Source organism: Amborella trichopoda, chromosome 6 (assembly GCF_054954075.1).
Source record: "Amborella trichopoda isolate Santa Cruz 75 chromosome 6, AtrichopodaSantaCruz75HAP2 v2.0, whole genome shotgun sequence".
Lineage (NCBI taxonomy): Eukaryota > Viridiplantae > Streptophyta > Magnoliopsida > Amborellales > Amborellaceae > Amborella > Amborella trichopoda.
In genome coordinates this window covers 45,325,563-45,397,651 of record NC_142341.1, presented here as the reverse complement: position 1 = coordinate 45,397,651, position 72,089 = coordinate 45,325,563, and the positions used below count along the sequence as shown (strand labels likewise).

Genomic DNA, 72,089 nt, shown 5'->3' with positions numbered 1-72,089 from the left:
TTAAGTGGGCTGACCATGCGTAGCGCAGATCCAGTACAACACTTGTTATAAGGTGCGAGTTAGTTCACCTGGAAGGCTAAAAAAATATAAAAAGTAGATCCAAAATGGCATGGTTGGAAGTAATGAGAAAAGATATGGGGTTTTATGGCCTCACTAAAGGTATGACCCTTAATAGAGCAGAACAGTGGACCAGAAATTCATGTAGCCGATCCCAGTTAGTTGAAAAAAGACTTTCATGATTATAATGATGAATATTTTTTTTTTCCAAAAATATTGAATGTTTAATGAGTTTTAAACAGCTTCTCTGAATGCCAAGTTTTTTTTTCAGCTACTCACTATATTTTGCTTTTTTTTAAAAAAAAAATCTTGGGTTTTTCAAATGATTCATAAACTATGAGCTTGGCATGATCCTCCTAATTCATGACCCTAAACAGTAAATTTCATCTGATTCGCTACTATGGCAAGTAGGTCACAGATACTTCGTACAATTTGGGGCGACACAAACAACAAAGACACAGAGGAATTCCTTTTTGTCTCGACTTGCATACAAGAGGAAATACATCCAACGGCCCAGTTTGTGTTTTGTTTTTTATTTTACATTCTTTTCAAAAGTACAATCGACATGAGAATTTGGGCTCTTGTGAATCAAAACAAGCCCACTAAATAAAAATATTTTAAAAGATAAGTCAATTAAAAATCGACCGAAATAACAGAAATCTAAGTAAGATAATATAGTTCGAGAAAAAACTAAAAGCTTAAAAAGAGAAAAACCAAAAAAAAGTGAAATAATTAAAAGGTGCGGTTTGTATAGAGCATAAGCTCTAAACAATCAAATTAGAACCTACCTTCAAATAGTATCGAGAAATATGGTTTCAATACTAGAAATCTTTTTGATAGCCTTAAAATATATTTTCATCTTTATTTATAAAGTTTAAAGCTTCAAAAATAATGTAGATCGAGAGATCTATGAAAACTTGAAAATCTTGAAATTTGACGGTCCAAAAGTGCGTTACAAAATACACTATTTCCAAAACTTGAAATCCATTTTTTTTATCATGTCCATGCATCTTGATATCGAGATGATGAATTTGAGGATATTTGGGCATCAAAGCAATATCTTCTAGTGAAATTTTTGATATAGGCTCGAATTTGATTGTTTAGAGCCTCGGCTCTATATAAACTTTTTTGATAATTAAATGATGAAAAATAAAAATAAATTGATAAAAAGTCTAAAAAAAATCACACATTTATCTTCTTTCTTGTTTTTTCCTTATTCCTTTAATTTTCTTCATTTGGGTGTTTAAGATGTAGCATACTTATTTTCCACCTTAATATTATAGACCAATACAAAATGGCAGAAACGCTCTTATGTTTAATTTCTTAACAAACTTAAATACACAATTTTCTAGAAACTGATACAAAGTTGGTCACCAAGGATATTAGTTTTAAAATGCACGACTGCAATTTGGAGAAGAACCTAGTTGTTGTTATTAGAGATGTAGATGGTGAACATTCCAATTTGCATTAACTTAAAAACCCAAAAACTAATAGGTTAAAGATGCACTAGCTGTGGTGAATAGTTGCTCCATTTCTATGCATGTACACCATGGAAAACGAGTTTTGTTCAAGTATGAACTTTGAAATGTGTCATTTGGGCATAATTTCCCTAAAATATTTTAGTTTAGATAATAACAACACTAAATGTTGTATACATTGTCTTAAGATTTGGCCCAATCCACTCGGGCTTGGCCAAGTTACTAGGTAAAGAAGAGTTGCCTTGAGTTTGTTGTACACCTTCCTAAGAAATGTGAGGTCCATACTACTAAGTGTCTCGGGCCAAGTCTACTCGGATTCGCTTAAATAACTCGCCTTGAGGCCCAAGGCCATTCTTAAAACATTGATTCTATATCTAGTTGTAGCACTAGTGCATTCAAAGAAATGCTTCTTGATAGAATAAAGGAAAATGGTTTCATAGGGCTACATCAGTTTATAACTCATCAAAAATTGCAATTCAAGTGTTCAAACCTTTAAATCGATCGTCTTAGCTTGAACATTATGGTTGTGCAAAGAAAATAGGATTTTAAATTCTAAAAATAGTGTATATTGCATCAAATCATTTAGACCATTTATTTTGCCCTAAAACTAAGTGGTCACAGATCTGCAAGATCTATATTATTTTTTGAGTTTCAAATTTTATTTTCAATGTTGAAAAATAATTTTAGAGCCATCATATATATTTCCAATGCGAAAGGTACTTTCTGAAGGCTTTATTTTCTTTTCAAAAAGCCTAGGCCCTATAGAAACTTCATCCTAAAATAAAATGAATTATTGTGAAATTATAAAGGAATAGGTATAACGAAACAAATGTTTTTACCCTATAGATAAGGTAGGTAGACTGAGAATTATATATGAAGACCATTTTGAGGTTCATGCTCAAGTAAGCTGCAAATTTCGTGTAAATCCTTTCAAATGAATATTACTACTCTACCTCCCTCTCTATAGAAGAAGTATCCCTCCCTCTTCAAACTTTGCTTTCCATACTTTGCCATGCTTTCCATCTTCAAAGCTCTTTCAAAGGTGGATTTCTTCCCCCTTTCTTTATTTATTCACTCTCTCAAAGGTGGTGGTCCTTGGGCCAAAATTCTACCTCCCTTTTCATCTCTCTAAAGGCATGTTTGTTTTTTTTTTTAAGTATTATTTCTTAAAATATTATTTCATATTTTCAAAAAGTTTTGCATTTGTTAAACACTTTTCATGAAAAGTTTAAAAACTAATATTCCATTCTTTTGTTAAAAAGTGAAAGATTTAAGTTCCTAGGAGGAATAGAAACTTAATATTTCATAACATTTTGTTGGATTACTATTTACTATGTGTAATATAAATACATAATATTAGTATTATTAATATGATATAATATAATATAATATTACTATAACATAATGCAATATATTATAATATAATATTATAATTTAGAATATTATATTATATTATATTATATTATATATTTATTTTACTAATATAATTAATATTATATAGTATATATTGATTATATATTATATGTAATATGTAATATTACTATATATTTGTACAATATTATATATTATATATAATATATACTTATTACATTATATATAATATTTATATTATAATATTATATATTATAAATAATATATTTATTATATTAAATTAATATTATTTATGATATATAAATATCTTATATTATATTGATATATAAATATCTTATATTATTTTATAATAAATCTTATATTATATGTTATATATAATACAAATATATTAATATAAAATATAAAATATATTATATTATATATGTTATATATTTAAATTTATATGGTTAATATATATATATGTTATCAAACACAGTACTCAAAACCTATTTAAACCTTCCAATACAAAACATTCAACTTTCCAAAAGATATCTTTCAAAAAAACAAACGCGTCTTAAAATGGAATCTACTCCCTTTTTCATCTTTCTCTATAAAAGGTGGTGGCAATCCACCATCCGTTCCATTTCTCTCTCCTTCAAGAGAGAGAGGGAGCTAGAGAGAGATGTCCTCTCTGGTCCAAGCATTGTTGCTTTCCACATCTACTTGGGTTGAGAGCATGAGAGCGGCATAGAGATGCTTTCGCCAACGTTCAAAACTTCCCATTACTTCATTTTTTCAAGTTGTAAAGCTCAAAGAGAGAGAGGGAGAGATAGTATAATAAATTATAAAAATATAGGCTTGAAGGTATAAGCATTTCCTTTTGGAGAGAGGAAGGGGAAGTGTAAGGTCTGGGACTTTTTGGGTCGTTGATCTTATTTGCATTTTGAATCCTTTCCTACGAATGCTTAGCTCTTTTTTTTTTTCGATTTGTTGAATAACCTATGTCTGGTGTTTTGCGTGGTATTGTGTTATTGTAGAGATCACGAGCTTTTCGACGGTATGAAAATCGCCTAGATCAGAGCTACCGCAAAAAACTCATGATCCATACTCTGAATATTTTTCTGCGCACATCCTAATGTGTCATGTACAAATCCCCATAAAACACACTCACCCAAATGCACATGATTACATCATGCATGCCCTCTACACAATGATTACACACATGCACACTCTCTCCTTATGCATAATTACTCAAATGTCATGTGGCACATGCATGCTTCCACCCCCATCATTGTGTTCCTCATGCATGCCTTATTTCTCCTCGTGCATAATCAGTTGAGTACTATGTGATACATGTATGCTTTCACCTTTATCATTGTGTTCCTCATGCATGTCTTCTCTCTCCTCATGCATGATCACTTGAGTGTCATGTGGTACATATATGCTTCCACCCCCATGCTTATATATACCCCTCATCCACTCATAAACTGGATTTAACTCTCTCTCCTCACCCCTCCACTCCCTCACTTATCCATCTTTCCCCCGTGTTATTCTTCTTCTCCCTCAATCCATTAACTCCATAAGTCTTAAACCTTTGAAGTTTGAACCCAATCCACTCGAAGCTTGACAACCGAAGTGGACCTTGTAGAACATTTCATCTTAAGAATTTCGGTGGAGTAATGTAAGTAGATTTAGTTTCCATGGTTTCGTGCTTATATTAATGCATGTTTCTTTACATAATTCGAAATTCACATGTGTGTGTGAGTGTGGGTGTAGGTGCATCCTTACTAAAATTCTGTTAAAGTGTATTCTGATTTCCAGAATTATGGTCCCTGTTTGATAGATTATTAGGGTACCCTAAACATTGCCTTAGACCATGAATTTTGGTGGGTCAATAGGATTTTGAATGTATCTTCACATGGAAAAGACCCATTGTTAACGTCTCATGTAATTTGAAAACTATTAACTATTTGCTGAAGCATGCTAGATATATGCAATGAAAAACCAAGGATTTAACATGTTTTTGTGTGAAGCTTTTAACTGACCAAAATTTACTAGAATGAGGTTAAACTACTTTGAAATATTTAGATAGATGAGTCCAATTTAAAATTGGTTTTGAACTCATATAAAATTCCTTATGGTTTAAAAGTTATCGTCATTTTTCTAGTAGGGTGTCATCCTGGATTTTCTGCTGCGTAAAATAGAAAATTTTTCAGGAAATCAAATAGTTTGACAAACTTTAAGCCAATATCTTGGGTTACTTCCTATATGAAAGTTGTCTTGTGTGAGTCTAGATTATTAATAAATTAGTTGCATATTTAAATGATCTTTGAATTTATTGATATGTCCTTATATGTTGACAGTATTCATCCTGAAAAAACCAGTAATATGATAGAGTGATGTCTATCGTATTAATATATAGCATGATATTGATATGATAATGTCTCTTGAATTGAAAATCATGATAATATGACATAGTGATGTCTATTACATTGATATATAACATGATATTGACATGATAATGTCTCTTGAATTGATAAGCATGATAATATGACATAGTGATGTTTCTTGTGATTATATGTATAACATGCTTTGGACATGTTAATGTTTATTGTGATTATGTATATGAAATGCTTCTAATATGATTCGTGTGCATGGAGTCATGCTTCTGTTATATAATCCATGCATGGTGACATGCTTCTGATAATATTGTTTGCATGATAACATGCTTCTGATAAGATATGTACGTATGGTAACATGCTTCTGATAAAATATGTGTGCATGGTAACATGCTTTTGATAAAATATGTGTGCATAGTAATATGCTTCTCATAAGATATATATGTATGGTAATATGCTTCTGATAAGATATATGCGCATGGAGACATACTTCTGCTATATGATTTATGCATAGTGACATGCTTATGATAAGATATGTGTGCATGGTAACATGCTTCTGATAAGATATGCGAGCATAGAGACATGTTTCTGTTATATGATCTATGCATGGTGACATGCTTCTGATAAGATATATGTGCATGGTGACATGCTTCTGATAAGATATGTGTGCATGGTGACATGCTTCTGATAAGATATATGTGCATGGTAACATGCTTTCAATAAGATATGTGCACATGGAGACATGCTTCTGTTATGATCTGATGAGATATTTGTGCCGACAACTGTGATCGTTCCTTGCTCTCTATGATATGATAAGAGTTAGAAATGTGTGTGTTTGGGTGGTCACTCCCTTAAAACTTATGTGAAGTACTACATATTAGAACCCCTTTGGTAGTGTAATGCTCTCTTGCCAGAAGGGCACATGAGAGAGTGGTGTCTTGTAAAGCCAATGCTTATCAAAAGCCCCAAAGCACGTTAGGGATCGTGTGCATGTGTGAGGCACTGCGCAATTGATTTACCCGTTGGTGGTGCTTCTCTCCTGGTTGTGATGGTAGAGGCTCTACGCATTAGGATTTGATTAGCCTGATGGATGAGGCTTCTACTTAAGGAGTTAGTTGGTACCCCTTGATCTCAATTATGCTAGTTATATTCATGACTAAATGTTTTGATTTGCTATGATGCTCATGTCTAAATGATTTGATATGTTATGATGCTCATGCCTGAATGATTTGATTGACTTCTTATTAAAATCATATCTGATTATTCTGATTAGTTATTACTCCACTATGAAATAAATAATGCATGACATGTATGTTTAAATATCAATTTGACACATGATTCCATGTTTTGTAATACTTGCTTAAAACCCTAATTTTTGACATGACATAATATTTGTAAGCATGAATGCATGACACCTGGATCTTATTACTGAGCTTTATAGCTCACTCTGTTAATTTTTCCTCTATGTAGAGTGATAGCCAGCCGTAACTGGAGTGGCATGTCCTGGTGGTCGTACTTGGGGTCCCTTACCCCCTTCTGTTAAAGCTCTATTTTGCAGTATATATTTTGGTTGACGGTCTGGCCATATAGTCTATTTTGATTCGGTAATATGTCTTGATGTTAGGCCTTTTGTGCCTTGGACCTATGTATACTATTTTTTGACTGTTACATGTATTTTGGGACTTGTTTGTCCAAAAGACTATGGTTATGTATATTTTGTTTCGTTCTTTGTTTATTTTGTGGATGGCTTGATACCAAAAATTCGTTCTCCTTTCAAGGTGTTGAGCGCACTCCAACTAAAGTGGCACTCGCAACTTGTGGTTGTGGCCCCACTCCATACGGTCCTCCGGCAGGCCCGAGAGGGTTCGACGGGGATGGTAGGGAGCGGGGTCGTGACAGGAAGAGAGTACAAAACAAGGTTTAAAAAAGGCATTGGCGACCCGAATAAACTGCCCAAAAAATCGTGTTGGATCGGCAAAAAATTTCAAAAAAACACTATAATTTCTCAAAATGCTAGTTTTTTAGGTTTTTTTTTTTTTTGACAGGAGTAATGAATATTATTAGAAATAAAAGAGATTACAACAAAGATTACAGTAACAAAGAAGATAAAGATAGAAAATCCATCGGAACTCCTTTCTTGGCTAAATCATCGGCAATAGTGTTTGCTTCTCTATAAACGTGATGATAGGCAACAATAATACCAGAAGATAACTCAATCACTTTGTAAAATAAGGTTAAAAGCCGCCAATGAGGTATTAACAGACATTTATACCAATTAATGACATTGTGAGAGCCTCCTTCAATGCTAGTTTTTTAGGTTTCTAAAAGAAATGGTGTCAATTGTATTATGATTTTTCATTATTATGTTAAAAATATGTATATATTGATAACCTGTTTCACGTTGAGTTTTTATATTCTATTAAATTCATTTTACAATCAAAATAAAGTTTAAAATGTAAAATGACAATAAAATTAATCTCTCCAACTCAATTTATTTATTTTATTATTGTATTAACTTATAAGTTTTGATTTTTAAAAGAAGTTATATAAAACAAATTTAGTGGAAAAGGTTATTAGTCGAGAGAGAATTTTGGGAGAATTATTTGTTAGTACTACTTAGTAGAGAGAGATAATTTTAGTGGGAATTAATTTTAATGAAATTATTAAGGGAACAAACTTTATAGAGAGAGAGGTTGTTAGTAGAGAGAGAGAGACGACAAGGTGAAAAAGTATTTATTTGTTTCTTAAAGAAAACTAAAATCTTGTTCCAATTTCAGCCATATGCTTCAATTTTTGCTTTCTTGATAGAGAGGAAGTAACAAACTTGGCCTGCGAATTAGAATAAAATGCACTTGCTACTCCCATATGCGGAAATTTATTCGTTTCGTCACTTTCGTGCGGTTAAATTTATTTGGTAAAATAAAGAAGCCTAAAAAATGTCCTACATCGCGCACTTAGAGAAGCAAATACCTTTTATGAAAAGCTGTCACCTAGAGTAATACAATGATTAATGTCAAATGCGTGGGCCTCATGCTGAATTGTGCTTACCCAAGTGTGAGAAATGCCTCATCCTAACTTTTCCTTACTCAGTTGGGGGTCATTGCCTACTTTAAAAAAAAAATTAAAAAAATTTCAGGCCAATGCCCACTATAAAAAAAATTCAAACAATTTCACAACTTAAAAAACACCATTTTAGGCTGGTCTAGGTGAGCCGACAGGTTCAGGGGGGGACACAACCGGATCCTAATATATTGAGAGATCTGGATAGTTGTTGACAATTTCCAATCTGTATCGAGCAATTCCAATCCGGATTGTTGAATTTTCAAACCTTGGTACAAAGTATGACATTTCGTGAGTAACACGATGTCTATTTTAAGAAAAATTGCAACTTGTTGTATAAACATGGAGATCACATTACTTATGTCAATCGCAAAAGAGGCATCATATATGGGGTCCTTTTTGTGCGTACCTTTTGTAAAAGATAAATAATCTCATTGTATACTTTCCCTATATTTTGGCATTAGAAGTTGGGGATCGAGCCATTAGAAGGGCGGGTAGAGAGAGAAAGTGAGAGAGAGGGCGAGTAGAGAGAGATGTAGAGAGAAATTGAGAGATGGGAGTAGAGAGAAAAAGTGAGAGAGAAATGTTTCCACGTGACTTGAAAAGGGCATAGGGAAGAGTGAGGAAAATGACACTTTTGTCTAAATTTTATTGACTTTTCGACGAAGGGAAATATAAGGATAAACAGTGTTAGGGTTTAATGTGTGATATAAAAAGTATTGAGAGATAAGATGTCTAAAAAGTTGATTTCAGAAAAATAGGGTATACATAATTTTCTCTAAGATTTTTTACAATAAAATAAATCAAAATTCTATAATTTTTCAGACTTGTGCAGCTTTGAAGCAAAAAAATTTTAAGGTTTGAGGGGGAAAAGCATTTGCTAGGTGATGTGCGACATAATCTTTCCAATTTATTAACAGAAGCCTCAAAGCCTAACTTAGATTGTAAAAGAAATATTTTCCCAAAAAAACTCAAATCAAGTTGCAAAAAAAATTATTTATTTATAATAACACTGGAATAATCAAATTGAATTTCTTGTAAAACATTAGAGTTACTTTCCTTGAATTTAACATCACTCATCACATGATAGTTTAAAATGCAATACTTGTAACAAACCTGTTGTATTTATATAGAATATTCCCACTTAAGTCAGTTGTGGAGTTCAAGAAAATTAGGTTTTTGTACGTTATTTGATGTACCACTTCATTTATGGTCTCTATATTACAAATGGACTTCGGATACAAAATTTCACATGTCAGTGATCTCGACCACCTTGATCATGAATATGTAAAAGAGAGAGAGAGCCACAAAATTAGTAATTTTTTTTCACTATTTACTTGCTTTTTTGCATATTATCAAACTTGCACCATTTTTGGAGTTATAAGCATATGGGCTCAAGCAAAAGTGTGTCGTTAATGGTTTAGGAAGAGTTTGATTGGAGTGCGTCTCAAGAGGCATGGATGAAAATTGAAATAATTAACTTTGGTTTTAGGGACAAAATTATGTAAGGATAAAAGACTCTTACAAAATCATTGTGGGGATTAAAACATATCAATTAGCGTTACGGGCATGTTCGATTTTGAGAAATTGCAGCTTTAGATGCTGCAACTTCTAATAGCACTTCTCGTAGCACTCGCCTGTTTGATAATTCGAAAGTGCTAGAGTGAAGAGGCAGGAACTTTCTCTACCCAGAATTAGGAAGCAGCAAGTCTGGGAAGTGGCTCCTTCATGCAATGTTTCAAAAAACTTAAAAGTGGTTCTTCCTTATTATGGACTGCAATGTGCATAATTTTTATTTTTTTTTGTATTTTTAAAACTATGATCCAGGTGACTTTTGAAGGGTTTGTGGAGCATAAGCAAAAAAATAATAATCAAGCAAAGCAAAACTGCCAAAGTAGCCTTTTTAGGTGGTATTTTGGTTATTTTTTATTTTTAAAAATATTGTTTTGTATTTTCTAGATGTGCGTGAGGCCTAGAAGAATGGATGCCTAAATTTCAGCTCATTCCAATATATATAAAAATATAAGAATCAAATATTTAGACATGTGAACTACAATTGAAAATATGTCTCATCTTCATTCATTTTTTATTCTTTCCTAGTATCAAATCGAGATAAATTTTGGAGTATGTGTGGACATTATTCATATGCCCTAATAAAAAATATAAAACAAATTAAAAAAATAAACCAAAATACCTCTTAAAAAGTGTATTTCTACAATGTATGGATGCTTATAAAAGGGTGCGGTTTCTAATATTAAATAATCCAATTAAGGCGCACCTCCAAATTTTATCAGAACATGTAATTTTGCTGTAAAAAATTATTCGAATTATCTTAAAATCTATTTTCATATCTAATTAGACAATTTTAAACTTCAAAAATAGTTAAAATCAAGGAGATCTATAAACATATGAAAATTTTGAAAATGGACAGCCTAGATAATGTGTTGCAAGATACACTATTTTTGAGACTCAAAACATTTTTTTTTTTTATATATCCATACATCTCAATGTCTAGATGATCAACTAGATGGGTTTTCAACATTAATCCGATAGATTTTTGAGGTGCATATATAATTCTACATTTTAAGGTTGCAACCTTATATAAACTTTTCCCTTTTGAATATATGTTTATATTTTATATCCGTACATGAGATTGATATGTATGGATGCCTAATTTTGTAGATCAAACATATTTAAAAATAAATAAAAATATTCTGACATGCACTTAGCCGTCAGTTTTATGGTGTACTATAATAACATTATTTTTTCCTTTTTTTTTGGTGATTTAGACCATCCATTTTGTCAGACTTATTGTGGATAACCTATACTTTTAAAATCTCCTGCATTGACCTCTCATCGATGAATATTTCAATGAATGATTAAAACTGGTCAATTTCTTAATCTCCAAGTTTATAGAATTTAAGGTTTAATCAAACAATTCCTAGACTTAGTAGAATTTCAAACAAGCTATCAAACACACTATTTGCTAGTTCATGGCATCAAAAATCTTGTTTCTAGAAGCCTAGAACTTTCAGCTTTCAAGAAACTTCTACTTTTCAATTATTAAAAATGCCTAAAGAGGTCTAATTTTTAATTTTTGTTTCACGCAAGCAACTTCTTACAAACATTTTTTAAAATAATTAAATTGCACATATTCAGGGTTGAGAATTTCAATAAGACCTTAAGAAACACCAACTAATGACGTGGGTGCCTTGCTTATATTAGGTGGCTGAAATTATGAAAATGCCCTACTTGTTCTACGTTCACAACCTTGACCAGAGGGACTTGAGCAATTTTTAGAAGGTGTGGTTTTTATAAGTTTGCACATTAAATAATCTAATCAAGGCGTACCTCCAAATTTTATCCTAATATGTAATTTTGGGTATAAAGAATTCTTAAGATTATCTAAAAATATATTTTTATATCTAAGTAATAAAATTTTAAATTTCAAAAAAGATTAAATTGAAGTAGATCTATAAACATATAAAATGGACGGTCTAGATAATGTGTTGCATTTGACTATTTCTAGGACTCGAATATTTTTTTTTTTTTCATATTCATGCATGTCAATGTTGAGATTATCAATTAGAAGGTTTTTCAACATTAAAACAACATTTTCTGATTAATTTTTTAGGTGCATCTTTAATTCTATATTTTAAGCTTACAACTTTATATAAACTTTTTATTTTTTAAACATATTTTTGAGAAATTTATTAAAATATCTATAAGAGATGAGCTAGTTAGTATTTAATCAGTCTTTTGATTTACTTTCAAAATGTCCATCAAAAGACACATGGTCATGAGTTGGAATAGTCGTAAATCGATGAAATATTGAATAGTTCATCTTTTATAGGTATTTTAATAAATTTCGCAATAGTTGTTGAGAATATACTTGAGTGAAGTTTAAATTAAAAAGTAATTTATAGGGATCTTTTGACCCATTTAATATTCATTTAAGATATTTTGGCTCTTTAAATGATATTTTTTCTAAATTTTAATAGGCGCAATTTGTATAAGCCGTTAAATTTAAACAATTAAAATAAAACGTACCTCCGAATCCTATTCGAGAATGGAGTTATGATACCCATACTATAAAATTTTAAACAAAAAATAATGCAGATTGAGTAATAGGTTGAAATCTTTTTCCTCTTCCCTTCTCATACATCTTCTGGTTAATGTTAATCAATTAGATGTAGTTTATCGAAAATTTCAACAGTTAACCTGTAGGCCAAGCCACGTGGACCTCTATCCACCATATGTTCAAACACACGCGGAGGCTGCTCTCTCTGTTAATTTCAACACGTGCGGGAGCTTATCTCCCTGCTCTCTCGTATGTTACACGTGCGAGAGCTCCCTCACTTCAGTCTTTTTGAAGCTAGAGGCGATTCACCCTCTCTCTCGAGAACACTGAGTTGAGCTCTCTCGTGTATTTCATGGCGCTCTCTGCAATAAACCCTTTCTCTTCCCCCTTCAAAAGCCTAATTCACGCCCCCCATTCATGCGGAAATAACTCCCTTAACAATCTCAGACTTCTGATAAACCCCAGAGCTTCAAACCACCGTGGCTCAAGCGGCATTAAAGTTGGCGAGGGAGCTCTAGAAAAAGGAGCAAATCCTAGACAAGCTCAGAGCTATGTTACCCATGAGGATTCAGAGGATGAGGGCCTGATAGCTTCTGCCATGGCAGCTGCTTCTGTTATTCGCAAGGCTTCGAAATCCCCTGTGGAATTCATCCAGAGGACTGAGAAGCCGTCAAAGAATGAATTAATGGTTTCACCTAGTGAGGATTTTCAGAGGCTTTGTATTGAGCAGCTTGGTTTGTTCAGGAGAATCGTGGGTCGAGATGTCGTGTTGTCTGTGAGTTCGTTGATTAGGTTTTTGGTGCCATTTTTAACGTTCATTGTTGCATTTTGTTGTGTTTATTTTGCTTTTCGACAGTCCGGATCTTATTTTTCTGATGGGTTGTGTTTAATGAAGTGAATGAGTGGATTAAACACAAATAATGAGGCTGTTCTCTTTGTTTCTTTTCTACTCATGCCGTTATATTTATTGATGTTTTTTTTTTGTCTGTTAAAATTACAATATTGCACACAGGAATATGCAGCAATTGCTAAAGCATGTGGTTCATCAAAATATAGATAGAAGAAAAATGTGGAAAATTTGAATAGATATTTGGAAATTTGTGGAGTTAATAAAGGGGTTTGGAGATACGGGTCATATTTAGTTTATCAAATTATGCACCTTTCGTTTCCCATTTAAGAAAGAAACAGAAGTGAGAATTTTAAAGAGCTTCATTGTAATTTGTGTGGGTCAGTGCATTGAAATGCTTCACATATCTATAGAAATTTAAGTGTGAAATACAGAATTATAAGCACAAAATATTAAAGAATCAGAAAAGCAGAGTTGAAATGTGGGCCTTGTTAATTTATTGAAATACTGCCCGTTTTGCTCACAAATGAAGAAAGAAAGCTAGCATAAATTTTAAAGTCAGATGGAGATTTAGAACAAAAGAACTTAATACTGGAAAACTAACAAAAACATATTAAATGAATAAGAAGATTAGACAGATATTATATATGATGTTGTAAGCTTGGTTGGGGCAGACATAGACCAAAAATGCAGATTTAATTTAAGGAAAAAGTAGTCCATGTTTGTGCTATTTAACCACTTGATATGTTTAAAATACCTGCTTTTAGCTTCTAATTTCCCTTGCATTGGTTTTTCTGTGCCATTAGTTTGTACTGGAAAGGAAAGTCAAATTTGTGTGATCTTTACATCCAATTTCCTTTTCCTGAAGTAAATTGGCTATGTTTCACTTTTTTGAATCAAATGGTGATGGATTTGCATTGAAATTGATGTTTTTGTTGCATCCAACCCTGCTTATGTGATTGAGGGCAAAAATTTTTTTATTTATTCAATTTAAAGGATTTTAGTTTTAGGGTTTATTTTAGATTTTTTTAAGTTTTTTGGGATTATAGGGTTTTTTAAGTTTTCTTCATTTGCTATTCATGAGTACGGTTCATGATTATTGTTCACATGGGTATTTTTGGAATTTTGATTTTGTTTAGGGGGCATATGATATGTTTACAACCATGTTCTTTCTCTGTTATTATTAATTTCACTTGTTTAAGGTTCAGAAAAGGGTGGATTTAATTTTTCACCTTTCCTTCCTCCATCAAGTGGTATCAGAGCATGGTTCGAGGATGGTTGGAGATTGCGATGACTTGTTGTGGAGATCTTAGCCATTGGGATGCCGATCTGATCCTACTGCACAAGGAAATCAACAACTTGATGGAGATGGTTACATAGCTATTGTTGCACAAGTGGGGCCAGCAATAAAGTGCCCCAAATAAAGAGGAATCTATGGGGATAGATCCAAATTGTGAGGGTTATTGCGGAGAATGGTGTGAATAAGAGTCTGACTCAGAGTTGGAGCGGAATGATGAAGCTGCCTTCAACCACCCATTCTATGCACGCGCTTCTTGTTAGGAATCTCATGTTCGGGAGAATAAATTATGGGATTTAGTTTATCTACATGATTTAAAGGAGTACGAGGTTGATTTTGGTATAGGTCGTATCGAAAATCAGCCGGGTGTAGGTTGGGATCTGCCACCAATTTTTGATACATACTTAGATAATGAACAAGATCTTGTAAGAGATCCAATCTATCTTGATGATCAAGATTACATGGGTGAACCGATCTTTCATAAAGAAAAAGATGAAGATCTTAAAGATATCAAAGAGGTGGAACATTTAGAAGATTTAGAGCATTGAAATTAGTGTAGCACAGAAGAAGTGTGGCTGACTCAGAATCTACAAATTGTGGCCCTGGTTTAAGAAAGTAATGAAATAGATGTTGAGACTAAAGTACAAAAAATTGGGTTTGAAGTTTCCTACATGATTTCAATGGGAGCTAAAGAATAGCCAAATTTGATTAATTTGCATCGATTTCTCAATATACATATCATGATCCATTTCTTGAGAAATTTTTTTTACTATGAATAATATGTATTCCAACAAAGAAGAATAAGGTTGAAGAAGGTGGTTTTGACACTCAATTCATCTTAGCACACTTCAAATCTCGAGGACGAGTTTTCTCCAACCAGGGGAGAATGATGAAGGGCAATTTTTTATTTTATTTTATTTTTATTCAATTTTAAAGGATGTATATTTTGATTTTAGTTTTAAGGTTTATTTTAGATTGTTTAAGTATTTTGGGATTCTAGGGATTTTTATATTTTCTTTGTGGAAACGAAAAGCAATCCACAAAAAACGAGAAAGAAGAAACAAACACAAAAGAAAGAGACAATCAACCACAACGCAAAGATATATGTGGTTCGGCAACGTGCCTATGTCCACCGGAAATTAGAGCTTCTTTACTGACAATGGAGAATATGGTTACCACCTCTGTCTTCCTCACTCCTCTCCGTTTTTATCTAATTACAAAGAGATCTGTGTTTTTCCCTTAATCCTTAACTTTGGATGAACCCCCAATCGCAACGATATATATCGAGTCCCAGATAGATGGTACAAACTACTGAAATACCCTTGTACGGATATATATCAAGTTTCAGATATATCGAATCCCATGTACAGATATATCCGAATTATATTCTTTATTTGCTAATCATGAGTATTATTCATACTTCATGGTACTGTACATGGGTACTGTTCACATGTATTGTTCGCATGGCCATTTTTGGAATTTTGGTATTGTTTAGGGGTATTTTAGAGTCTTAATTGTTTACTTGGGTTAGGGGTTTTATAGGCTTATAAAAGGTTGGATGTAATATTTTGGAAGGCATATGTTATGAAAATGAATTTTATCTATGAAAGAAATAAGTTCTTCTTGTAACTTGATTTATGACCATGTTATTTGTTTATTATTACTGATTTTAATTGTTTAATGTTCAAGAAAAGGGTGGATTTTACTTCCCACCTTTTCTTCCTGCATCATTCTTTCTCTATCCTGGGTAAAGAAGGTTTAAGAATAATGATTGTGCATTGATGATTCACTCTGGAGTCTAAATTCACAAATAGAAAGATAGAGACAGATCTCAACTGTATCATTGGTTATCTGTCTTGAAACTTATGATTTATGATGCTTCTTTGGATCGATTCTATTTTTGCTTGTACGATCCCATGATTGCCTGTAAATGAAAGACAACTTTTCTAAGCTGTTTTCCGTGGTAGAGAACCCCCCTTAGAAACCTTTGCACAACGACTGTGATAGTGGTTTTGCAGTTCTTTGGCATAGATCGAAATATCTTATGCTATTCTTACTTTCAAAAAAAGTAAACGTAAGAAGATGCTCACCATTTGCATTTGTGCTTAGGTCTATGTACGGCCTGCCGGTAGCTATGTGATGGAACGATTAGAGCTACACCGAGTCATGTTGTACCCTAAGATGAACTTAGATGAAAAGGCTGACATTGTGGTCATAATTGGTACCTTTGGTCTTCCAAGTGGACTACAAACAGCTGAAGCGGCACTTTCTAATCAACAAGTAATGCTGTTATCTATCCTATCATATTTACCAAATGGAAATGTGTACCATAACCTACGGATTCTGAAAAACATTATTAGTCTGTTGGGTCATCACTGTCCTATTGATGCATGGGGGATGATGGAAAGGGAGTGTGCCCTACCACAACATGACGTGACTCCAAATGGTGGGTTTTTCTCCTTCTCCGTTACCATCCATCTATTGACTGAACTGTGATGACCCTTTGGACTATGGCTTTTAGTTTTTACTTTTTCTTAAGTTTGATTGTCCTGGTAGGTGGAAGAAATTCCAGAATGTAGAGCTTTTGTGTTGCCCATGATGAAAGATCCTTTTCTTGTGGGACTGCTTGTTGCTGAATTTCCAGTGATGGAACTGGGAACATACGTGGCGGAACATACATATGATTCACAACTATCTATCGGTTCTCCCAATGAGGAAACTGATGGCTTACCTTTGTGGACTGATGAAAACCGATTAGAGGTGGGGCCTTTTGATAAGGACTCTGTGAGAGGCTTTCATCTATTCACTGCTGAACAAATTTCAGCAGCTGTTGGAGTATCTCGTTCTTTGGCGGTGGCTTACGTCATGGATCAGGTAGTGTATAATATATTTTATTGGGTTCTGAAAGATAGGCTCTTTCATGTAAGTGTACATGTAACTTTTTTTTAGAACTATCAGTATCTTCTATGACAAACACACCTACAATTCATACTTTTAAACATTAGTTTTGAAAATTTATAAATTTTTCTTGCATGATTTTGGGGGCTCTTTTTGTACTCTTAGCCAGTGAGTCTCCAGTTTTTTCAGGCTTACTTGTATATGCACTTGGGTTGACTATTTGATTGACGAGTCTGTCAGCTTTTTAAGGGCTCCTGTGTTCGGATTCATCATAGAACCTGCTGGAATATTGTTGGGAACTTAATTTTCTACTCTTCTATTCTTGCTTGGGATTGCTTATTTCCATTTCCTTCTTTACAGAAAGCGGTGTTACTTCAGCAATCTTCTTGGCAACATAATGTTAGAATGAGCAATCTAATTGAACAAGTAAGATAACAATAAATAGCGTATAGAAATTCTTCCTGTGCATTTCCTTTGCTGAATTTTCTATTTCTATATACATTCTTTTGTATCATTTAACAGATACGTGATTCTCTTTCTAGCATCAGGATTCTTGGCAATATGTTGTCGGTTCAGTTAAAGAAGAGTGAGGTTGTAAGATTACTTTTATAGTTTCTTTCCTGGGAATCCATATTTATGATCTGTGTTTAGCGCTGCATTTCTTCTTATTTAAATTTGTGAATAATTTTCCACAGATCTCATATGATGTAGTGGAGGACATACTTGTACAAGGTGATCGTATGAAAGATACGTTAAAACAGCTCCAGGATGCTGTCTATCTCACAAAGGTTTGTATGATATAAAATATTTGACAATTGAGGCAACTATTTATTGACCTGCCATGCTCAAGGTTTGTATTCTTCAATTTCCTTTTCCAACTGTACACATCCTATAGCTCTTACTGGTTAAGATGGCTTGTAGTGAATATTTTCTCAAAGTAAGCATAGTTACATTGGGCTCTGATTTTATGGAGTGTCATCTGTAGGTTTTCCCAAGAGAATTGTCGTCTGTAGGATTATAGTAAGGTTTTAAGTTTCTTATATTAAGTGAGTTTAATGTTCTTTTGATGAGTTCTTTTAGCTTCAATTAGATTTAATACAGTTATGTAAGTTTTAAATCATGGAAAATAGAAGATACGCTTATAGAAGGTACCTCATGTAGGACCCTCTGTTGAAAAAGTCCTGTTGCCGTCTTCCCTAGCACTGTTTTTCCTCTCATCAACTCCCCAAGATTACTTTTACAATAGAATTAATGACAAAAGTGCGCGTCTTCAATGAATGAATAGAAAAATAAAACAACTTCGTGCCTATCTCTCTTCCCTGTTTTCTTCCCTCTGAGCCTCTCTTCCCTGGCTTTGGGTCAGACATTTTCTCCCATTGCTCTCTCTCTCTCTCTCTCTCTCTCTCTCTCTCTCTTTCTTTCTCTCTCTTATCTATCTGTGTATCTATCAATCCAAAACCTCTGTCATTCCTTTTCCCCAATTCCAATCAACCCAACTTAACATTCTAACCAACATTAAAGAGAAAGCATGGCTCGGGGATTGGCTCTGTAAGGTGTGTCTGGTGAACCTCAGGAGAACCAAGGTTTCAAAGACCTTGTGTTTGTCACGTTTAAGGCCTGAAACTGAGTTTCAATCTTGGCGGGAACTTTCAAGTTTTGGGTTGGAAAGTGATCGGAAACAGGGGAAGAGTGGGTCCAACAACTAGGATTTTGATGAGAAATTGGCTGAAAAACATCAAGGACTGAGCCATCACAGAGCTTTCCCATTGCCTGAGAATTTGGGGAATGGAAACTGGATTATTTGGGGGTTTGATGAAATGAGTGGATACCAAGAAGAAGAAGCTTGATTTTTGTTTTTCGTTTTATTTACTACTTATTTTTCATTTTTTTATTTTTTCGTGAATACAATGAAAGGTTGGGTTAGAATGTTAAGTTGGGTCAATTGGAGTTGAAGAAAAAAATTGGTGAAGTTTTGGAGAGAGGGAGAAGAAAGATGTGAGAGGAATGGAGGGTGGTCTGAAGAGGATTACTCATTGCAATGAGGAAGAGAGAGAAACCCTTAAGAAATAAAGAAGGAAATCAAAGACATGGAGAATGTTGAGTGTTAATATTAAGAGAGATAAAAAGAGCAGGAATAATAATGAATTGGAGCTCAGGAGTCTCAAGGTGTAGAATAATGAAGGGTAGAGGATAGAGGTGCAGTCAGCAAGCGCTAGTTGGCTATGCTTTCTGTGAACACCTCCTCGGCAAAGGGAGAATGAAAGGCATAAATGGGTTAGTTTCCAGGAAGATAGAATTTAGCAGAACCAGAGAAGGTGGAGAAAGTCTGAAGAATCACACGAGAGAGAAGTTAGAGAGATAGACGAAGTTGCCCATTGTGAATGCAGAATCATTCAACAATATCATGAACCAGCCTGACATTTGCAAAACCCAACCTTCATTTGATCCAAAACTCACATAACGTCATGGTATTATTCATTCGTTCTTCTCTGTTTGCATTTCTTTTTCTTTTTTTTTCTTTTTATTTATTTGGGTTTACTCTCTCTCACCCACCCCCGCAGGGCGCCCAAGAAAAAAAAAAAGAACAAAGAAAAACAAAAAAAGACCCCACATCAAGGGTCTCTCACTACTACGATGAACAAGAAGAAAAAGGGCTCAAATTCTTTTCCTTGATTAATAATTCAAGGGAGGGACGAAAGCTTCTGTGAACAGAGAAGAAAGCATGGAAGAGTGGCTTAGAGAGAGAAAAAAATGGGGAAAAGGGAGAGGCACAGTTTATCCTTTCATTGAAGAAGGGCATTTTGGTAATAAATGCCATTGTCCAGTAACATGGGGGGTTCATGAGAAGAAAAACAGTGCTAGCGGAGGTCCTATGATGGAGTATCTATAATATATGGGGGGCAATATGTAATTTTCCCTTAAAGTTTTTGAGTCATTCCCTTAAGTGTTTTTCAAATCCTAGTCAATAAGACTTGGGTGCTCTTATGTGGCCGAGTGCACAGTCAGCAAACCGTGGTATGTTTACCCTGCATTGATTTGAGATTGAGAAATTTGTCACCTCATGAAACGATGCCAGTATTTTTTCCTCTGAAAGAAGGTAGTGAATTCTGTGCTGAATGTATTCATCCAGCTAAACTATGTCTAAAACATTGGGTATGCATTTCATGTTGAAATAGAACTAGAATGTTACTCTAATTTGTGCATGATCAAGCATATCTATGCTTGTCACCAACTTCCAATATGTGGATGAATGCTAAAAAATACTCTAGCTGAATGTGGTCTCAGATCTTCTGTTATTTTAGATTTGATATCCCATTTTTTTATATGGTAACAACTGGAGAGATTTGCAATTGAAATGCTTCTTATAGTTAACATGAGTTAGAATTTTGTTATGAAGTCCCATGGACCTTCTTTTCGCTTGCTAATTTCCTTGACCTACATGTGGTCATTTTTTATTTAGGACTTGATTTGATGACTTGTTTTTCATGCTACCAGGCTAACATTGTACGTTTTAATGAAGACATGCTGAGTAAAGTGCAAAGAATTCATTCAAACTTTGGCCATCCAGAAATCGGGTATTCTTACTCAGGTGATATCCTTTCAAGTAATAGTACGGATCATGCTAGTAAAAAGAAAGGAATGGATTATACATTTCCTCCGAGTTCTGAATTGAAAGATTTTGAGATCCCAATGCCACCTCTTGCTCTTGCTGCTTTACAACAACACAAAATTAGGTATGGCTATATTTGGTTATGTATTATTTTACAACGTATTGAGTAATGGCTTCATATCTTTGCACAAATTACATCAAATGTGTATAACTGTATAAGGCCATGTAAGGATCAATTTTTTGTAGTTCAACGACAAAGATCACCCTTTATATTCTATGCCAACGTTTGTTCAATACCTATGTCGACAAGCCCAGCGAAATTCCTCTTTGTGAGTATACAGGAATCGTACATTAACACGCGGGCATTTTAGAGAGAGGAGTTTTGGTGATCTTCCTCATGAGTTGATCGCTTGGCATAACAAGTTCTGCATCCTGATTGTGGGATAGAACTTTGAAAGCTTAAATCCATTATTATTATTATTATTATTATTATTATTATTATTTTACTTTGAAAAGACTGAATTGCACCTACTAAGGGAAGAAAAGTGACTTTCTTTGCATGAGCAATATACACCTCTTCAGCATGATAGTGTCCAAAAGACTCCAAACATCTGAGGTCCTTTTTCACTTATATTGGTGTGTCTCTGTTAGGTAGACCTTGCAATGTCTCCAAGGTGTTGGCAGAACTGGTAGGGGCTGCAGATCTCTTAGTTAAGATGCAGCAGCGATCTCTGCTCCTAAGAGAATTCTCAATGCCATTGGAGGCTGCCATTGAAGAATCTGCTCTTCACCAGGCTCTGAGCAATTTGGTCGAGGGCGCATTGTTGCGTACACAAGTTGGTGGCAAGGTTGAAATCATAGCCATTGAAGCACCAGGGGGTGGGGTTCTAATTGTTCTTGATGACGATGGACCTGATATGCATTACATGGTAATTATGTCTTCCCACCTTTGATTCTTTTAAGTAATTGCTGGAGCTTGTCTTTTGCTGATAAAAATAAATTACCTGGATTGCATGTTCCTGGGATCAGCTTATGCTCTTTTTTATATTTTTTGATGCTTTGTGGGCATAATAGTTTGAAGTTGTCAAATAAAATTTTCAAACTGTGAATTGACCATGTTCTTGGTTTTTCTTTTTATTGAGATACCCTTGATGCTGGTACCAATAAAAGAAGCTGTGAAATACCCATGTTTCTTCTAATAATTGGTAAGTTCTCATGAGTGATGAAAATTCTACTGCTCGTCCTCTATAATGTCAAGGATACCCAGCTTAATGTGTATGCCATGAATATCCCATTCTTATGGAGCTTTTGTAAGCATAGTCTCTTTTTTTCTTTCTTTTTTATGTCGTTTTTCAAAAATTTGCCCTCTCAGGTCGGGACTCACCAGAGTCAGCTCAGATTGGAGACCTGGCAAGTCTAAGGTAAAGCATTGGATTTTCCCCGAGGTGGCTAATTTTTTAAAAGAAATTAGCCATTTCTTTGTTAAAAGATCATGGGTCTGACTAGGGACTCACTTGAGTAGGACTGGGTAACTTGGGCTTGGGACCAAGCCTGTGTTTATAACCACTTTTTTCCTTTTGTATTGTAGTTTCCCAGTAAGAAAAGCCTTCCCGAGCATAGTGTTGACAGAAATCCTGCTTTCTAGAGACCTGCACATTGCACATGGACATTGATATTGTTTCGAGTTGGTGAACCCCCACCCCCCAAAATAAACAAACCAAAAAAAAAAAGGAAAAAAATCTGACATGAGCATCCATCCTGTGGGCTGCCTGATTCCTTTTTCTAACTTGTTTACATTTAATACAGCATTTTAACATTTTCAGAAAAAAAGAGAGTTTTTGAAAGACCCAATCGGGAAACTCTTGGTACGTTGTACTTTTCATAAAAAATAATGAAAAGACGATTACTTGTCATTCTTGAAATGAACCTTGTGGTGTGGCATATAGCCCTTGAGAAGAAAATGAGCTTTTGTGTGTTTTGCAAGAAATTGTGTGACAACTTATCTCATGGAAAAAACTCAAAACATGTGTTCTTGTATTTTTTTAGTCAACAAATGAGTCATTGTCTCCTTTGCCTTGAGGGCATATTTTTCTCTTGGGAAAATTTGTTCATTTCTCAAGATCTTTGGGAACATAATCATTAGTTGTCATGGTTCTCTATGTTTTTCATTCTCACTTCCATTTCTTTGCAGACCCAGATGCATTCTCTTGCACCCTTTGGAGCAGAGCTCTCATCTGTAGGCAAGGTCGAGGATAGCATCACTTGGAACTTTGTGGCAGGACTAACCGTGGCTCGTGAGATACTTGAGAGTTATGGTTCAGTTGTTCGAGTTACTTCACCTCGTTTACCTAATGCTATTCTTGGAGCAGGAGGAACAAGGATAGAGTTATGGTTACCTGCTGTTCCATCTGATTTCACGGGGTTTTCTCGACCAGAAAAGCAACAAGATGCCTAATTTTGAAATTAGAAACCAACTGCATTTTCCTACCCTGAAGTCACTACAGGCTAATTCCAGTTCAATAAGTGTTCTTGTGTCGAAAAATGTTGAAAATGCGATTAATTGTATATGTTTATCATAATTGTTGTTTATGAAGGTGATTAATGAACATTAGAGCTTCTGTAAAAGCAAAAATCGAAGGAATTGATTCATTTGTCCAGCAACAAGAAGTTATATCCCAGTCAGGGGAACAAGAGGTAGGAGAAGCTTATTGTATCAGTAAACAGATGTATGTTAATCATAATTGTTGTTTTATGAAGGAGATTAATGAACTAATAGAGCTTATGAAAAAGCAAAAATCCAAGGAATTGATTCATTTGACCAGTAACAAGAAGTTATATCCCTGTCAAGGGAACAAGAGGTAAGAGAAGCTTATTGTATCAGTAAAAATATGTGTCTTACAACTAATTTGTTTTGGATCAATGGAATAATTTTGGGAATAAAATGTTATTGAGGATTAGTAAGCTCTAAATGTGGTTTGGATTTTCTTGGGTTCCATAACTTCCTGCTATATATATATTAGATCATTCAAGGATAATAGCTTGACTACTAGTTTGGATCAGTGTTTTAAAACCTGGGGATTTTTATCCGAATCGCGGATCGGGATGGGAATTAGTCGAGACTGAACTGGTTTTGTGATGGTATAGCTCTTGGCCCTAGACCCCCCTAAAGCTCTCTTTATATATTTCGTTTTCTCGTTTTTTTTTAAGTTCATCTAATATTTTCTCATGTCTCCCTTCAATCTCCATCCCGTAAACATCTATTTTAATTTTAATTTTATTTAATTTATTTTTTTAATATTTTTCTAGATCATCAATTGCGATTTGAATCGCTGATCCACCAACTCGATATAGATTTCTCTATAAATGATCCACTCCATCCAGATTTTGAAACACTGGTTTGGATAGTTTTTGGTGCAGTTTTATAGGTATTCTAAATGGGTGTGAGACTTTTTTATTTTTGACTTAGGTGATATGTGTTTTGAGGACCAATTTAGTTGGAAGCATAATGGACTTTTAAAATGGGGTTCAGAATGGTGACTTTCCCAGAGAGAGAGAGAGAGAGATGGTAGGTTAGGACTTTGTTGCTCTTGGGGGGGGAGAAAAGCAAAGATAGAGGTTTAGATTCATTCACAACGGGAGAAAAGCAAAGATAGAGGTTTAGATTCATTCAGTTGTGAATCCAGGAAAGGAGCTGGTGATCCAGGCAAAGGCCATTGAATTCAACGACTGCCCAGTGGAACATTGTGGGAACATGGAAGAAGTAAGGGACTGAACAATAGTTGTAAAGTTTGGGGGTGTTTTGTTAATGTTAGGCTTCTATGCCTTGTTCATTTTCAACCATGCCAGGATGCTAATGCCACCAAACTTTCCGAGTCTTACTTGACCTTGCCTCAAACTTGGATTCGCACCTATTCATGCTCAATCTATCGCTACAGAATGTGGCAAATGGCTAAAGAATGTGGCAAATTCCTTAGGGTGGATTGAAAACCTTCCATAAGGGAGTGGGGCATGGCCCTTGAGGGAGAGAGACACTTTCTTAAGAGAGAAACTTTTTCAAGAGATATATATTCTAAATGGGATGTGCCTGCCCTTTTTGTGAGATCTGATAGAGAGATGGAAATTAAGTGTAAGAGATAAGGTATACAGCTTAAAGTTTTTTGACTTACCTCTCACGTAAGATGGAACATATATTATTGATTTTGGCGATTTGTGGGGTGAGATGAGTCATTCATTCTATAGATGAACCGTCAACAACATATGGAAGGTACTAGAACTATTATCCCAATTTCATAAACTAGTTTTCGTTAATTAATTCAAGCCTTTTCGTATAAATATGATTCAAAATCTTTACAAAGTTCAAGCTTACCAAATTATCTTTCTTATCCCACAAGAAAAAAGCTTGTGCTCTGAACAAAAAATGGCAACTTCCCTAGGTGGGCCCTTTGTGGCATATAATGAGCCCCACTAATTTGCTGTGGTGGGCCCAAAGGTCCTAATGGGCCTCTCATGTAATTATAATATTTTTACATTTTTAAAAAATCATAAAATTGTTATTTGAATATTTAAATCAATATAAAATAAATATCTCCATTTTTATAAATCCAAAATTGATAAATAAAATATCTAAAGATTTAGAAAAATTTAAATAACAATTCTAAAAATCATATATTATTAAAAATGAATAAAATTGAATACTCTGATGGGAAAATGATCCATATGGTCTAAGAATACACGTGCATTGGGGCAATCCACTTTCAATTATGGACTATAGACCACGATGCTTTCTTAAACCAACCCAGCATTGCCCATGACCCATAGTCCATGCAAGATATTATTAATAGGTCACCAAAATCTAGCAATAGGCAATAGGTCACAGTCCGAGTATATGAATTTTCTAGAGACGAATCAATGTCACTCAGACCTTGATACAATCCATAGCTCAATGGTATATAGGTGTATCTCTCGCACATGCACACGATTCACCTTGAAAGGTGGTTCGCTTTCCCGAAATTGGCTGTGAATGTGTGATGGCAATGGATGAGGCTTTGACCCGCTTGTAGGCCTCTATTACACAGTCTTTCAGGCATACTCTGACTTCATCAAGAGATGACTTATCATAACCCTCATTGATTTAGTTTTTTATGCTAGGTAATCATGAGTTTTTCCCAACCAGATTGTCCTAAGATGTTAAACACAGTCTGGTATCAACAAAAATCGTTTTGCTTAATATAGTCCCATAGAGTTGGAATGTGTATTTTCATTATTTTACAAACACTTACTCACAACCATAGTTAGCAAGTCGGGGAGTATCAATAAATTGGCTCACCATAAAATCAGAAACAAATCATTTTTATTTTAAAAAGTTGAATAAAAAATCGGGTAAAAAATATGGATTGAAAAATATACTTCATATAAAGATATCGCTCATATATCGGATTGGGCTCAAAAACTTGGAGTGAAAAAAGCAGATAAATTTATAATATTAGAAATTTTGAAATTCTAAAAAATAAAAATTATGTCAAAGTGATCAATAAGTAATTCATCCATAAAAACAACTAGACCGATATAATTAACTCAATTAATTTAAATATCTCGGGACTCTCATCTAATCATCCAATATTAAATATAAAATTAACTAGTATATACCAAAAAAATGTATCATATAAAAAGCTATCTATTAAATATTTTAAAAAACATCACACCTACTTATTAGATACTAAAAGCAAGTAAACTATATAAATTTATTTAGTAAATACTTTAATGCTATGGTGATAAATATGTATAAATTTATCCATCAAATAGTTAAAAACACACACCTAAGGTAAAAAAAAAATACTCGATTTTTGTTTTCTCATTACAATGATTTAACTATAGTATGGTAGCTATGGTTACTGTTCAAATTTTATAAATTTCTATAATTGAAAGGAGGCTCGCAGAAAGTAGGGTTTCACATCCCTGTTTACCTTTTAGAGAGAGAAGAAGGAAAAAGAAGAGAAGAAAATAGGGCTGGGCTCATAGCCATTAGGGTTTATAGGGAGAGAAGAAGGACGAAGGAAGAGATCTTTGGCTTCACAAACCGGAAGATGCCCTAACTGAATTTTAGAGACAGAAAATGAAGATCGGATGCTTATTTGGGATAGTTTGAAGAGGGTTTTTCTCTGTGATTTGGGATAGTTTGAAGAGGGTTTTTCTATGTGATTTGGGATGTTGTTTGAGAAAAAACCAGCCCTAACTGATTTTTAGAGAGAGAAAAGGAAGAGAGTTTTTCTTTTTTTTTTTGGGGAAGCAGCAAGATGAGCTGAAGGATTAGGTTTGGGGAACTAATCCTACATATACAAATTGCTTGCTCCTGTAAGTTTACAATTTGAACTATATTATTTATCTTTGTTAACGCATAATCAAAAACAAAATATTAATTACTTGGTTTGTAGCCACACTCTCTCCTTCTCATTCATTAGTTCAAAATATTGATTACTTGGTCCTGTAGCCACACTCTCTCCTTCTCATTCACTAGTAAAAGACTATGTTTTGAGCTCTAATTTGTGCCATAAACAGTATTTTCATAAAAACAATTATCACAAATAATCACAGATTAAACGGCGATTTGCTAAGTATGGACTGGAATGACCGACGCCGAAACCTTGATGATGATCGGAGCCCTAGCCCAGGTCACTTCAGGAACTTAAGGTCCCGACGCGATGGCTATGGAGGAAGGTCTAATAGGTCTATTCTCGACAGGGATAAGGGTTCTCGATATGGTAGGGTTTCTGATACAGATGATGAAGAGTTGAAGGGTTTGGATTATGAAGAATACAGAAGGATAAAGAGGCAAAAATTGAGGACCAAATTGAGGAATTGTATATGGAATGTCACCCCAAGTCCTCCTAGATTGGATCATGGCGATGATCAAGAAATTGGAGTTGAAATTGCTATAAATGAGAAGGATTTTCAATCTGATGAGATATCTAGGGTTAATTATGGAGATGGGTTCTCAGGTAGTGGAAGGAAAGCTTCCTCTTACTATAAAGATCAAGAAAAGAGTAGTCGTGATGAAGAACCAGATTCTGATTTAGAGATAAACAGATCACTCGTAATGAAGAGGACAGAAAGGGGAGGAAGAAGAGAGAGACGTAGGTCTCATATTAAGAGTAGAAAGAGAAACCGTCCAGTTTCAGATGAATTGGAAAGTGAATCAGAATCTGGTTCTGACTCAGAGAAGAGGAAAAAGAAGAAGAGGGAAATTGGAGGAGAGAGAAATGGGTCTCATCGTAAGGGAAGCAATAGAAAGAGAAGAGATTTAGTCACCGAGAGTGAAGAGAATGAGGAATCAGAAAGTGAATCTAGTTCTGGTTCAGAGATAAGCAGCTCGCCTGGTACAAGGAGGAAGAAAAGAGATAGAAGAACACATAATAGAAGTGGGTCTCATAGGAAGAACCGAACAAGCAGAGATTCGGTCTCTGGAAGTGAAAAAAGTGATGATTTGAGTTCTTCAGAGTACTCTTCTGATAAAAAGAAGAAACCCAACAGGAAGCATGGCCTCAAAAAAAATTCGAGAAAAGGGGTGGCGCGTAGAAAGTCACGGAGGAGTAGAAGGGACATTAGTTCTGAAAGTGAAAGCAGTAGTGAGAGAGAAAGCGATGAATCTGATGTTGCTATGATGGCGTTGAAACCATCTTCCCACCCTAACAAATCCAAGAAAAAGATGCACTCAGATTCAGAGGCCAACAATTCATCAGATAATGAGGGCAATGAGGCCCAAAAAGAAAAAGAACAAGCCCCCAAAAAATCAGAGATTGATAATGAAGCTCTTTTGTTCAAGGAGATGATAGAGTCACAAAAGAAACCCAACTCAGGCCTTGAAAATGAGCCTGTTGTTGGGCCTATGCCTCTCCCTAGAGCCGAAGGCCATATCAGCTATGGAGGTGCCCTACGGCCTGGAGAAGGAGACGCCATTGCTCAGTATGTTCAGCAAGGCAAGCGTATTCCTAGAAGAGGAGAAGTGGGTCTTTCAGCTGAAGAGATTCAGAAGTTTGAGGGCTTGGGTTATGTCATGAGTGGGAGCAGGCATCAAAGAATGAATGCGATTCGTATAAGGAAAGAAAACCAGGTTTACAGTGCTGAAGATAAGCGGGCACTTGCTATGTTCAATTACGAGGAGAAGGCGAAGAGAGAGCACACGGTAATGTCAGATTTGCAGAGACTGGTTCAGAGGCACATTGGGCAGGATGTTGGCCCGACGCATGACCCATTTTCTCAAAAAGGATCGGAGGTTGCTGATGCATAGGCTGTGTTGTAAGCTTTTACCTTTTGCTAGGTTTCATGTTCTCTTTATAATATTTATTTTCTGAGTTGATATCCTCTTCGTGAATTTCCAGACCTTTGTGCATGAGTTAATACCTTCATGTTTTCAGATAGGGTAGTGTAGATTAGTTACTTGTTGAATCAAGACTCCACGTGCACTTGCATTTTTTGTGCAGTACAAATTTTTCTATGTATTTCATGTAAGATTCCATACCCTATATAACTATTGAAATAATTAATGTTTGTTTTATGTTTGGTTTATCCGTTCATGTGGTTATTTAACAGCTTTGACATTTTTTTCATCCACATTTCCTTTAAGTTGTGCACTTCCTGTAGACCCCTTGCTCTCGAGATGGAGAAATGACTTAGCACCCTAAGTATTAACTGCCTATTGATCATGAATGCTTGTGTAGCACATAATTGCGGTGTTTATATGAGGTTTGAAGTGCTCAATAAAGGTTGCATTGGAGGGACTGAATATTTGTTGTTCTTAAATTCTTAGAGATGACTTATATACTATGAGTGGCTCATGTTTCGATTAAATGCCGATCAGAAATGCGTTTCATTGGACAAAGAGCATGTTTCAAGATAATATTATATTGTGCACCTCCCACAGGCTGCATGTTCTCAAGCTAAAAGAAATACCTTAGAAAGGGTTCCTGTGTTGTATTGACTGCCTATTGATCATGAATGCTTGTGTAGCATATTATTGAGGTGTTCAAATGAACTTTGAAGTGCTCAGATAAGGTGGCCTTGGAGGGACTGAATTTTTGTAGAGCTTAAATTATTGGAGATGGCTTATAGTACATGAGTGCACCATGTTGTTGGATCAAATACTAGTCAGAAATGCATTCACATGCCACGATAAACATATATTGTCCGCCCGCCTTCCATTGGCTGCATGCTAATGCATTAGCAAACTAGTCCCCTTAAGTATTCATTGCCTATTGATTATGAACGCTTGTGTGGTGCATTGTTGGACTGTTCAGATAAGGTTTAAAGTGCTCTGATAAGGTTGCATTGGTGATATTGAATTTTTTGGCGCTTAAATTCTTTCATGATGACTTATAGAACATCTTTCATGAATGCATCATTTTGATGAATGAAATGCTAGTTGAAAATGCATTTCGTTGCTCACGGAGCATGTGCCAAGATAAAAATTTAAATTATGATTTATTAAATATCTTCTTCATAGGAATATGGATAGAGATACCAGATATCATTGATACTAGACATGGTTTTGAATTATTGACCCCTTCACCCCCAAAATAGTATATGGTTTGTGCATGTCAATATTATCAAAATATATTATATATGGTTTGTGATGCAGAAATATGACTATTGACATTACTACAATGACATAGACCATTATCTTGTTACATAAGTTTTTCTATGTTAATGGTATATATTTGGCACCTGCATAGAAGCAGTGCTGTTAGGACCATCCTTGTGAGGGTGCCGTCCAGTCCAAACTGGTCAGTTCAGCCAATTCATTAGTGAAAATGGTCGGAAAATCTGAACAAAGCATTATGAAAATTTAAAAAATCCTTTCTGAACCAGCTAGTTCAACGAAATCAACAAGTTTTAACCAACTGGTTAAGATCGGTAGCTACGGGTTATGACCGGTTCATTGCTCCTTATGGCTCGTGAACTAACTGGTTGGGGCACCGGTTCGCGGTCCGTCCCGGTCTTAATTTCATTATTGACAAGTATTGGGGAAAAAAATATATTTGCAACTTTTGGGCACAAGAGCATCCCTTGTCATGAATTGGTTGAGCTTTCCTTTTGTCACTTTTTGGCAAGTCTTTCCTTTTATAACTATTTGGCGGGTCTATAGAAATGTACTATGAGCTAAGATGCCTGGTTTCAGTTACGGATATAAATACTATGGGCTAAGATGCCTGGTTTTTATGTTAATGGTATATATTTTGCACCCGCATAGAAGCAGTGCTGTTAGGACGATCCTTGTGAGGGTGCCGTCCAGTCCAAACTGGTCAGATCAGCCAGTTCATTAGTCAAAATGGTCGGAAAATCTGAACAAAGCATTATGAAAATTTAAAAAATCCATTCTGAACCTTCTAGTTCAACGAAATCGGCAAGTTTCAACCAACTGGTTAAGATCGGTAGCTACCGGTTATGACCAGTTCATTGCTCCTTATGGCTCGTGAACTAACTGGTTGGGGCACCGGTTCTCGGTCCGTCCCGGTCTTAATTTCATTATTGATAAGTATTGGGGAAAAAAATGTATTTGCAACTTTTGGGCACTAGAGCATCCCTTGTCATGAATTGGTTGAGCTTTCCTTTTGTCACTTTTTGGCAAGTCTTTCCTTTTGTAACTATTTGGCGAGTCCATGGAAATGTACTGTGAGCTAAGATGCCTGGTTTCAGTTACGGATATAAATACTATGAGCTAAGATGCCTGGTTTGTATGTTATTGGTATATATTTGGCACCCGCATAGAAACAGTGCTGTTAGGACCATCCTTGTGAGGGTGCCGTCCAGTCCAAACTGGTCAGATCGGCCAGTTCATTAGTCAAAAAGGTCGAAAAATCTGAACAAAGCATTATGAAAATTTTAAAAATCCATTCTGAACCAACTGGTTCAACGAAATTGGCAAGTCTTAACCAACTGGTTAAGATCGGTAGCTACGGGTTATGACCGATTCATTGCTCCTTATGGCTAGTGAACTAACTGGTTGGGGCATCGGTTCCCGGTCCCTCCTGGTCTTAATTTCATTATTGACAAGTATTGGGGAAAAAAATGTATTTGCAACTTTTGGGCACTAGAGCATCCCTTGTCATGAATTGGTTGAGCTTTCCTTTTGTCACTTTTTGGCAAGTCTTTCCTTTTGTAACTATTTGGCGAGTCTATGGAAATGTACTGTGAGCTAAGATGCCTGGTTTCAGTTACGGATGTAAATACTATGAGCTAAGATGCCTGGTTTCTATGTTAATGGTGTATATTTGGCACCGGCATAGAAGCAGTGCTGTTAGGACCATCCTTGTGAGGGTTCTGTCCAGTCCAAGCTGGTCAGATCAGGCAGTTCATTAGTCAAAATGGTCGGAAAATCTGAACAAAGCATTATTAAAATTTAAAAAATCCATTCTGGACCTTCTAGTTCAATGAAATCGGCAAGTTTCAACCGACTGGTTAAGATCGGTAGCTACCGGTTATGACCAGTTCATTGCTCCTTATGGCTCGTGAACTAACTGGTTGGGGCACCGGTTTCCGGTCCGTCTTGGTCTTAATTTCATTATTGACAAGTCTTGGGGAAAAAAATGTATTTGCAACTTTTGGGCACTAGAGCGTCCCTTGTCATGAATTTGTTGAGCTTTCCTTTTGTCACTTTTTCCAAGTCTTTCCTTTTGTAACTATTTGGCGAGTCTATGGAAATGTACTGTGAGCTAAGATGCCTGGTTTCAGTTACGGATATAAATACTATGAGCTAAGATGCCTGGTTTCTATGTTAATGGTATATATTTGGCACCCGCATAGGTGCAGTGCTGTTAGGACCATCCTTGTGAGGGTGCCGTCCAGTCCAAGCTGGTCAGATCAGCCAGTTCATTAGTCAAAATGGTCGGAAAATCTGAACAAAGCATTATGAAAATTGAAAAAATCCATTTTGAACCAGCTAATTCTACGAAATCGGCAAGTTTTAACCAACTGGTTAAGATCGGTAGCTACGGGTTAGGACTGATTCATTGCTCCTTGTGGCTAGTGAACTAACTGGTTTGGGCACCGGTTCCCGGTCCGTCCCGGTCTTAATTTCATTATTGACAAGTATTGGGGAAAAAAATGTATTTGCAACTTTTGAGCACTAGAGCATCCCTTGTCATGAGTTGGTTGAGCTTTCCTTTTGTCACTTTTTGGCAAGTCTTTCCTTTTGTTACTATTTGGCGAGTCTATGGTAATGTACTGTGAGTTAAGATGCCTAGTTTCAGATACGGATATAAATACGATGAGCTAAGATGCCTGGTTTCTATGTTAATGGAATATATTTGGCACCCGCATCGAAGCAGTGCTGTTAAGACCATCCTTTTGAGGGTGCCCTCCCGTCCAAACTGGTCAGATCAGCCAGTTCATTAGTCAAAATGGTTGGAAAATCGGAACAAAGCATTATGAAAATTTAAAAAATCCATTCTGAACCAGCTAGTTCAACGAAATCGGCAAGTTTTAACCTACTGGTTAAGATCGGTAGCTACTGGTTATGACCGGTTCATTGCTCCTTATGGCTCGTGAACTAACTGGTTGGGGCACTGGTTCCCTGTCTGTCCCGGTCTTAATTTCATTATTGACAAGTATTGGGGAAAAAAATGTATTTGCAACTTTTGGGCACTAGAGCATATCCCTTGTCATGAATTGGTTGAGCTTTCCTTTTGTCATTTTTTGGCAAGTCTTTCCTTTTGTAACTATTTGGCGAGTCTGTGGAAATGTACTGTGAGCTAAGATGCCTGGTTTCAGTTATGGATATAAATACTATGGGCTAAGATGCCTGGTTTTTATGTTAATGGTATATATTTTGCACCTGCATAGAAGCAGTGCTGTTAGGACGATCCTTGTGAGGGTGCCGTCCAGTCCAAACTGGTCAGATCAGCCAGTTCATTAGTCAAAATGGTCAGAAAATCTGAACAAAGCATTATGAAAATTTAAAAAATCCATTCTGAACCTTCTAGTTCAACGAAATCGGCAAGTTTCAACCAACTGGTTAAGATCGGTAGCTACCGGTTATGACCAGTTCATTGCTCCTTATGGCTCGTGAACTAATTGGTTGGGGCACCGGTTCCCGGTCCGTCCCGGTCTTAATTTCATTATTGACAAGTATTGGGGAAAAAAATGTATTTGCAACTTTTGGGCACTAAAGCATCCCTTGTCAAGAATCTGTTGAGCTTTCCTTTTGTCACTTTTTGGCAAGTCTTTCCTTTTGTAACTATTTGGCGAGTCTATGGAAATGTATTGTGAGCTAAGATGCCTGGTTTCAGTTACGGATATAAATACTATGAGCTATGATGCCTGGTTTCTATGTTAATGGTATATATTTGGCTCCCACATAGAAGCAGTGCTGTTAGGACCATCCTTGTGAGGGTGCCGTCCAGTCCAAACTGGTCAGATCAGCCAGTTCATTAGTCAAAATGGTCGGAAAATCTGAACAAAGCATTATGAAAATTTAAAAAATCCATTCTGAAGCAGCTAGTTCAATGAAATTGGCAAGTTTTAACCAACTGGTTAGGATCGGTAGCTACGGGTTATGACCAGTTCATTGCTCCTCATGGCTAGTGAACTAACTGGTTGGGCCCGGTCCGTCCCGGTCTTAATTTCTTTATTGACAAGTATTGGGGAAAAAAATATATTTGCAACTTTTGGGCACTAGAGCATCCTTTGTCTTGAATTGGTTGGACTTTCCTTTTGTCACTTTTTGGCAAGTCTTTCCTTTTTTAACTATTTGGCGAGTCTATGGAAATGTACTGTGCGCTAAGATGCCTGGTTTCAGTTACGGATATAAATACTATGAGCTAAGATGCCTGGTTTCTATGTTATTGGTATATATTTGGCACCCGCATAGAAGCAGTGCTGTTAGGACCATCCTTGTGAGGGTGACGTTCAGTCCAAACTGGTCAGTTCTGCCAGTTCATTAGTCAAAATGGTCGGAAAATCTGAACAAAGCATTAGGAAAATTTAAAAAATCCATTCTGAACCAGCTATTCAATGAAATCGGCAAGTTTTAACCAACTGGTTAATATCGGTAGCTACGGGTTATGACCGGTTCATTGCTCCTTATGGCTCTTGAACTAACTGGTTGGGGCACCGGTTCGCAGTCCGTCTCGGTCTTAATTTCATTATTGACAAGTATTGGGGAAAAAAATGTATTTGCAACTTTTGGGCACTAGAGCATCCCTTGTCATGAATTGGTTGAGCTTTCCTTTTGTCACTTTTTGGCAAGTCTTTCCTTTTGTAACTATTTGGCGAGTCTATGGAAATGTACTGTGAGCTAAGATGGCTGGTTTCAGTTACGGATATAACTACTAGGAGCGTTTTTTTGTTGGGAATGTTAAATGAGCATCCTAGTTGACACATCAATGGATATATTGTAGCGTATACTCTACATTTAGCCGAGTTATTGATATATATTTGTGCGTCCATACATACATACATACTTCATATACATGTATGTGTATGTGTGTGTAAGCCTTACATCATAGTGTTGGCCACTATTTAAGTAGAGGTCCATTGCACATGTATGTAGGCAATACAAGTAAAAACAAAAATTGAGTTTGCACCAGAAAATGGAAGAAAATGAGTTCCCCATTTCGGTGAATGCAGGCCATCCATTTGGTGGATTTTGGATCTTCAAGAACTTAATAATTAAATTCTTTATTTTTCAAATCAAAGAAGTACAAAATTTTATCTCTTAAAAAAAAAAAAACAATCTAGCTATTTGTTTTTGAACTCTTGTTACATTGTAGATATAAGATCGTTGTACAAAGCCAGAGGAGGACCCCCTTTATTATTGTAAAAAGTGTCCTCGTGAATTTGAACTTTACCTCCTTGATTTTTAATTTATATAATATTGATCATCTCCTTATATCTCTCCATTAATTAATGTCTATTTCACTAATTGTCATCAATTAATCTCCCTCACTATTCTTTTCATTCAAATCCCAACCGCTCTCCTTAAATCACTCTTCCTCTTTCCTAAAATATCTCCCTTTCTTTCTATCACAAACTTATCTATCTCATTTCTCATCTCTCTATGCCCTCTTACACGTCTCTCTTTTAAACGTCTATATCTCTCTTTCTCAATTTTCATTTCATTAAAAACATGGACTTAAGATTATAGACTTAAATGTTTATCTATTTACCATATTAACTATTATTTCACCTATTTAAGATTGTTATCTTTATGCAACATTTAAATAGTTAAATTAAAATCAAACAATTAAATTATGAATTACTAATGCGATAAAAATTTTTATGTGATATGTTATGAAAAGTACAATTATATTGAAAAATAAAATTCTTTTTTCCTTGTTTACATTTTCATTTTTCCTAAGTGTCCATAACAATGGAGATTTCTAAGCAAATAATATACTTACTAATATATGTAAAAGTAATCTAAAAAAATTGGAGAAAATAAAAATGAAAAAATAATTAAATAAAAATGTAAATTTCATTTTTTTCTCAACTTTTAATTTACCTTTTATAAAGGGATTATACCAATTTTAAAGGATGCCCTAGCAAACAGACTGGCGAACATGTGGAGAGAATGTGGTGGTGGAGAGTCTCGCGTGGCCCCCACCTTTGAGGTCCGCCAAAGGCTGTTCCCACCAAAACAAAACACAAAACCCCGGCGCGTCAAGAAAAATTTTCTCAAAAAAAGAAAAGGGATTATACCAATTTATTAGTATCTAATAGGAGTTATCTAATAAATTTCATTAAATCAAATAAATTTAATAATATCTAATAAATCTACCTAATAGAAGCTCATATGTGGAGATTGATCCATTAAATTTTCTCACTCTTTATAATTGAATACTTGTTTTTGAAAATATCATCTCAAATTTGAAAATTTATTTCAGTGATGGATATTTATATATGGGGATTGGTTTTCTATAGTAATATAATGAAACGATCTTCAAAAAACCATGTTAGGGCCATTTATTTGTCCCTAATTGTTAAATATAAACTCTTTTTATTCTAATGAAATTCAAAGAAAAACATAATTTAAAAACACACACTAGGAAGTGTTTTTTTAGCCCAATTAACTTAGGCTGTCCATTTGTTTGAGATGCTTAGATCTACGCCTTAGCAGAATTTTTTCCCTATCCAAATTTTTAGATGGCTTTAATGTTAAAAAATAAAAAAATTGGTTTTGAGTTCATAAAGATCTTGAAATTCACCCAATGGGTAGTCTAGATTCATTGTCGGAGGGTATTCGTTTTGGCCATATCTATGGTGCAAATTGAATATTAATTTTTTGGGATTGATGGATGAAAGGGTTTATGCAATTTTTGGGGTCATACAAATGCCATAAACGTGGTTTTTCAGAAGTGTGGTTTCAATATGGTGACATGAAATCACTCACTCTCTCTCTCTCTTTCTCTCTATGGGCTTGTCTATAGTTAACAACCCCACAAAATGCATAGGTTAAGGTTAGAAGGGGTAGTGATGGGTGTGGTTATCAAAAAGATCATTATTTTTTGTTTAAAAAATTATCTTAATAGGTAACTGAACCATGAAGCAAGGGAAAATTTGAAATTTTTACAAAAGTACAATGACATTTAGAAGTTAGTGTCTTGAAACTTTATTTGTAAAGTGCCCTTGTCCTTTAATTAAAAATTTCAACTTTACCCCTTATAGAGATGACAAAAGTACCCTTTGTCTTATAGTGATATTTACAAAAATATCCTTACTTAATGAGCAAAATATCACAAAAAGTAATTGTTTTTAAAAAATAAACTGCAAAGTTAGGAAATCCTCCCCTCACAACCCATTCTATCATTAACTTTTGTAATTTGAAAGGTTGTGAACTTTAGATTATCCCATATATATATATATATATATATATATATATATATATATATGTAGATATATATATATATATACTGAGACTTATCTAATAGGTCAGCCACTACTAGTAATACATTACGTGTTAATAACAGAGAAGAAGTAAGAATAGATAATATAGAAAAGCAGATCCAAAATTGGAATATACCTAAGGTACCTATAACAGATGTTTATAGTAAAGGTACGTTTGATTTCAAAAGTAGTTTTTCCATCAAAACCATTGAACAAAGTATTTATGCTATGGAAACTCACGACAAATTCCAATTATTTTCCCCAAGAATGGTTGAAGATCATACAAAGAAAGATTATAAATACTTGCATATTGGTTTGGTACAGATAGTTGTCAAACCATTAACAAGGACATGATTAAATAATTATGTTCTACTCTGTTTGAGAGACAACAGACATAAACGATTCACTGATTCCTTGTTAGAAATAGTTGAATCCGGTCTCTGTATTGGCCCCATTTATTTTAACTGTTTTCCAAACTTCTCGCTGGCCTTAACAGATCCAAATCTATTAAAAGTCCTTACCCTAAACTTTAAAACTCAAGGTTTTGATATGGACTCAGGTTCTCGAACTTGGCATTTGTTTATAGAATATGTTTCAAAGTAATGAATACTTTGTGTCCAAATGCTAGGCAAATGGACTTAAAAGGACAAACCATATTTTTTCAGACAAACATGGAAAAATCAAATTTGGTTATACCAAAATCAGTGGCATGGTCTCAAGTAAAACTACTGGAGCGGTGGTCTTTACAATCTGAATCCCAGGTTAAAAATCTTGAAAATAGAGACCCAGAACAAATTGTAGAATACTCTGATGGAGAAATAGAGATAAATTTTCTATCCTCCAGAAGAACTACATTAAGGATTGGTGAATCAAGCATTAGGGATCCTCCTAGAAGCTCGACCTCTTCTGTACCACAATCCGAATATAAAAGAATACCCACTCATAGGAGGACTATTATTGAAAGACTTAATAGGACTCCAAATCAGGTTCAACAACCAGTCTATAGAATAGATACTCCAGGATCTTTTGAAATAGAAGAACAAGAACCAACACCCTCAGATCTTGACTTTTAAGTATATGTTATTCAAAAAGAAGAATTTAAGATTGATAAGGAATGGATCAGAAAAGATTTCTACTCTGAAGAAAATAGATTGATAAGAGAATGGTTCTTTAAAGAATTTAAAGAACCTCTTAGAGATGCCTTCCACCTAAACTTTAATCGTTTCATGATAAAACACAAAGCAACTGTCAAATTTTTTAAATGGTTAAAATATATAGCAAAAGATTCTGGAATAAAAATTCTAAAATTTGAAGTAAATATGGTTGAAAAATCTTTTCAAACCTTTCAAACTACCAAAGGAGAAACAATTGAGTCCATTCATCCCCTTGAGACTAGCTTAGAACTTAAAGGAGAAAAGTTCGGGGAGAAAATTGAGATTAAAGCCCCACCTTTCAAAATAGGACCTAAAGAAAGTGACCATAATATGGCTAAGCTTGAAGGAATACCTCACATTATTGAACAAAATAATTATACAAATATTTTTCTCCAGACAATAGGAAAACAAACTACAAGAATAGAAAATGCAGTAAATAGGTTAAAACCAACTCCAGAAACCAGAAGTTTTGATAAGCAAAAGGAAGCTGTCTTATTTAAACCTCCTCCAACTATTGAGACAGGAAAATTTAGCCTGCAAGGAATAAAGAAAAAAGAGGAAAATAATGAATTAATAGATATATTGATCAAGAGATTAAAGAAGCTAAACATCAATGAAAAGGGTCAGCCTTCCAAAACCAAGGAAGGAGATGTTCAAGTCTTGCAAAAGGCATCTGACCAAGAAATTGCTGATATTGAAAAAGCTTTTAAACCTGAAAGCTTAGATATCAATAGAATTGATTTTGGGAGAAAAGTAAGACCAGTGTCCCAAACCAGAATGTACTATTGTAGACCTACCCCAGTAGATCTACAGATAGAAGAAGATCTAATCTCTACTTCGGTCTCCTATTCAGGAAAATCGATAGTAAATTGGAACATAGATGGCATGGCTGAAAACCAAATTTTAGATCTTATGAAACACATGACCATGTATGCCACGGCCTGCAAGGCAAGTGGAAATCAAGATCATGAAATAGCCAAAGCCATAATATGTAGATTCACAAGATGGTTAAGAGGCTGGTGGGATTTTCATATGGATGAGGAATCAAAAAATCAAATATTAAATGCCTCAAAACAGTGGATAGTCAAAAGTGAAAATGGCCAAGACAATATAATACAAGAAGGAGATGCAGTCAATATTCTGATATATACTATCACCCTCCATTTTGTAGGAAGTACTGCTTTGTTGGCAGCAAGATCTGAAGATTTGTTATCAAATCTAAGATGCCCAACACTCTCTCATTACAAATGGTACAAAGATGTATTTTTTTTACTATCAAGAGAAGATAGTTAGACTATTGGAAAGAAAAATTTATAGCTGGTTTACCACACCTTTTGCAAAAAAGGTAAAAACAAGGCTTAAAAATAAGTATGGTGGAATTATTCCTTATTCTCTGTATACATTAGGTGAATTATCAGCTGAAATTTGTGCTGAAGGTCTGGCTTTATGTACAGACTTGAAATTTCGAAGACAATTAGAAAAACAGAGAATAACGGGGAGAAGGAGTTAGGAGACTTCTGCGAGCAATTTGGGTTTAATACCCTACCCCTTGAAAGCCTTTTCATAAAGAGAAACATGAAAAATTTAGAAAGAGAAAATTTAGACATTCTTCAAAGACAAAAGAAAAATTTTCCAAAAAATTCTTACAAGATAAGCCATTTTTTAAAAATAAGGGAAACAGGAAAATCCATGTCTGTTATAATTGTGGCAAAATAGGCCATTATAAAAATAAATGTAGAGTTAAAAGAAAAATTAACTCTCTAGAGATAGATAATATTAAAAAACAATTGTTTGAAATACTTCAAATAAAGGATGAAACCTCTGATTCCTCTGATTCAGAAGATGAAATGTTGATTGGAGAAATAAATGATGAGGATATCATCATTAGCAGTTCTGATTTAGACTCTGATGATGAAAGTAACCCAAAAGAAGAAAATTGCCAATGTGATTTTTACAAGGCAATAATGGATTTGAATGGGTTAAGCATCAATACCCTCACAAAAGAAGAAGATTTGATTATAGACCTCATCGACAAAATATCAGATCCAGAGGCTAAAAAAGAAGCCCTAGTCCAGTACATCAATATGTCTAAAGCCCCATTTGGAAAACCTAAGTCTTCTCTTGTCCCAACAAAAAAATATTATAGTTTCCAAGACATTCTTAAAAGAGTACAAAATAAAACGCAGAAAGAAAAGGAACCTTCAATATCTGAGCTAAATGAAATCAATGAAGTTAGAAATGAGTTGATAGCTCTGAAAGCAAGGGTTCAAATTTTAGAATTAACCCAGAAGCCTATCAACGAAGGAATTGAAGAAGAAAACATAGAAAGTGAATTTAATAATTTGGTAATTGAATATAATATTCCTTTACCACCTGAGGTTGAAGATACCCTTCCTAAACCAGAAACCTCCAAAGCCGGTATGAATATGATAGAAAAGGTCCAGAATTGTAAACATATAAACCTAGTATAACACAAAAATGGTTTACCAAATCAAACTTGTGGTTCAAAAGGAATATAGTTTCCAAACCACCGCCCTGATTGATTCGGGAGCTGATCTAAATTGTATTAATGAAGGATTAGTACCTACTAAATACTTCAGCAAGACTACCCAAGTTCTTAATACTGCTGATGGCAGTAAAATGCTTATTAATTATAAACTGTCAGATACTGCAGTATGCAATAATGGGGCTTGTTTCAAGTTCCCCTTCATAGGTTTAAGTCAACCTGTTATTCTAGGGACTCCCTTCTTAAATATGCTTTATCCAATTAAAATTGATGATACAGGGATAGAAGCTAGTATTGAAGAGCATAAGGTTAAATTCACCTTTATTGATAAGCCTAGAATTCATGATATCAATAACATTAAAGATAAGATTTCTTCTAAAGAAAAATTACCTTATTATTTGAAAGAAGAAATAAAATACAAAATGTTGGAAGAAAAATTATCTCTTCCTGAGATTCAAAATAAAATTAAATCTCTAAAAATAGATTTGGAAAGAAATATATGTGCTGACATCCCCAATGCTTTTTGGGACAGAAAGGAACATATAGTTGAACTTCCCTATGAACCGGATTTTCGAGAGGAAAAAGTTCCTACCAAAGCAAGACCTATTTAAATGAACAATAGGTTGCTCGAAATCTGTAAAAAAGAAATAAAAGAACTATTGGATAAAAACTTATCAGAAAAAGCTCATCACCCTGGAGTTGTTCGGCCTTTTATGTGGAAAAGACCTCCGAAATAGAAAGAGGGGCTCCGAGACTAGTTATAAATGATAAACCCCTCAACAAAGTTTTAAGATGGATCAGATATTCGATCCCAAACAAAAGAGATCTCTTGGATAAATTGGCAAACGCTTGTATATTTTCAAAATTTGATCTTAAATCAGGCTATTGGCAAATCCAGATTGCCGAAAAAGATAAATACAAAACTGCTTTTAATGTTCTATTTGGACAATTTGAATGGAATGTTATGCCTTTCGGATTAAAAATGCACCATCAGAATTTCAAAATATCATGAACGAAATTTTTAATCCTTATACCAAATTCATGATTGTTTATATTGATGATGTACTTGTCTTCTCTGAATCAATTGATCAGCATTGGAAGCATTTAAGTACATTTATAAAAGCAATAAAAAATGCTGGCTTAGTAGTCTCCGCGAGAAAAATAAATCTATGCCAAAAGAAAATATGGTTTTTAGGACATAATATTTTCCAGGGAAGAATTATTCCCATTGATAGAGCAAATATAATTTGCATCCAAATTTCCAGATATGATTATAGGAAAAACTGAATTACAAAGATTCCTTGGTTGTTTAAATTATATCTCGGACTTCTATAAAGATTTGGCTTTAGATGCAAAACCTTTATTCCAGAGGTTGAAAAAGAATCCTCCAGAATGGACAGAAGAACATACCAAGGCAGTCAGAAAAATCAAAACAAAAGCTAAGGAATTACCATGCTTAGCTCTATCAAGTCCTACAGCATTTAAAATACTAGAGAGACGCCTCAGAACAAGGACTTGTTGCTGTTTTAAAACAAAAGATGAATAATCAAGAACAATTGGCCCGATTTACGTCTAAAACATGGAACCCAGCTTAACAAAATTATTCAACAGTAAAAAAGGAGATACTTGCGATTGTGCATGCTGTTACAAAATTTTAAAGTGATCTGCTTAATCAATCATTCCTTATAAGAACCGACTGTAAAGCAGCCAAGGACATCCTTCAGAAAGATGTAAAAAATCTCGTGTCAGCAAATTTTTGCAAGATTGCAAATTATTCTTTCTTCTTTTGAATTTACTATCGAACATATTAATGGTAACACCAATTATTTGCCTGACTTTTTAACCCGAGAATTTTTACAAGGAGGGCAGAAGGAGCCAACAAAAGCAAATGATGGAAATAGTCCCTAGTCCAGGATCATCTCTGGCATCACCATCAACACCAAATGCTTTAATAAGAAGGCAAATATAAGATATTGATATATCTCCCCTTCAAACACCAATAAGCACTCAAACTCCTAGTGCTAAATCCATATATTTAGAAACCACTTAAATTCCTTTGCTGATTATAGAAAATGAACATCATTCAAAAAATCCGGCTAAAATAGCTGCTTTATACCTCAGGCAGCATATGCATCCTAATATGGGTGATAGATGTACAGAATGGTACGAAAGTATCCTTATGGAAACATGGTCAGTTTTCATAGTTCATCATTATAGAAATAACGATACTGAAATAACATATTCAAAGTTCCAAATCAAAAAAGTTATTTCTTACAAAGAATGGGGACTGGATCCTTTAAAGCCAAGGATCATAAATACGAAAGGTTTTAAAATTAAATCATATCATTACTATGAATACATAAAGGTTTGGGACGGAGTCTTCTCTTTTAAGACTTTTGTCTATTATATTCAGAGAATTTTCTCTATGAAATTTGTAGTTCTCTTGGTAGAATTTGGTTTGTTGATCCCTATATAGAGAACCAATTTTTAAACCAGTTTGGAAACTTATTTGGCTCAGTTATTTGAACTGAATATACCAACTATGGGAATTTTTTGTATTCTGGTATGAGAAGACTTCGTCCCAAGCCATGTATTCATAGTAATGATAAGATTTAATTTTAAATCCTTTCGTATTTATGATCCTTGGCTTTAAAGGATCCAGTCCCCATTCTTTGTAAGAAATAACTTTTTTGATTTGGAACTTTGAATATGTTATTTCAGTATCGTTATTTCTATAATGATGAACTATGAAAATTGACCCTGTTTCCATAAGGATACTTTCGTACCATTCTCTACATCTGTCACCCATATTAGGATGCATGTGCTGCCTGAGCTATAAAGCAGCTATTTCAGTCGGATTTTTTGTCTGATGTTCATTTTCTATAATCAACAAAGGAATATATGCTGTTTTTAAATATATGGATTTAGCATTAGGAGCTTGAGTGCTTGTTGGTGTTTGAAGGGGAGATATATCAATATCTTGTATTTGCCTTCTGAGTCTGAAGTCCTCTCTATGCTGTCTTCTCTACAGTCCTCTCTCTCTACTCTCTTCTCTACGGTCTTGTCTCTCTACTCTCCTCTCTACTGTCCCCTCTCTATTGTATATCCGGTATTGCTCGTAGCCATTTGGTTTCTTTACTGTAAAAGTGTAAGGACTTAAAACTGGTATGTGCGACTGCTTTTGGAAGCAAGCCCCTGACTATATCCCAGAGCAGCTGAAATTATTTACCAGCTTCTGTATCTGTGAAATGTGAGTTTGCTTTGATTATTAATTTTGATTTGTGTTTTTATTATACGCGCCTTACATAGTTCATGTTCATGTGTTTACTCTGTGTTCTGTTGTTATTTGATATATTCCGCTATATGGTATCAGAGCCTAGTTAACATTACAGTGGTCTAACTGTATCTCTAGTAGAAAACCGAACTATTAAATAAGATTTTGAAATCTGCAGTAGTAGTTCAAAGTCGTTGTGACCTAAAGATCACTAAGGTCAGGAAGAGCCAGAAAAGTGTAGGGACTGTTTCCAGTTGACTCGAACTACAATGTCAAATTTCATCAGAACATTATCTAATAGGTCAGCCACTATTAGTAATACACTACGTGTTAATAATAGAGAAGAAGTAATAATAGATAATATAGAAAAACAGATCCAAAAATGGAATATACTCAAGGTACCTATAACAGATGTTTATAGTAAAAGAACGTTTGATTTCAAAAGTAGTTTTTCCATCAAAACCATTGTTATCTTCTATTGCGCTCCAGAGCTTCCTTTTGAGCTCTTCTTTGGATAGGTTGAGATTTTGTTGCTGTAATATTGCAACATATTCTGATGTTTCTATTTTTTGCTTTTGGGGTGAAACTGAAGGTATAAGTTTCATTTTTATTTTGTCTGGATATATATATATAAAAGAACGGAGATATTGAGGAAGATGTGCATAGAATTATAGCGAAGTGGAGAAGTGCATCTAGAGTGTTATGTGATCGCTACGTATACCATTAAAACTGAAGGGGAAGTTTTATAAGAAAAGTATAAGACCGGCCATGGTTTATGGGGCGGAATATTGGGTGGTCAAGAAACAATATATCAATATGATGAGTATAGTTGATATGAAGATTTTGAGATGACGAGGGGCAAGACAAGAAATAATAGAATTTAGAATAAATGCATATCAGGGAAGTTAGGGGAGGCTCCAATAGGCAATCAGATGAGAGAAAGTAGACTTAGGTGGGCTGGCCATGTGCTACTTACACATAATACAACACTGGTTAGGAGGGGCGATTTGACAATGAAATGTAGGGTTTGACGATAGGCATAATACTCCAACAGTGTCTCTGGAGTGTCCATTGGTTTGACGATGAAAAGGTTTTGAGAGCTCACTATCAATTCTTTGGGGGAATTGATCACTAGGTTAATAAAAATTGTTTGGGATAATTTATGTGGCTAAAATGTCCTAGCTAGGTGTTTTGGCCCATTGGCTTCTTGGTATTGGCTTTTGGGGTATAGAATCTTTTTCCTATACACAATCTCACATAGATATACATATATGGTGCTTGTATATGTGTATCATAATCTTAGGTTTTCTCGTATTATATTTCTTAAATTTTTTTCTCCATATATTTGCAAGTATTTTGAGGGCATTCGGTATCATTATCAATGTCACATCATGTGAACATCATTAATGTTAGCATATACAAGAGCCAGTGGATCGTAAGTTGGGAGAAGATATGAGAGTTGTTGACTATAAAACATAGGTTGGTGTTTGAAAATTCCATATTTGAAAATGGCATGCTTTTTTGGGGTTCAATTTGGAAGCAGTTTTGGAATATGGACTACTTGGAATTGAGCCAAGTGAAAATCATCTTTGATTGTCTTGAATTGGATAGGGAGACTTGCATCAACAAAAATTGAGCAAGATGAAGTCTACTATACTACTGCATAACAAAGTTGCAGGTACTTTTCCAAACAGTAACTTTTTTACATGCAATGCAAGGATGTGCACAACTGCACATGCCTCTCTATTTTCTTTGCTGAGCTAGCTTGGATCTTAGGGCGACCCCTTAATATCAAATAAATGTATAATGTGAGGACCATGTCCTTGCATGTTACAAAGGTGTATGCAGTTACAACTTTAATTATCTGCGTGGGTCTCTCTCTCTGGTACATAAAGCAAGAGGATATGATAGCATCTCTATTACACACATCTTTATAGTAAAATCAGTGTTTAGCAAATTTGTTTAAGAATTTTCGTAGCAGTCAGCCAAATTGGCTCTCAGCTCATTCACTCTTGGAGTCTGTAAACATTGAAACTTGCATTTCAGAAATACTGGCTAAGTCTACAGAACATAGTGATTTCTCTGGGAGTCAAGTGAGTCCCAAGTGTTTTGTGTTTTTCAAGACTCGGAGAAGCTCTGTCTGTTTCGTTTCCTCGTGGAACTGACCGGAATTTTAGTGTTGATTTTCTCTTTCTGAGATGACTTGTGCCATTTTCTAAGCTTTGTGGGGGTCATGGCCAAAATTTTCACCATTACTCTCTACATTTCTTTCCTCCAATCCGTCAAAAGAATTCTGACTAAACAGATCTATGTAAAGGTGAAATTTGCTCCTTATTTTTTGTTTTTCCCCTGGAAGAGCTTATTCTCCCAAATCTCAGATGTTTTATCTTGCATCTCATTTGTCATCTATTTGCTCACTCATGAGGGCTTGAAAAGAGTTATTCAAGAGGTACAACACTTTGGGTTCACACATCTTACTCATAGCCTTCTCATCTTTAGTTCCAGTAAGACTGTGTAGGAACACCATATTTGAGGACTTATAATTTGCTATTGCATTGATAGGCTGTCTGGATTCCGAAGTTCCCTAGAGATAAGGCCAAAAAACTACCATTTTTTTTGTCTTTTGAAAACTTGAAGAACTTGTGTACACCTATCCAGAAAAAATCAAACACTTGTATTAAGTTGATATGTGCAGGATTCCTCCCTTTTTTTTTTCCAGTAAGGTTTTTTTGGGTCCAGGGAGGGCAAGGCAACCCTACAACGCAATAGGCTCTTTCAAACAGGGCTACATTCCCATTAGGCAGTACAACTGGCTTGTGTTGCTTATACTGATAAATAACAGCCTTAGTTGCTTTTTCTATAGAAGTTGCAATGAATAAGTTCTGGATCAGAATGTTTGCTTGTGCGCTAGAAGGCATTGTGAAATTGAAAGGGATTGAGGGAAAAGCTCTTTCCTTTTTATGTAATTATGGATTGTCAATGTAAGGAAGTGAATTGTAGCCTTACACATCTTAAACCCTTTTCTTTAAGCTTCCTTAAGGTTTTTGTGAGGTATGAAAATCAAAATGTTTGGATTTGAATCGGTTTTTACTCGAAAGCTTATTCCTTGATGTCAAAATGAAATTAATTTGGATGCTAAGCCTGATGTTAGGCCCGAAATAGGGGTCGAAGATACAGTGCCAATGATGGAATCTGTAACCCTTCTCTTGGCCTTCATTCACCCCCCCAAAGCTTCCCTATGGAATTTCTGCCCTCATATTTTGAGGAGCCCTAGGAAATTCATACACCTGGCCTGTCAAGGCAGGTGCTTGGAATTCAGTTGGCCGAGGTTCTCTACATTGGCCTAGCCAGAGTGGATTTCTGCTGCATCTGCCCCTGTTGGCTCCTAGCTGCCGCTTGAATTGCTTCTTAATGCACTAGGGAAAATATTCTATACTCTGTATGAGCATGAAATAGATAATTCAGACTCAATGTCCACTATATATGTTTAACTGATGCTGGTGGGTGATGAGTTGTTGCCCATTGTTATAGCCAAGCTTTTCTTTTAGCGGGAACAATTACTTAACTCACCACCCATTATAAGTATGAACAATTGTTATTAGAATGTGTACCCCAATACTGTACTCATTGGAAGTGTAGCATGATGCCGTTAGTAGAGACCAACTTTCCTCATGGATAAGGTTGTAAGATGGAATAATTTGCAGAGTTAAACCATGATATGTTCAAATTCCCCTCAATCAACTACCCAAGGAGAGCAAGCTGATTGGAGACATGAAGGGAAACTGCCATCATCTCAATTGATACCAAAGTATGTCAGTATCCACTTTGCTCAAGACCTAGATCATCTCTCAGTGCTTCTCTATGGAAAACTGGCTACCCTCTTCAGTTCTACCAACATTGGCAGCACTAGTGGTGTTTGGCTTGTTTCAGGAGAAACTCCCAAAGTCTATTATTCCTTCCAGGCTTTTATTATTCCATCCAAGCTTTATCCCAATTATTTGAGATTGGCTGATGTTGTTTTTAAGCAATTATTTGATGGTTTTGAAACTTGTCAACGTGGATAATGGTGAAGTTACAATAGTTCTGTTGACTTTCAGCTATGAACCACCACATACTCTATATTCATATAGGCCATCCAACGCTAATTTCATTTTATTTTATTATTTCTTTAGTTTACTTCAATTTGTTGGCTTTCTTTCATTCTCTTTGTTAGACTCTCAGCTTTTTTTTTTTTTAAATGTAGTTCTCTTTGTTAAACTCACGCTTTAATCTCAGATGACTATCTCAAAGAACTTTGTTTCAAAGGACTTGCATTAGAATCATACCATATGCCACATGAGTTGAACTCTTGAGCTGTTTAATGGATAAATTTTGAGAGTGAGAGAGAGGTCGCTGCATGCAATAGCAAATCATGGACCTGAACAAGAAGAACTGAACTCTTTTAGCTGATTGAAAAGTTGTGAGAGAATTTTGTTTTTTAAATGTTCTATTACTTCATTTAAGGGTGTTTGGTATACAAGCCAACACCCCAAGAATCACACTTTCTGAGCCCCCCACCGTCTTGGCCTCCTAGATATCTCAGGACCACTTATTGGTGAATCTGCTCTCTTGTGCATTGGATGATTGTCAACTTTATTCCAACTATTTGCAGTTGGTTACACGAATTTTGTTTTGCCACTCTTGTCTGTTGGATATCATCATTAATAAATGGATGTTTATTTGAAATATTAAAAATAAAAATAAAAATAGACCAATAGATCCTCTGGTTAGCGGGTCGAGATAAACTCTATCCATTGAACAACTGAAGACGTAGAGGGATGATCTTGATTAATATGTAGAGAGGATGAGGAAACTAACAATCGCCTATTCTTACAAAGTGACTGTAGGATATTTGGAATGGTTTGAAAGTTGAGACTCAATGGCAAGGTAGCTGGTTATGGGGCTGATGAGAGACCACCAGGGATAGGTAATATGGACTTATCAAGGCAAGCTTCATTGGTGGGGTGCCAATGGCACATAAGTTTTGGCCTTAAAGAAGGGTGTTAAAAGGTTCTCTCAGGAATTTGAGACAGTGATTATACAAGGAGAGTCTGCCCATTTTGGGTGAGGTTTGCTTTTTTGTTTTAGGGGAAGCAGATAGTTTTCTCCCCTTTTCTTTGGTTACAGAGGTGACTGCTCATCCATGATCTTTTCTTCTCATTATTGGTTGTATCTTTATGCTTCTCCTTTTTGTCTGTGTTGTGTCCTTCATTATCTCAACGACTTTAAATTAACATTATAAAAAAGCTTAAAATCTAAACGCTAAAAAGTGAACGGGTGACAATAAAGAGATTTTTTATTCAATTATCATGATTAATTAGATTTTCAAAATAATTATCTATATTTTATATTTGACTCAATTCGCACTTGTCAAGAGCGCCCATTTTAATTTTAGTTGGAACCCTTAAGAGATCATTTAAGGGGTCAAATCATCCCTATTAACATTTAATTTTTTTTTTTTTTGGCATTTTGATGAAGTACTTTCTAAAAAAAATCTCCAAATTGCCCTATTTTGGTATCGGGAATGAGGAATAATAATGGGTATTTCGATATTTTTGACCCCATAAAGCCCCATTTGAATGATGAAAATTCCCTTAGTTGTCATGCGTTACAAATAAGAAATAAGAAATACGCTGTTTAGTATTAGCAATGAGGAATTATTAGGATATTTTTGTCATTTGTATATTAGGCTGTCAAATGACAAAAATATCTCTAGTTGTTCTTTATTACTGATACTAAATATACTAGATAGTGTATATTTATAATGAGGAGGGCTTAGCATTCAAATTATTCAAATGCCTATGATTGCTCCTCGTTCCCAAAACATAACAAAGGGAATTTAGAAACTTTTAAAATGACCCTAATGATCTTGGAAGGGGTTCCAAAAAAATTACTATAATACCCTTTAAATTTCAAGGGTATTTTAGCCTTTTAATTTTTTCTAATTAATTTTTTGTTTGTATTTTTACATGTGTGCGATGATGAGAGGTATTGACGTATTGAATTTGAGCTTAATTAGATGTATAAAAAATATAATTAAATAATCACTTTCAAATAATGAGATTTAAGCGTAAAGTATAGGAGGATGGAATTTTTACTCTTCGTGTAAGAAAGTTCCAATCATTATCGATAATTAAATATGAAATCGGATGTTAGGGGTATGTCATTGGCTGGCATAAAGACCAAAATAAAATTTTTTTAATTATATGACATATTTTAAGCTGTCAGAATTCGTATGGTGATTGTGATTTTTTTTGTATAAAAAATATAGTATAAAATTCCAAATATAAAAGGAAGGAGGGTATTTTTAAATTCTTATAATAAAATATATTTTTTATGTAAATTTCCTTTCAGAGATTTTGTACTTCCATTTTTATAACATTCAATGTCCATGTCCTTAGAAAGGAAAAAAAGGAGTACGTCATCTTCTCTTGGCTTTTTGGGACAAGTTGAGAGTTCAAACCCTTATCTCCCTTACCCAAGTCGATATGTTGAACCCAAGACCAAGTAATTTATTTTTGTTTTTTTGGAATGCAAACACCAAGCATTATTTACATGTTTTCCACTGTGAAATGGTTGGCAGAATTTGTTCGTGATTTCCAATATTCTACTTATTCTAAACCAGATATCAAGTTTTTTTGGGGAGCATGAATTGGTGTTCTCCTTCTCTTTGGGTTTTTTGGTTGTCCTTTTACCACTCTTGTATTTCTCACAATCCCTGTTGATTTTAAAGCTTTACCAATCCGTTCTTTTTTATATGTAAATGCATAATAAGTAAGAAAAATTGATTGATAAGGCTGCAGCCCTATCAAAATACGTAAAGCCTCACCTCATAACTCATTGAAAATTACAATTCAAGCATTGAAAAAACTTTAAATGGATCATCGTGTTATGATTGTATATTAAAAAGAGGGTTTCAAGCTTTAAAAATAGTGTGTATTATAATAAATTATCTAGACTACCCATTTCGCCTTAAAAATTAGTGTTCATATGTCCTCAAGATCTATCTAATATTTTGAGTTTGAAATTTTATTTTCGGTGTTGGAAATTAATTTTAGAGCCATCATAGAGATTTATGTTTCCAAAAGTACTTTCGGGATGAGGATTTGAGGTGAAGCTTTATTTTCTTCTCATAAAGCCTGGGCCCTATAGAAACTTCATATAAAAAAAAGTAACGACAGGGGACTCATGCTTACAATTTCGCCCCCTTAGGCATCCCACGTCCATCTTAAAGATGGATGTGTACTCCATGTTAGAAAATTATATATACCAAAAAAAGTAGGTCCAAAATCTATCTCAAAAATTGATTATGTAAAGGGGCCGTAGATCTATATATAAGTCCTACGACTCATAAAAACTGTGTCCATCAAAAAATAAGAGAATCCAAAAGGATAATATTTTGAGGCTGAAAAGCAAAGGTGACCATCATTCTCACCCGTACCACTGCTATTCCGAAAATAAGTGACAATAACATTTATTTAAAATAATAGAAGTGGAAAAAAAAAATATTTTAAATATCTTGTCCCACATTAAAGAAGGGAGAAAAAAAAGTCATACTTAAATATACGAACCCCATGTTTTATTGCATTCGAAGGTGAGCCCTTAGATGTGCATGTTGGGGCCTCTTTTCTCTCGTGAAAGAGGTATAACTTTGGTGCTCTAGATCTTGGATACACACTTTGAAAATAATGTATAACTCAATAAATCTTAGTATTAAATGAATTAAAAATCCTAATCCCAAGTAATTCTCAATTCTAATGCTATTTTCCTAAAAATCTTAGCTGTGTACCTTGAAAATACTGGTGGAATAACCATTTATAATAAAAGGCCTTTCTCAGAACCCAAATAATCTTAATTCTAATTGAACTAAAAGTACTAATTCCCAATAATATCAATTCTAATTGAATTAAAAACCCTAATGCAAACAAAATTCGTAATCATATTTTTATCTCCACTAAAATCAATAACTCATTAAGGATTCAGCCTACTTTTTCAAACAACCCCTAAAATCCTGGTAAACTTAAAAAATGCTAAGCTTATTAAAAGGATGAGGATTGTATAAGTCATCCTCTTGATATTGTAGAAGTAGGGCATACCTCTAAATTTTTCTTGCAGAAGTAGATTAGATGTCTGAAATTTGATAATGGCTGCTTAAAAATCTATATTCATCCCTAGTAATGAAATTTAAAATTCTAAAAATGATATTGATCGAGCAAATCTATAAAAAACTTGAAAAATAGATGGTCTAGATAACTCATTATAAGCGAATTATTTTTAGAGCCTAAAATACTTTTTTTTCTCAATCTATACATCGCGAGGTTGAGATGATCAACTGGAAGGTTTTCCAACATTGGAGAACTCTCTTCTAGAGGATTTTTCATGTGCACCTAGCTTTAATAGTATAAAATTGACGCCTTCTATAAACTTTGTCCATCCCTAAAAAGTTAAAACCCTTTAATTTAAAACCCCTAAAAAAGTCAAGTCTTACACCCATGTGATACTTTTTTTAGAGATCTGTGTCAAATTTAATGGTGATCCTTTGAGGTTCTACACACATGAGTGTGGGAGGGTTTTATAGGATCATTACTCTAAAAACAAATCCTAACGAGTTCGAAAAAGTATATCCCTAACGGGATATTTTCAAAAATAAGTTGCAAAAGCATTATTCACTGTGTACATGTACCACTCCAAAAATGTCAATAATGCTCCAACTGAGCACTAAATAACCTTCTTTACCTAATGAACTAAATGATCTTAATTCAATTAAGAGATACTAAATGTCACCGCTCAAATGGCTTGTAGAGGGGATTAGACATTTGGTCTATTAGCATCCTACTTTTTATTTTTATGTGAAGTAACATAAGTATTTGCACCTTCGATTGTCCATAAAAATGGTTCCAATATTATCACATAGAGCTGTGCAAAGTGGTCAAGGGTAGATGAAAAAATAGACCTGCAAATGAACATGTTAACTTCAAACTAGTGTGCAATGTTTCGTGGACCCGGTTTTTATGCGGCCAAGCCCGCATATGTAGAAATGCGGTCTTCTTAATAAATTTATTTTTAAGATGGGTTTTAAGCAATGGTTTAAAAAAAGGATCGGTGACCCGGATTGGGTTCTCAAAAAACTGATCCGGATCGGCTAATCAGCGATTCGGATCGGGAATCGGGTGAATCGGTCAGAATAAAACTTAAAAAAAATCCGAAAAAATTATTAAAATTCATTATAAATATTGTTTTTTAGGAATTCAATAAGAAATGAGGGTACTCCATTAAGAATTTTCATGTTTTTGAATGAATATGCGAATATTAATATGTTCTTTCCCTACATGAACCGCCATTCAGCATTTAATTTACATCACACAAAAGGATAAACATAGAATTATCATGGAATAAGTATATCAACATACATGGACTACAATAATGCATAAAATTAGTAATATATGATCTAAAAATAAAATGATAGACGACGTTATTGTTCTTCTTGGTCACGCTGGTGCCATTGATTGAATTCCTTTAACAATTCATTGATTCGATCTAAAAACGAATCATTGATATTAGCAGGCGTCTGACTATTCCCAAATCACTAAGTGTTAGTGTTTTGTTGTGTTCCCAATCTAAAATCCCCGAAGATTGTCATCCTTCATGCTCACCTGCACTGTCGTGCTCATCCCTACACTGTTGCTGTTGGGACTCGATATGTGAATAATATGGCTGGGATAGGGTGGCCTCAGAATCATCATCTCTCTCATTTTCTCTTTGAATAATATGGATTAAAAAAAAAATTAACAAATTTTCAAAAAAATCGATCATGGATTAAAAAAAAAAAATCACAAATTTTCAAAAAATTCTATCATGGATTATAGAAAAAAATTCGATCATGGATTAAAAAAAAAAAATCACAAATTTTCAAAAAATTCTATCATGGATTAAAAAAAAAAATTCGATCATGGATTAAAAAAAAAAAATCACAAATTTTCAAAAAATTCAATCATGGATTACAAAAAATTCGATCATGGATTACATAAAATTCGATCATGGATTACATAAAATTCAATCATGGATAACAAAAAAAAACAAACAAAAAAAAACAAAAAATTCGATCGTGGATTACAAAAAAAGAAAAAAACAATTCGATCATGGATTACAAAAAATTTAATCATGGATTACAAAAAACTCTATCATGGGTTACAAAAAAAACAAAAAACAAAAAATTCGATCATGGATTACAAAAAAAAAAACAAACATTTCGATCGTGGATTACAAAAAAAAAACAAACATTTCGATCATGGATTACAAAACATTCGATCATGGATTACAAAAAATTCTATCATGGGTTTACAAAAAATAAAAAAATAAAAAAAATTCGATCATGGATTACAAAAAATTCTATCATGGGTTACAAAAAAAAAAAAAAAAAACAAAAAATTCGATCATGGATTACAAAAAAAATAAAAAATAAATTCGATCATGGATTACAAAAAAATCAATCAAGTATTACAAAAAAATATATCATGGATTACAAAATAAAACAAAAAAAAAAAATTCCATACGGGACTCGCCGATTCCGTATAGTGAATCGGCGAGTCACTGTGCAGAATCGTCTGGATCTCTCTAAAACCGGACGATTTCCGTTTTTTTCGCCGATTCGATCCGTCCATGGCGATTCCCGAGTCAAACCGGGCGAGTCCGGTTCAACTCGGCGTTTTTTAAACACTGGTTTTAAGAATTAATTTTTAAGAATATGTAATCTCTAGCATAAAGATCATGAATATGAAAAAATAAATAAATTTTTAAAACTAAAAATAATAATTTTAGTGAGAAAATATTTGGACCATTAATTTTCGTTGGTTTTAGATAGAACACCTACTTGCATATATCTTTAAGATGGATGCTTTACACTTTCTAGAATGCATATGTAGAAATATCTTTAAGATGGATGCTTTACACTTTCAGGAAACAATTTTCCATGTTTTCATCTCATACAAATGAAACTTATTCTCCTGAAAGAATCACGCATGTCAGTTTTTCAGGAGCTGTGATGAATTTTGTTCTCAAATTTTTTTTTGTAAGGCAATTTTCAGAAGATTTTCAATACAATGCTTCTTCTATGGATATCAGTGTTTGACCAATTGACATGACCATTGAAATCAACGTTTGACTTCTTGGCTTCACCGTGGGATTCGGCTCCAAGGCCAAGTTACTTGGGCGAATTTGGGTTAACTTTCCCTAAGTCAAGGCCGGGCTGCTTAATGAACTAAAAAATCCAAGAAGAAAGAGTCCAAAATAAAAAAAGAGTGAAATAAAAATAAAACAGTGAACAACAAAAAACAGAAGCATATTAAGATGAGAGAAAACTTCAAAAAAATAACAGATATATAAAATTGATAAAAAATAATATTTGTACATAAATAAATAATAGTAATAAATTAAGAAAAATCACTAGTAAAACTAAAAAATCCAAGAAGAAGGAGTCCAAAATAAAAAAAGAGTGAAATAAAAATAAAACAGTGAACAACAAAAAACAGAAGCATATTAAGATGAGAGAAAACTTCAAAAAAATAACAGATATATAAAATTGATAAAAAATAATATTTGTAAATAAATAAATAATAATAATAATAAATTAAGAAAAATCACTAGTAAAACATAAAACTATAAAAAGTATAAACAAAGTTAAATATAAATCGTTTATGATTGATTTAAGCAAAGATTAATTAATTGCAAATCAAACATAAATAATTATAGAGTTTTGGGAAATTATCACAAATATACTTTAATTGGAGAAAAAAATCTTAACTGTCATAAATCTCGTCCATAACTTTTTTTTTCAATTTTAGGATTATTTTTTTACCAAAATAGCATTCACAGTAGCCCTATTACCGTGAAGCATCATTACAGTAACTTAATTACCGTAGTAACTTAACTACCGTAATGTTTAGCGCATTTGATACGATACTTAGAATACCGTAAGGTCTATGTTGAGAGAATGATAAGGGTCATTAACTGAGTATATCAAGGATACGTGTAACAACTAATATTTACAACAAACCAAGATAAGTCAAAGATATGTTGACCACTCAAGAATCTCTTTCAAATTCAAATATGCTTTCTCTCAACAATCTCCAACCTTTGTTACGGTACTCGAACTACCATAATACTTTCAAACATATATTACGGTAGTAAATGTACAATAATTTTGTTGGGTGATTTATAAGTTATAAAAACAAGCGAAATTATTTCTAAAGTATTCCAACGCTTTTTATGATTTTTTTATATTATAAAATCCTATATCTTCCCATTCCACTCTCTCTAACCCCACCTCTCTCGTCTTTTGCCTCTTTTCTCTATCTCACTCTTTCTCTCTCTCTCTTCTTTATCCTCCGCCTTCTCACTTATCCATTTTCTATCATCTCGTCTATTTCTCAATCTCTGAACGAAGTCTCTGAGAGCTATTTCCTAATCCATGAGCATCAAATATACACACCCACTAATTTATAGTTATGTCATCAAAATCGTTTAGCTTTAATTATATTTCCTTGGATGTGCTATGGGAACATTTTATAAAAAATATTATGTTGTTTTTTCCATAGCACTTGATGTAGTTAGGTTGGCCATTATAATTTTTTGATTAAAATATTACATAAATAAGTTTTAGATTTGTATTTATATTGTGGCATTTGTATTACAACCTAATGTTCCTCTATAATGCAACCTCCTCATTATATATAAATATTTTGAAACATCGATCCAAAATATTTTTATTTGTATTTGTTTCCATCTGAAATTTCTTAGTAGTGATTGGGCTTATACGAATTATTAATGGGTGACAACATAGTGAAAATCACTTTATACTTTAGTAGTTATTTCAAGAGGAATTCTAATGATGGACGTATTTTTTATGACGGTAGGGACATGAAGGTAATGTTTTTTAGGGAGATTCCATCATTCAACAAAATAAAAGCTCATGTATCAAAAGTATCAAATTATGCCCCAAGTACCATGACTATTAGGTATATTGACTCAATGTTATTAAGTAACGGTAATATGATACGTATTGATGATGATGACGACAGTGCAAATATGGTGGAAGGGCCATCTCATATCGCCATGTCTGTATCAAACAGACCTATTGAGTCCGACTCCACTGATTGTCGACCACCAACAATGCCCGATAATGGTCCATCAAGATTGGTCATGTTAGAAGTTTGATATGAAATTCATTATTTTTTTATTTGACAATATTTTTTATAGGTTAGGATAATTCTCACTTGTTCTGCATTTTTTTTTTTTGACACAGTTACCCGACCAAAGCAAGTAGTTCAGAGTAAATGTGTTGCTGGCATAGGTGTAAAATATGAGCATGATTTAAAAATCGAGTGGCATATCGACGGCATCAATCCGATAAAAAGCCCCTAAGGATTGACCGTTATGAAGTTGTACTTCTACATGATCAGGATTTTGATGATGCACATGCATGCCATAATCACCTTATTAATTATGCCATATCACAAAACTTCTATATGAAGTTTATAAAAAGCGAGGAAAGATGTGTATGGGCTATATGTGCTGCATATGGGTATTTATGGCAAGTGCAATGTTGGAGGGTTAATATAACAAAATTCTTTAGAGTGAATAACTTTGTAAATGCACTCATGTGCTGACGCAATATGTAAGGTTCATTAACCACTTTCTTGAAGCCACTGGGTGGTAAGTAAGATCAAAGACTGTTTGAATGATATGCCCATTCTTACACCCGGAGATGTTATTAATGATATATAACGTGATCACAGTGTCATGCTATCTTACCAACAAGAGTGGTAGGGTAAAGATGTTGCATAAGAGATAAATGAGGGTTATCATGTGAATGTATACGTAGATCTCGCCAAGTACCTTCATAAGATCCAAATCACTAACCTTGGAACCATAACAGTTATTCAAGCAAATGATAGGTTTGAACGCATGTTTATAGGTAATCGTCCATGTTTGTATGGTTTTATGTATGGTTGCAGGTCACTTATGGGACTAGATGAGACATTTTTTAAGGGAATATACAAAGTGATACTATTGGTTGTAGTTGGGGTAGATGCGAATAAAAATATATTTCCTATAGCATATGTAGTGGTTGAGAGTGAAAATACACCAAGTTGCACTTAGTTTCGGGATCTTCTCAATGAGCAGCTTGACGAGAGGCTTGATTTGCCAACATTGATTATTGTCTTAGATTGTTAGAAAGCATTGCAAGCTGCAATTGAAAAAGTATTCCCAACTAATGAGCATGGCTATTATATGAAACACCTCGCTGATAACTTCAAAAATGCCTATAGAAATTTGGCTCTTACAAAAATTTATTGGAAAGCTGCACGTGTATTGTCTATATCAAACATTACGGTGACAATAGAGTGAAAATCACTTTACACTTTGTTAGTTCTTTCCAGAGGAATTTTAACGATGGACGTATTTTCTATAACGGTAGGGACATGATGGTTATATTTTGTAGGGGGGATCCCATCATTCGACAAAGTAAAAGCGCACGTATCAAAAGTATCAAATTATGTCCCAAGTATCATGACTATTAGGTATATTGACCGAAGGTTATCAAGTAACAGTAATATGATACGTATTGATGATGATGACGATATTGCAAATTTGATGGAGGGGCCTTCTCCCATCGCCATGGCTATATCAAATAGCCCTATTAAGTCCGACTCCATTGATTATCGATCACCAACAGTGCCCAATAATGGTCCATCAAGATTGGTCATGTAAAAAGTTTACAATGAAATTCATTATTTTTTTATTTGACAATATTTTTTATGAGTTAAGATAATTCTCACTTGTTATTAAATATTTTTTTTCGACAGAGTTACCCGACTAGATCAAGTAGTTCAGAGTGAAGGTGTTGCTGACATTGGCATAAAAGATGAGCATGATTTAGAAATCGAGCGGCATATCCATGACATCGATCCGATAGAAAGCCTCTCAGGATTGGCCGTTACGAAGTTCTACTTCGACATGATTAGGATTTTGATGATATACATGCACACCATAATCACCTTATTGATTATGCCATATCACAAACTTAAATATAAAGTTTATAAAAATCGAGGAGAGACGTGTATGGACGATGTGTACTGCAGATGGGTGTTTATGGCAAGTGCGTTGTTGAAAGGTTAATATAACAAACTTATTCAGGGTGAAGAACTTTGTAAACGTGTACTCATGTGCTGGCGCAATATGTAAGGTTCATCAGTCGCTTCTTGAAGCCACTTGGTGACAAGCAAGATCAAAGACTATTTGAATGATATGCCCAATTTGACACCTGGAGATGTTATTAATGATATATAATGTGATCATTGTGTTATGCTATCTTACCAACAAGCATGGCAGGGCAAAGAGGTTGCATAAAAGATAAATGAGGGTTGCCATGTGAAGGCGTAATGAGGATCTCGCCAAGTATCTTATTAATATCTGAATCACTAACCCTGGAACCGTAACAATTATTCAAGCAAATGATACGCTTGAGCGCATGTTTATAGGCAATCGTCAATGTTTGTATGGTTTTATGTATGGTTGCAGGCCACTTATGAGACTAGATGATACATTTTTTAAAGGAAGATACATAGTGATACTATTGGTTGCAATTGGAGTAGATGCAAATAAAAATATATTTCCTATAGCATATGTAGTGGTTGAGAGTGGAAATACACCAAGTTGGACTTGGTTTTTGAATCTTCTCAATGAGCAGTTTGACGAGAGGCCTGATTTGCCAACATTGACTATTGTCTTAGATTGTTAGAAAGCATTGCAAGCTGCAATTGAAAAAGTATTTCCAACTAGTGAGCGAGGCTATTGTATGAAACACCTTGCCGATAATTTCAAAAATGCCTATACAAATTCAGCGCTCACAAAACTTTATTAGAAAGCTGCACGTGCATTGTCTATATCAAACTTTTATGAGTACATGACAAAGTCTGAGAGTGCAAATGCTGAGGCCTATGACTTGATCATGTTACAACATCTGAAATATTAGGCAAACATATATTTTTGGGGGTGTAGATACCATCATCTGATATCAAACATCTCCGAATCGTATAGCCGGTCGGTGGATACTAAAGTTTCAAGAGAAGTCCCTTATTAACTCCTTGAATGTCTAAAGAAGCTCATGAGAGAATTTTCAAAAAAGAAGGTCATGCCCCCTAGAATGGAGCGACTGCTTACACTAAAAGCCCTAGAAGTAATAGACAAGAGGAGGGATATGTCCTGATTCCTTCAGACAGTCATATGGGCATATGATGGTACGTATGAGAACAAAGCAGATAAGAAATATGTTATTAATCTGGCGACACATACATGCAGCTCTAGGATGTGGCATGTTAGTGGGTTGCCGTGTAGTCATGCGATCACTGCTATAGATTATAAGCATTAACATATTACATAGTTCTGCGGTGTTTATTTCACAATTCAAATGTACCATAGAGTATATTCCTTTCTCTTCAACCTTATGCCTTACCAGAAATTGTCTATACAACAGTAATACCACCAGTTGTAAGGCGAACCACTAGTTGGCCAAAGAAACGATGCAAACAAATAAAGTACAAAGAGATTGAGCATCTTAAGTATAGCGATGTAGGATCGTGGACCATAAGTAAAAGGACATGCAAATCAAGTATATGAAATGATGTAAAGTGGCCATTAATGTCCGTTTATCTTTTTTTTATATGCCCTTTCGTTGCTGAATTTGTAAAGAGGTCAGTGCCTGTTGATATGACCTTTTGGTTCAATTTATGAAATCTCTGAAGTTATTGATTTTGATGTTATAGAGTGCCTGTTCAATTTTGAGATATCCCATTTCAAGCCTCTAATAAAGATCTTAAATAAGTAATACTACTTAAATACTATGGTTCCTAAAATTTGAGCATTACAATATTGATATATATAGCTCAAATTCCCTAAAAAGTTTTAGTACAAAAAAAGAAGAAAGATTGTAAAGATCATTACGGTTTTTTTCTCTACCGTAATGCCCGGTTTTATCATTGCGGTATTTTCAAGACTGTAATGCTTAAAAAGTTTCTAGACTTTTTGAGCACTACGGTCTTGAAAATACCGACAACTCGGTAACTGAGAATTACGGCAATAAAAATAATGTGATGAGCTTTACGGTATTTTAAATATCGTGATGATCACTCTAAACATTACGGTACTTTAAAGATCGTAATGCTCAAAACTCCATAAGCTTTGCAGTTGCTTTTGAGCATTACGGTCTTGAAAGTGCCGTAATGCTATAATTAAGAATTACGAAAAAAAAAAAAAAGCCGTAGTTATTATTACGGTGTTTTATTTACCATAATAATGAAATTGAACATTACGATAAACAAAAGGCTGTAATGACCAAAAAGGTTTTTTTTTTTTTGGCAATCTCATCCATAAAATACAACTCATACCCATACACCAGCTACTTAGAAGTTCACTTGCTCTATAAGCTCCAATTTTGCCTTCAGTTTCATTCATACAACCAAGAATATGAATCAAGTAAGCATCTTTTATACATATCACAAGCATCTCAAATACCAAAAAAATAGTATAGGCCTTATTGGCTTTACAACAAAAAAATATAAAATACAAATCATCTTGAATGTTTTTGTGCACTGGCAAATTCTCACTCCACTGTAATAACTTCAATTGTATTGTATTTAAGCTGCTCTCGTCATGTCTTACCACATGAGGATGTAACTGTCATTTAGGCTCATTTGGTTGAACCGCTGTGGGGATGAGTTATATATTACTTGGCCCATCACCTGGTCGAGTAGGGTGACATACTGATGGTACGTTATCTTCCATCTCATCATCTAACTCCAATTCCTCAGATGCATCATCATCTCCTATCGCTTCTGGGTAATAAATTTTCAGCGATTCTAATGTTTCCCCAATTCAATCTCAATTCTTTGAATTGTAACCTTCACGTACAAGTTGAGCTGCGTGGCTAGTAATATGAAAATATTATCAAGACTTCTAAAATTAAATAGTCGTGAATAAAACAGAAGCGGTTCTAAAATATTCTTACTTGTAACCTTCAGGTACAAGTTGAGTTACGTGCCTGATGTTCCTAGACTGCATCAAGTCATATGAAAATAGATTATTGAGACTTCTAAAATTAAAGAGTCATGAATAAAACAGAAACAGTTTTAAAATATTCTTACCATTCTATCTTCATCATTACAACCTCAAGGAGTGTATTTGGAGGGACATTTCCTAAATGGATTATGGATTAAGGGCTTAGTCTGTAGCTTGTACCACTCGATGTATTATTTTATCGACTTCCCATTGAACATATCTTCAACGGCCTAACACATGTAATTTAAAATGTTCATCCACATATTTATTTCATTTCGAAGCTCGTCCGCCCAATTCTCAAGCCTCTTCCCCTTTCTCTCCCTCCTCTCCCACTGCACAGATCAGCCGATATCCCTTGGCGAAGTCCAAACTGCCGGAGCACACGATCTATAATGCACCCATCACAAATGTGTCCACATATGAGGTATGTGCGACACAAAGCAGTCTAACGAACAATAAGGCCATAATCTCTGTCCTCCTCAATTACCTCTCTTATGTCAAGATAATCACCTATGGTTTCCATATATGACTTATGATAGAAAAAGGAAAAATTTATAGTAAATAAATTTTTTTATAGTAAATAACTTACACAAAAAATGTATTAAAATATAAATAAACAAAGTCAATGAAAACTATTTTATTCTAACGTTATTTATCTGTGCGTTATCCGTCTCCTGTTGCCCCACAAGATAGAAGTTGTGAGGGTTACCTCATTCTCTAGGAGGGGCCCACCTGAGGGATCTAAATTGCCCTGCCCTTATTTTTTTGGAAACTGGGCTCAACAATTTGAAATGCTCGTAGGTCAAAACATTAACATACTAGCATTACCAACAATATAGTGGTTGATCTACTTAGGTGTTGGTGATCAAGAAGAACAACCTTTAACAATGCTCAAAACAAAAATGCTACGGCAGCTGCACCCCATGCATACTAACCTGCTACATCCATATCCTCAAAAATCTATAAATATATAGTAGACACCGTACCATCTGTGGAATCCGTAAAAATTGTCCAGTCGAATAGGCATAAGAGGTAGGCACGAGCGTGTCGTAACTGGTCGAGCCTGGACTCCCTCGAGGACCTGGGTTCAATTGATCCCCTCTTGAACAATAGCCTTGACCTCATCAGGGCGTGTGCGGCTCATGTGTCACATGCGGATAGGTATGTCCAACTATGAGAGGATTTTAAAGCGATCAAGGGATCGACTCGAGCAACTACCTCACTACTACTTGAGTTCATGGGATAAGTCCACGCTGTTGCCCTCTTAAATCAATGAAAAAAAGCCTTTCGGCTGTCCAGCAACGTGGTTTGGATGCAACCCCCTCTCTAAACTCAACACCTCACCTCAACTCTCACTTGAAAAGTGCTAATGAAATCCAAATATAATGTGTTTATGAGCTAATGATTTTAGTTTTCGAGTTGAGTGGTAGGACAAGAATAAAATGAGACCGATAAGAAATTGGGTTGGAGATGAGAAGAAGAAGAAGAAAAAGAAGTAAAAGAAGCCAATGGATAACCCAAAGAAAATTAGGCAGCCTCTCAGCATAACCTTTTCCAAGAAGTATTATAAAAAACAAGGAAAAGCACCAGGTACGAATCCTTAGTACCTAGAGGATTTGGAAAGTGGAGTTACAAGACTGAGCTTATAACTATGTTATTAAACCAAAGAGACCCCTAAATGTGATAAAGGGGGAGAAGAAAATGAGTGAGAGAAAAAGAGATATGAAGGTCCCTTACAACCCAAATACTGTGTGACTTGGTGGTTAGATCAATGAAATGGTCAAAACTCTAAAGAAAGCTAACTTAAGATGACCCCAACCTGAGTGACCGAGTGTAAGAGAATCAGTGTATGTTATGACCCGACTTCACTGTATGAACTGATAGTTAGAGTAGCAATCCGAGAGTTAGAACCCTAGGGCACTATCTCAGGATGACCCCAAATCAAGTGCTCAAGAGGTAAAAGAAACAATGGGTTAAAGAAAGAAATAAAAGAATGATGAAGTAAAAAAGAAGTAAAGTTAATGAAAAATTGAAGTATGAATTAGCGGGAGAAAGTAGTGCTTAAGGTGAGAGGAAGTGGAATGAATAGAATCAAAGGATGATGGACCTGCTTATGGTGTGAGTCCAGACCCTAATGGAGAGATGAACATATGGAAGAAATGAGGCAGATGAAAAGATGAGAGAGGAGTGTATAGGGGTTAGATGAGAAGGGTGAATAGAGGTGCTATAAGAGAGGGGCGGGTAGGAGTGTTTAAGAGAGAGAGGCAGATGGGAGATGTGAGGTAGATGAGAGAGAGAAAGGAGAGAAGGGAGGGATGAGGATGTCAGGCCCACCCTAAGTGCAAGTCCAAATATTTGGACGTAAGAGAGAGGGGAAGAGAGAGAGAGAAAGAGAGAGGGGGAAGGTGCCATGGGTCCGAGTAGGAGAGAGATAGAAGAGAGAGAAAGAAGGGAGAGAAAGAGAGGAGAGAAAGAGGAAGAGAAGAGACAGCAAGAAAGTGAGAAGAGAGAGAAAGAAAGAGGGAAGAGAGAAAGAAAGATATAAGAGAAAGAAAGGGAGAGAAAGAAGAGCGTGAGTGAGGGGACCTAGAATGAGCTTGAACCTAGGTGCATCCTTATTGGTCCCTTTGTATGCACATGAGAGAGAGGGGTCTCGGTCTTGATGGGTCACAGCTAGGGTCTAAGACTTGATGTATTGCTTATCCAGATTAGGTTTAGGTGCGGTGTATAAAAATTAGGGTTTATGGTATAAACTATGATATAGGTAAGCTAGGGTGTCTAAGTTACTATGGTGTATGGTGTCATATGGTATATGGTTTAGGGTAGGGAGTAGGCTAGGCTAAAGTTGGGTGTAGGGTGTATGGAGTAGAATTGGAAGCTAGGAGTACTAAGGTGTATGGAAGTAAGGAATTCTAGGAGTATGGAGTTGGGAATCCTAAAGGAATCAGAATTTCGTGATTCTTGGGAGTGAGGGTTTCATGGGTATTTTCTCTCTCTAAAAAATATCGATCTCTTCTCCGATCTTGAGTCTTGAACCTGAAAGCAAAGCAAAAAAACAAGCAAGAATTTGATTGCAAATGACTAAGAATTCTAGAGAGTTCACGAACCTTATTACAAATGACTTGAGTTTTTTATATAGAGCAACCACAAAACAATGGTGGAATGCTAAAAGACTACCAAAATTGTCAAAAAATACATATTTTATGAATTAAAATATTAATCCCGTTTTTAGACCAAATGGCCAAAATACCCTAAGCACTTTTCAACAAATGATAAAACCGTCCCTACATAAGGGGCATTTGGCCATTGCTAGGCCTTGGGAGCTTTTTCGCGCATTTACATTGGTAATTTTAGTGATCAATCGTCATATAATCAATGCTCATATTACTACACATGTTTAGAAAACCTTTGACCGTCTTGAAATAGAGTTTTTAAGAAGAACCTAAAATCCGGCCAAGTTCCATAAATTTGTGATTCTTCGACCACCAATCCGACACGATCTATAATGTTCTAAGCATTCATTTTGATCACAAATTAAAGATGATACTATCACGATCATTTTGCGATAAATTTTGTCCATTTTGGTCTCCGTTTGAGCATGTTCTAATTTTGGAAAGTCGCCAAAAAATGGGATTCCGACGACCGAAAAAGTATGCTAATTTCGGCCTCAAAATTTGCGTCATCCAGCCTCTAATCATAAATAAAAATTATATTAAATTGTAGCTCTTCAAAGCACGGTCGCAACAGACCTATACTTACAACGATCCAACATCCAGATTAGATCTTCTTCTTTATAAAATCTGAATGTTCATGTTTCGAGCCCATCTTCTCTCTAGAAATTCCAAGTTTTGGGCCATGCCATGAAGCATGCCATATGTCAAAACGAGAGAGTCGTCGAGATTTAGCTTGTGTCCGAATTTGAATTTAATTGGATTTAAAACGACCAAGCTATGAGCATTTGAAATTCGTCCCAAAATGAGAAAACACAATTTCCATAAATGAAAACTATTTCACCGAGGCTGCACCGCAATAGTGTATAACCCACCTTTTTATGGTAAGTTACGCGTACAATGTTCTCGGAGGGTCTGATTGTGAGGGTTTTTTGACGTTCCAGACTCAATAGTAGTGGTTTGATACTGTGTTGAGACCCAAAGTATAGGGCTATAATTATAGGTTCCATTTTCAGCATGAAAGAAACTGGATTTGAAAATCAAGTTTCATCTTGATCATATCAAAACTTGTCAGAACACAGTAAAACTTTACAAGTGTCCTTAACATATCCAAAAATACCCTATCATGCAAATAAAAGTGATTCTGACACTTCTTCAAAGGTCGCCCAATTTTAAGTTTATTACTATAGTGGTCCCATGGTCTGGTGACGTCTTGGGCACCAGCGGGACCAGGTTACTACCGGCGCCATGGGGATATAAGTACGTCAAAAATGATGTACAACAGTAACATGGTATTGTGGTTATAGTTATGTGGCAGTGGTTTAAATGTGTTCCTCAACCATGTCAGCCGGATAATAGAATAGTTGGAACCTGGTGGCAACTGTTCTAGCATGTGGCCTATATAATCCCCGAACTTCTATATTCTTCTATGAGTTACAACTACACCAATCACCCTTAAACAGATAATTTTCTATACATCTTCAAGAGTAGGCATCATCTCTTCGATGTTTATATTGAAGTGCCCGACATTCGTCTCTGCGTGCCACCTCTCGATTATCGTAGACAATGTGTCATGGTTGTAGCGAGTCATCAGAATTATGATCAAAGGATACAATCCTGATTTCCTGACCAAACCGATTTGATCATTGTTTGTTAAAGGCCATAAATTAGCTGCATTAGCCTTCCCATCAATCATGAGGGGATTTCACAAATCCTAAAATGAAATTTGTGATTTCAAATTATTAAAATAAATAAATTGATTAATCAACATGATAAATAAATAATATAATTTGAAACAATTGTACATACATCTCATTCTTAGATCTTTTGTGATATATGTTGTCTCTATGTATTGAGCAATGTAAGAATCGTAGGACCTCCAGGGCAGGGTGTGTTTTCTGCCATGATCCCTATTAAAAAAGCCATCATAAACAATAATCTCATGTTAAATAGACTACTACTAGTCTATCAGAGACCTGACCAAGGATATGACAAAGTAAAAGAACAGTGTAGGGGATATGTGGCTCCTGAATGGCACAAAAATCTGTCGATAACCGTCAAGGAAGGTTTGTATAGTTTTGGTATACTTTGAATTTGTCTATTGTTTCCGATTTGCCATGTCTTAACATAAGCCCAAAGCCCACAGTGATGCACAATAAAACCTCCCAATTTGACTTATTTATATTTTTTAAGCTAATTTTTAAGTAGGAGACAAATCACAAGTGATAGGTTTTCAAACTAGTTTTTAAGTTAGTAATAGAGTTAGTAATGGATTGAAAATAATTTATAGATGTCAATATGATAAGGTAAAATGACTAAGAGAAGGAACATGCTCTTACAAACATGCTTTTACTTGATGTGGGACAATGTAGGCATCAAGATATCAAAAGAAGGAGCTACAGAATCCCATTCAATAATAATTGGGATACAAAGTAATTAACAAGGCAAATAAGAAATCACTTTCATATATATTTTCATAGATAATTATGAAGATTTGTCGTGGTAAAGAAATTGTAAATTTGCTACAAAAATGTTATTGATATAATGTAGAACATGTTGGTTTCACGAGCATGATTACTACTCGTGAATAATTGAATGAACAAGAAATTTCAAGGTGGAGCAATTTCATGCTTATTTTGAACTCATAATTAAAGCTATATCAATCCAAAACAGCACAGAGCATTTATTTCAACAATGACAATACCAAAGTCTCATTCCACAACAAGCTAAAAAACAATAAAAAAAAACTCACCAAATTTACCCCAAATTAGAGAAAAAAACTAAAATTGGCAATATATGACGTACTTATCCTAAATTGATTGAAATACTACAAAGTATTCAAAATAATAAATTTGGAGAAAGATTTCTTACTTCAAAGGAAAATCTAATGAAGTGAGGGAAATGAGGGAGAAAGAAACTCACTGAGAGATTGAAGGGTAGAAATCTTGAAGTTGAGAAGAAGAATATAACCCTTAAAGCGGTAGAAATATAACCGTAGAGAAAAAATTGGTTTATGATAAAGGTTTATAAGGTATGATAGTATTATGGCATTTCGAGTGCCGTAATAAGAATTCAATTCCTTATGTAAAACCTAACGCATATCGTACGATATTTTAATTACCGTGTAAAATGTGATAGTTATTGTGGTAATACGACTACCGTGATGGTTATTTTGATAAAAAATATCGAAAATGAAAAAAAAAAGGTGTGGATGATGTTTATAAAAGTTGAAGGTTTTTTTTTTCCAATTAGACGAAGATTAAAGTATATTTCTGATAATTTTCTTAGAGTTTTTCTAATATTAGCACCTTAATCAAACTTGAGATGTAGTGATGCTAACCACTCAAACTCAAGCCTAATTTTAGACATGTTTATTACCTTTGAAATATATCTCCTAAAATTCCTCGAAGTCCCTATTCTTTTAAAAAGTCCTTCTAAATTTATGGCATTTTCAAAAAATACCCTTTACACCCTAAGCTCCATCTGTTTTTAGGGCACCTACCGTACTTTCTCTTTCAAGATAGGTCCTTTTTTGTTCTTACAATATGTGTCCATCTTTTAAGCGCAAGTCCAGTGTTTTAAAAAATGCCGAGTCGAACCGGACTCGCCCGGTTCGACTCGAAAATCGCAAAAAGTGGATCGTATCGGCTAAAAAATCGGAACGATTCTGTACAGTGACTAGCCGATTCACTGTACGGAATCGGCGAGTCCGAACAGTGAATCGGCAAGTCCCGTACGGAATTTTTTTTTTTTTTTTTTTTTTTTTTTTTTTTTTTTTTTTTTTTTTTTTTTTTTTTTTTTTTTTTTTTTGTAATTCATGATAGATTTTTTTGTAATACTTGATCGATTTTTTGTAATCCATGATCGAATTGTTTTTGTTTTTTTGTAATCCATGATCGATTTTTTTGTTTTTTTGTAACCGATGATAGAATTTTTTGTAATCCATGATCGAATTTTTTGTAATCCATGATCGAAATGTTTGTTTTTTTTTCTTGTAATCCATGATCGAATTTTTTTTTTTTTTTTGTAACCCATTATAGAATTTTTCTTAATCCATGATCGAATGTTTTGTAATACATGATCGCAATGTTTGTTTTTTTTTTGTAATCCATGATCGAAATGTTTGTTTTTTTTTTTGTAATCCATGATTGAATTTTTTGTTTTTTGTTTTTTTTGTAACCCATGATAGAGTTTTTTGTAATCCATGATTGAATTTTTTGTAATCCATGATCGAATTATTTTTTTCTTTTTTTGTAATCCACGATTGAATTTTTTGTTTTTTTTTGTTTGTTTTTTTTTGTAATCCATGATCGAATTTTATGTAATCCATGATCGAATTTTATGTAATCCATGATCGAATTTTATGTAATCCATGGTCGAATTTTATGTAATCCATGATCGAATTTTATGTAATCCATGATCGAATTTTTTGTAATCCATGATTGAATTTTTGAAAATTTGTGATTTTTTTTTTTTAATCCATGATCGAATTTTTTTTTGTAATCCATGATAGAATTTTTGGAAAATTTGTGATTTTTTTTTTTTAATCCATGATCGAATTTTTTTTTTGTAATCCATGATAGAATTTTTTGAAAATTTGTGATTTTTTTTTTTAATCCATGATCGATTTTTTTGAAAATTTATTATTATTATTTTTTAATCCATATTATTCAAAAAGAAAATGAGAGAGATGATGATTCTGAGGCCACCCTATCCCAGCCATATTATTCACATATCGAGTCCCAACAGCAACAGTGTAGGGATGAGTACGACAGTACAGGTGAGCATGAAGGATGAACAATCTTCGGGGATTTTAGATTGGGAACACAACAAAACACTAACACTCAGGGATTTGGGAATAGTCAGACGCCTGCTAATATCGATGATTCGTTTTTAGATCGAATCAATGAATTGTTAAACGAATTCAATTAATGGCACCCGCGTGACTAAGAAGAACAATAACGTCGTCTATCATTTTATTTTTAGATCATATGTTACTAATTTTATACTTTATTGTAGTCCATGTATGTTGATATACTTATTCCATGATAATTATATGTTTATCCTTTTGTGTGATGTAAATTAAATGCTGAACGGCGGTTCATGCAGGGAAAGAACATATCAATATTCGCATATTCATTCAAAAACATGAAAATTCTTAATGGAGTACCCTCATTTCTTATTGAATTCCTAAAAAACAATATTTATAATAAATTTTAATAATTTTTTTGGATTTTATTTAAGCTTTATTTTGATCGATTCACCCGATTCCCGATCCGAATCGCCGATTCGCCGATCCGGATTGATTTTTTGGAAGCCCGATGCGGATCACCGATCCGTTTTTTAAACCATTGGCGCAAGTCTATGGCTTAGTAATACAATATTGACAATGACGTGGATCATACTATATGATATAATATACATTTGGCATAAAGATTTCACAATCACATTTAGTACTTAGATATCAAATCGGTGAACTTGGGTGTGTCATGATAAATTTTGTTTTGAATTTTCAGCCTAATACATGTACATGCTTCTAGTCACTTACTTTCAAGTCTAACTTTGCAAAGTCCATCGTGACCTTCTTGTATTGTAACACAAATCTTATACTACATTATACTAAATTAATATATAGAGATGCATCCTCTCTTAATAGTTTATTTTTTGGGAAAATTATATATATATATATATATATGTTATAGTTTTTATTATTACGGCTCTACCAAATAGTTTCCGTTATTACCATCGTGTCTATTTTTTTATGCCAAAAATGAAAAAAAAAAAAAAAAAAAGGATTTCATCATTTTTCGGTTGTTAAACAACTTAATTTAAAGTATTAATGGGGCCAATTTCGATTTTTGAATAACCGAAAATTTAAAA

General features: G+C 34.5%; 2 protein-coding genes across 23 annotated transcripts; both read left to right on the top strand.

Annotated features, from left to right (window-relative positions):
* Positions 1-12,632: 12,632 nt before the first annotated feature.
* On the top strand, positions 12,633-23,873 carry CSK (chloroplast sensor kinase). 20 transcript variants are annotated; one of them, XR_002282203.2, is made up of 11 exons: positions 12,633-13,200; positions 16,679-16,849; positions 17,126-17,443; positions 17,828-17,893; positions 17,990-18,058; positions 18,163-18,255; positions 20,963-21,201; positions 21,733-22,006; positions 22,220-22,282; positions 22,450-22,498; positions 23,269-23,873. XR_002282203.2 is itself a non-coding variant. In XM_020671950.2 (10 exons), exons 1-9 carry the CDS (start codon positions 12,778-12,780, stop codon positions 22,495-22,497), a joined length of 1,701 nt encoding a protein of 566 aa, XP_020527609.1. In that variant the 5' UTR covers positions 12,633-12,777; the 3' UTR covers position 22,498; positions 23,269-23,873. The 20 variants fall into 20 exon arrangements, 7 of the variants coding, with proteins under 7 accessions (XP_020527609.1, XP_088724787.1, XP_088724786.1 ...); XR_016056827.1 differs by having other exon boundaries at positions 21,729-22,006; XR_016056834.1 differs by having other exon boundaries at positions 12,639-13,200; positions 18,016-18,058.
* Positions 23,874-27,011: 3,138 nt separating this feature from the next.
* Positions 27,012-49,190, top strand: LOC18442091 (uncharacterized). 3 transcript variants are annotated; one of them, XM_020671927.2, is made up of 3 exons: positions 27,012-27,428; positions 27,669-29,369; positions 48,591-49,068. In XM_020671927.2, exon 2 carries the CDS (start codon positions 27,691-27,693, stop codon positions 29,359-29,361), a length of 1,671 nt encoding a protein of 556 aa, XP_020527586.1. In that variant the 5' UTR covers positions 27,012-27,428; positions 27,669-27,690; the 3' UTR covers positions 29,362-29,369; positions 48,591-49,068. The 3 variants fall into 3 exon arrangements, with proteins under 3 accessions (XP_020527586.1, XP_020527587.1, XP_011626207.1); XM_020671928.2 differs by lacking the exon at positions 48,591-49,068 and adding an exon at positions 49,162-49,190 and having other exon boundaries at positions 27,012-29,369; XM_011627905.3 differs by having other exon boundaries at positions 27,012-29,369.
* Positions 49,191-72,089: the final 22,899 nt, after the last annotated feature.

Coding starts and splice junctions, on each gene's coding strand:
- CSK (XM_020671950.2), top strand. CDS start 12,778: ATGGCGCTCTCTGCAATAAACCCTTTCTCTTCCCCCTTCAAAAGCCTA. Junction 18,059..18,162: donor TTCAGTTAAAGAAGAGTGAG/GTTGTAAGATTA, acceptor AATTTTCCACAG/ATCTCATATGATGTAGTGGA. Junction 21,202..21,732: donor TTACAACAACACAAAATTAG/GTATGGCTATAT, acceptor TCTGTTAGGTAG/ACCTTGCAATGTCTCCAAGG.
- LOC18442091 (XM_020671928.2), top strand. CDS start 27,691: ATGGACTGGAATGACCGACGCCGAAACCTTGATGATGATCGGAGCCCT.